The following is a 72,089-nucleotide window of genomic DNA, read 5'->3' as shown; positions in this document are numbered from 1 at the left end:
CAAACCACCCACCCTTTTATTGTTTTAAAAGGCTGTCTCTCTGGATTGTACCCCTTATGGTAATTTGAATTCCAAAGCCTCTCCCTTCCCCTTTCATTGCCCTATACAGACACAAATGCCTAGATAGTAAATGTTGTCTGTAAGACTATCTTTAGAACTGAAATGTGTCACTAAGTTTGGTTAAAACAAAGCCATTGTTCAGACACAAGCTTAGAGCAGCTAGCTTGCACATTAAACAGCACCACTACCAAATCTTACCATAATCTAGTGCCAGACCTCAGAGACCACTCAAGAAGATATCTGTATAACCCAGTCCACAATCTACAGTAACCCACCCAAATAGAGGTCAATGCAATAATTCTAAACCTGTTAGTCTGGCTAATATGCTATACCGCAAAGTTGAATTTGGTTCTTGGTCAATCACTGTTGAGCATGAGTGCTCATTTAACATTCTCTGCATGGCTGTACTAGTCGCATAATGAAAATCCATAGTATTGCATGGTGTTACACTCTATCAAGGTTTTAATTATCAGACCAAAAGGGTTAGTTTACCCTATGAGCATTTTTTTAAAGTCATAATCAGCAGTAAAGTGAAACACTGGCTATATTATAATAGTGAACCATTAATTTTGTGTTTTTCTTTACTAGAACAAAAGTAAAATGCAACAAAGTTTCAACTGTTGTAATTAGCATCTTGCTCGACAGATACCAAAACAAACAAACTGGTTTTATTGGCTTGCATAACGTTAAAGTTGGTGCTTAACATTAGCTTTGTTTTTGAACATTACAGTAGTTACAAGCATTCTTTCGTGTATTTTTGTCATTTGTACTGTGAAAAACTGAGGGGCTGCCAGCCCAGCCAGTTAGAATTTTGTAAATAATTATATGTCATTTGTAAATATTAATATAATCTACAGGCTTGTTTTACAAATGTAAAGAAAACTATATCTTATGATTAAACTATACAGTGTACTGAGCTTCAAAAATGCAATTACAGTGCACCCTGGTGGAAGAAAGTGGGTAAGTAAAGAATTTTACAACCGTGTTTGATCTCAAGCTCGGAGACAGGATGTCTGGGTTAGGAAATTCTTTCTATTGTTTTAACACAGGGATAATTACTAGATTTTACATGGGAAGTGTCCTTTATTGCTGTGGTTTCCTGGCAGGTGTAAGATTATAAAGATATGTTAAATTTTGAGTTTGGTGATCCTAGGAAACTTCAGCAGAGGTGTCAAAATGACATACTCTGAAATGATTCAGTAATACTGTGTATTATAAATTTAAGGGCTATCTCAGAAAGAAATAAGAGCATTTTGTATCTTGTCTTGGATCTAGTAAGAGCTTCCACTCACCAGCACTTGCTTGCTCTGTATGTAAGTGGTATTTAGAATAGTGATTTCTCTTAGAGATAGATAGGAATATAGACAGATTAGTCTAGCTGTTTTCTATATTTATGTCAGACTATCCTACAATATTGTTTTAAAGTATTTCCTATGATTTCTGAACTCTGTAATGTCATTGTGTTGAACTAACAAGTATTGTCATGTGTTTTTTATTATTTATTATTAAATATTTTAAACCTTTCTGCTGTGGCTGTTTTGTGTAGTGATAATTTATGCTCTAGAGTACATGCATGTATTTGGTGACACTGTACAAAGCCACAACAATAACATGGCTATTCGTCACACTTACTAATTGGATAATAATAATATTACACAGTGGAAATGATCACCCTTTAAAAAGGGCCTTATTAGTAGCTGATAGTAGTGGGTGGTGGCAGTTGATACTATCTTATAGTCTGGAGAAAAGGAGGCATAGCTGAGGAACCTGTGCCAGCTTTCCTCAGGAGTCTCTGTGGGTTTATATATAACTCATATCCCGAAGTGTGTGTGTGTGTGTGTGTGTGTGTGTGTGTGTGTGTGTGTGTGTGTGTGTGTGTGTGTGTGTGTGTGTTTGTCAGCTACTTGGGCAGGGACATGAAGCACTGGTTGGACAAAGATGGTGCTGGAGGTTTTGGCTTGACCACTCAGCTGAGATCTGTGTCCTATAGCTGTATCAGTGTGGAGTCTTATTGGAGATTGGGAGAGAAAGGGAGAAACCAGCCCCAGACTGACTATGATCTCTATATGCTCTTAAGAGAAATTGTACTTTACTGTGTGTGTACTTGTTATCCTTCCCAATGTGCACTCCCTTCACTGGTGGTATTGGTGAGGATTGAGGGTCCTTAATTATTGGGCCAGTGCATGGGTGTCACATATTAATTGGTTGGCAGTGGTGGGATATCCACACCACATATTAATTGTTTGGCAGTAGTGGGATATCCACATCAAATATTAATTGTTTGATAGTGGTGAGTTAGTCACATCACATATTAATTGGTTTATAGTGGAGTAGATAGTGAATTCCTGTAGCTTCTGTACAGTCATCACTGAAAGTGTTTTTGTACTCTAAATCAGCCACACAATGAACATTCAGAGTTCAAATCATGATTGTTTTATTTCTTTTGTTAGCTTAGTTAGTCAGGGAGAGCAGGCAAGCATATCAGCAGAAGAGTATGGCAAGCTGACAAGGAGCCAGCTGGCTGAGATGTGCCAGGCTAAAGGACTGGTGGATGGAAACCTGACTAAAGCAGACATGATTCAGCTTATGGCACAGCTGCAGTAGAAAATAGCATCCAGGAGGACAATCAGACTGGCCATGGAGATGTACAACACTCAGAGAATGGACAGCTCAACCTTTCTACTGAGGACTTAAAAATTTGTCTGGAGCTAAAAAGACTTGAGATGGAGGCTAGGCATTTGGAAATGGAAGCTGAGGAGAAGGAGAGGCAGAGGCAACATAAAAAGGAGATGCTGACTCTTCACCAGAGTCATGGTGGTAATGGGGAAGGGAGTAAATGGACCGCAGAAGCACAAAAGGTCAATACATTTCTTCCACAGTTTACAGAAGGGGATATCATAGTTTCATTCATATGTTTGAGAGGGTATGTAAACAGTATGATGTTGACCAAAGGCTCTGGGTACAGTTCCTGACCTTCTTACTCTATGGTAAAGCTGTAAATGTACTTTCCAAACTGTCTGACATTGACTTCTTAAATTATAATGCTGTAAAGATTTGTTTGCTAGAATTTTTAAGCTAACTCCTGAAACTTATAAGAGAAATTTCATGAGAATAGACGTAAGGCAGATGAAAGTGTGCTTAAATATGTTGCTGAACTAAGCACTTATTTTCATAGTTGGGTGAGTGTATTTCAGGTCACCACTTTTGAAGGGCTGGCAGACCTTTTAGTGAGGGAACAAGCCCTTTGCACTTTGCCTGAGTACATGTGGATCTGGTTAACTGATAGACAATGTGCTACTTCAGATGAGTTGGGGAAGAAGGGAGACCTATACCTAACAAGTAGGGCATCACAGCACAGGAAAGGGACACCCACTGCTGCTCCTGGGTCTGAAGGAACCTGTGGTGGGCAGTCCAGACTGCCCTAACAGAATCTGCCAGTAGCAGGGAAACCCACTAGTCCAGGTACACATCCAGGACCGAAGATTAAATGTTTTGAATGCAACCAGTGGGGCCATGTAGCATATAGATGCCCATGGAGGCAAGGTGGAGAAAAAAGATGAGGGAGCCAGTGGGAAGGGCAAAATGGCAATAGTAGGTGTGAAGGCTGCCAGACTAGCCAGAGAAAATTTTATAGATAATTCTGTCATTTGTAAATATGAATGTAAACTACAGGCTTGTTGTCTTAAATGTAAAGAAATGCTGTTACATATGAAACTGGAAATAAATGTGACAACAGTGCACTCTACTGACCAAAGTAAAGCATGTGGTGACCCTTTGATGTAGATAGTGGTGCCGAATGGTCTAGACGAAGGAATTCTTGCTATTGTTTTAACCAAGAGTTAACTTGCTAGATTTAAACATGTAAATATATTTTATTGCTCTGTTTCCTGACCAGCTGCAAGATAACAAAAGGAGATGTTAAGAATGCAAATGCAGTTTCTGTTAGCCTGGGAACCCAGGGAAGTTTGAAAAATTATGTAATGTGAATCAGAACTGCAATTTCAATTTAAACAGAGAGAACTAGAGAGGATTAAGCATTTTTGTCTTGACCATCCAACTCATCAGCACTGTTTTGCTATTATGTAAGCTATCTTAGACTTGTGTTTTCTTTTAGAAATAGCTAGGAACTAGAAAGATTACACTAAATGTTTTTCTGTCATGTCAGAACTGTAGTACTGAATTATTTTAAGTATTTATCTGTGTTCTCTGAACTCTTGATTAGCACTGTATAGTAGAAAGTATTGCCTTGTGTTTTTATTATTTATTATTAAATATTTTAAAACCTTTCAATTGTGGCTGTTTTGTGTAGAGATAAATTAAGCTCTAGAGTACATTGCATATTTATAGTGATTGCTGTACCAAGTCGCTCTAATAAGCCTTGACTGTTTAGTTATACTACCAATTGGATAATAATATTGCACAGTAATAATTGGACACCCTTTTAAGGGCCTTTGATTAGCTGATAAATATTAGCTGGGTGGTGGCAGGTGGTACTATCGTATAGTCTGGGTAATAGGGTCACAGCTGGAGAACCTGTGCCAGCCTTTCCCAGGAGTGTCTGTGCAATTCTATAAACTCTTATCTCAAAGTGTGTGTGTGTGTATGTGTGTGTGTGTGTGTGTGTGTGTGTGTGTGTGTGTGTGTGTGTGTGTGTGTGTGTGTGTGTGTGTGTGTGTGTGTGTGTGTGTGTGTGTGTGTGTGTGTCAGCTACCTGGGCAGGAACACGAAGCACTGGATGGACAGAGAGGGTGCTTGAGGTTTTAGCTTGCCCAACTAGGCTAAGATCTGGACCCTACATCTGTGCCAGTGGGGAGTCTTACTGGGGACCTGGAGAGCAAGGGAGCAACCAGCCCCTGACTGACTGTGATCGCTGTGTCCTCTTAAGGGAAATTGCACTTTACTGTGTGTATTTGTTATCCTTTCTTCATATATGAGACACCCTCCCTGGTGTTAGCGGTGAGGATTGAGGCTCCTTGATTGCTGTGCCAGGGCATGGGTGTCACATATTAATTGTTTGGCAGTGGTGGGATATCCACATCACATATTAATTGGTGGCAAACACTAACTGGCTTGTAGTGGTGTGGGTAGAGTGAATTCCTGTTGCTTATGTACAGTGAGCTTTGAAGGTGTTTTGTACTCTGAATCAGCCATGCAGTGAATACTCAGAGTTCAGATCACAACTGTTTTATTTCTTTTGTTAGCTTAGTTAGTCAGGGTGAGCAGGCAGCATGTCAGCAGAGGAGTATGGAAAGCTGACAAGGAGACAGCTGGTGGAGATGTGCCAGGCTAAGGGACTGGTGCATGTAAACCTGACTAAGGCAGACCTGATTGCAGCCTTGGTTGCAGCTGCATTAGAAAACAGCAACCAGGAGTACAATCGGACTGGTAGTGGAGATATGATACCCTCAGAGAATGGACAGCTCATCCTTTCTGCAGAGGACTTAAAAAATCATCTGGAGCTAAAGAGACTTGAGTTGGAGGCCAGGCGTTTGGTGATAGAAGCCAAGGAAAATGAGACGCAGAGGAAGCATGACAGGGAAATCCTGGCTCTTGGCCAGAGTCATGGAGATAATGGGGAAGGGAGTAATTGGACCCCAGAAGCACAACAGGTCAGTAAATTTCTTCTGCAGTTAAAAGAGGGGGATACTTTTGATAGTTTCATTCATATGTTTGAGAGGGTATGCAAACAGTATAGTGTTGACCAAAGGCTCTGGGTACGGTTCCTGACCCCCTTACTCCATGGTAAAGCTGTAACAGTATTGTTTAAAATGTCTGATGCATGTTTTAATTATACTGCTGTAAAAAAATGTCTATTAGAGTTTTTTAAGCTAACACCTGAAACATATAGGAAAAAGTTTCGGGAGCATAGATGCTAGGCAGATGAAAGTGTGTGTGAATATGTTGCTGAACTGAGCACTTATTTCCATAGGTGGGTGAGTTGATGTCAGGTCACCACTTTTGAAGGGATGGTAGACATTTTTGGTGAGGGAACAAGCACTTTGCCTGAGTACATGAGGATCTGGTTAGCTGATAGACAATGTGCTACTTCAGACGGGTTGGGGAAAAAGGGAGACCTATACCTGGAAAGCAGGGCAGCCCTGCACAGGAAGGGGACCTCCAGTACTGCTCATGGGTCTAAAGGAACCCATGGTAGGCACCACAGACTGTCCCAACAGAATCTGCCAGTAGCAGGGGAAGCCACTAGTCCAGGTACATGTCCAGGAGCTAGGGTTAAAAGTTTTGAATGCAACCAGTGGTGCCATGTGGCATACAGGTGTCCATGGAGTCAAGGTGGGGAACAAAAGGTAAGGGAGCCAGTAAGTGGGAAAGACAAAATGCCAATAGTAGGTTGTCTTGAGACAACAGTGGTACTAAACTACCATCTTGCAGATGTCCTGAGAGGAAAGGATTTGGATGAGGCAGTGCATTTGCTTATGCAGTTACACACAGTCAGGCTAAGAGACAAGCATGTGGGTCTGGTAGCCTTTGGGAGACCCAGACAGACTGCATACTTGCAGCCAGGACTGTTGAGGTGGTTACTTCAGGGAGGGAGCTATGCTGTAGCAGTGAGACTGAAGGTGATCTACAGCAGCTTTTGGGTACTGATGTTCCTTTAGACAAAGTGACTGCAAAGGTAGAGGTGAGTAGTAGTACCCAGGCTGACAGTGAGCCACCATGGTCAGAGGATGCCAGACTTCCTGTGGAAGGGGAGCTGGGAAGGGTTACAAGGAGACAGTTGAGACAGGCTCAACTCTTACACCCTACATTGCAAGGCGTGAGGCAGGTAGATAGGGAGGTACCTGATTCTCAAGGAAAGGGGGAATATGTATACTGGGACAAAGGGTTACTATACAGAGAGTGGACCCCTGAGGGAGGGCTAGAAGGTGAGAGAGTACAGCAGTTGGTAGTGCCTAGAGCCTACCATCTGGTGCTTCTAGCGATAGCCCATGATATTCCCTTTGCAAGTCATATGGGCATAAAACATACAAAGAGGCGTATTATGCAGAACTTCTACTGGCCAGGAAATTTCCAGAGATGTAACAGGGTACTGCAGGACCTGTGAACAGTGCCAAAAGGTAGGCAAGGCAGGAGACAAGGTGAGCGCTCCTTTGATGCCTTTGCCTGTGATTGAGGAGCCATTTCAAAGGGTAGCTATGGATATTGTGGGTCCTCTGAGTACCCCAAGTTCCACAGGGAAAAGGTATATCTTAGTGGTAGTGGATTATGCCACACGATACCCTGAGGCAGTGGCTTTGTCCTCAATTGAGGCAGAGACAGTGGCAAATGCTTTGTTAGAGATTTTCAGCAGAGTAGGTTTCCCAAAAGAAATATTTGACTGACAGAGATGCCAATTACATGTCAGACCTGCTGACTTGTCTGTGGAAGTCCTGTGGGGTGAAGCACATGAAGACCACCCCCTACCCAGACTAATGGTCTTGTTGAGAGGTTAAACTGTACAATCAAGTCCATGCTATTGGCTTTTGCAGATCAGTTTAAGAGGGAGTGAGACAAATATTTGCCCCATCTGTTGTTTGCTTACAGAGAAGTTCCCCAGAAATCCACAGGTTTTTCACCCTTTAAGTTGCTGTATGGGCATAGGGTGAGGGGACCACTAGATTTAATTTGAGATGAGTGGGACGGTGAGTGCAAGTCTCACAAGGAGTCTGTTGTGGTATACATCCTAACCTCAGGACAAGGCTCAGGGAGCTCATGGGCTTGGCCCAGGAGATCTTGGCAGAAGCCCAACAACAGAAAAAAGTGTGGTATGGCAGGAATGCTCGAGCTAGAGAGTATGCTGTGGGGCAGCAGGTAATGGTTCTCATTCCTGTCAGATGCAGCAAACTGCAAGCAGCTTGGAAGGGACCCTACAAGGTGGTAAGAAAGGTAAGTGATGTTAACTACATGATGGAACTGCTAGGCAGATGATAGGGGCACAAACTGTATCATGTTAACATGATGAAACCTTACCATGATAGGGAGGCCCTTGTGCTGAGCATTTGCAGTGGATTGCAGGAGGAGTCTGAGGGACATCTGGGGACTGATCTCCTCAGTGAGGCTTGGGCTGACACCTCAGTGGAAGGGGTAGCAATGTCCCATCAGCTATCTCCTACCCAGGTTCAAGAAATCTGAGCAGTGTTACAGGATTTTGGGGACATGTTTACTGGAAACCAGGATGCATCCACCGGGGGCAGCACCAGGTGGATACAGGACCCAAAAGGCTTATTAGGCAGGTCCCTTATAGAGTGCCTGAGAGAGTCAAACAGACTCTGAGGGAGGTGGTACAGGAGATATTGGAACTAGGGGTGATTCAAGAGTCCAACAGTCCTTGGGCCTCCCCAGTGGTGCTGGTGCCAAAGAAGGATGACAGCACCAGGTTCTGTGTGGACTACATGAAATTAAATAGTCACACAGAGTCAGATGCTTACCCCATGCCTAGGACAGATGAGACCCTAGAGCAGCTGGGTGGGGCTAGGTATATTACAACCATTGATCTTTCCAAGGGTTACTGGCAGGTGCCCTTGACTCCCAGTGCTAGAGAGAAGTCAGCCTTTGTGACTCTGTTTGGTTGTATGAGTTCACAAAGGTGCCCTTTGGGATGAAGAATGCCCCAGCGGCTTTCCAGAGGCTAGTAGATCATATTCTAGTAGGAGCAGGAGGGTTTGCCCTTGCTTACCTAGATGATATTGCCATCTACAGCCATTCCTGGCCAGAGCACCTTCAGCATGTCAGGGAGGTAATGGGCAGACTACAGATGGCAGGATTGACCATTAAGCCGAGCAAATGTCAGGTGGGTATGGCAGAGGTCTCCTACCTAGGACATAGAGTGGGGAGTGGTAAGATAAGGCCAGAACCTGCCAAAGTGGAAGCCATTCAGGCATGGCCTGCACCTGTTACTAAAAAGCAGGTGAGGGCATTTTTAGGGACAGCAGAGTACTACAAAAAGTCTGTCCCCAGTTATAGTACCATATATGCTCCCCTCACAGACTTGACAAGGAATAACAGGCCAGATAAGGTAGTGTGGACCCCAGTATGTGAGCAAGCATTCCAAAGGCTTAAAGAAGCTTTGGGAGGACCCCCTGTGTTAGCCAGTCTAGATTACAGCAGAGAATGTGTTGTGTAGGTGGATACTTTGAACCATGGGGTGAGGGCTGTACTTAGCCAGATTTCTTCAGAGGGAGAAGAGCACCCAGTGGTTTATCATAGGCTCCAACCCAGGGAGGAATGCTATGCAGCTGTAGAAAAGGAATGTCTAGCCATAGTCTGGGCAGTGCAGAAACTTCAGCCTTATCTGTATGGAAGAAAATTTACTGTTGTGACAGATCAGAACCCCCTAGCATGGTTAAACAGTGCCAGCCAGCAAACTGCCAAGTTGCTAAGATGGAGCCTGGGGTTGGAAGCATATGATATATCAGTGCAGCAGCACAGTGGGAGTAGCAATGCCAGTGCAGATGGGCCCTCAAGACAGAGAATGGGGATGGTATACTGAGATAGACCTGACCCTCTCAAGCAGTGTTTCTCCAGGTTCACTTGAAAACCTAGCTTGAGTTCTCCAGGGGGGAGAAATGTGAAGGCTGCCAGCCTAGCCAGAGAGAATTTTATAGATAATTCTGTCATTTGTAAATATGAATGTAAACTACAGGCCTGTTGTCTTAAATGTAAAGAAATACTGTTACATGTGGAACTGGAAATAAATGTGACAACAGTGCACACTACTGACCAAAGTAAAGCATGTGGTGACCCTTTGATGTAGACAGTGGTGCTGAAGGTTCTAGATGAAGAAATTCTTGTTATTGTTATAAATTGCTAGATTTAAACATGCAAATGTATTTTTATTGCTCTGTTTCCTGACCAGCTGCAAGATAACAAAAGGAGATCTTAAGAATGTAAATGCAGTTTCTGTTAGCTCGGGAGCCCAGGGGAGTGTGCAGAATGATGTAATGTGAATCAGAACTGCAATTTCAATTTAAACAGAGAGAACCAGAGAGGATTATGCATTTTTGTCTTGACCATCCAACTCATCAGCACTGTCTTGCTCTTATGTACGTTATCTTAGACGTGTGTTTTCTCTGAATTCTTGACTAGCACTGTGTAGTAGAAAGTATTACCTTGTGTTTTTATTATTTATTATTAAATATTTTAAAACCTTTCAACTGTGGCTGTTTTGTGTAGAGATAATTTAAGCTCTAGAGTACATTGCATATTTATAATGATTACTGTACCAAGTCGCTCTAATAAGCCTTGACTGTTTAGTTATACTACCAATAGGATAATAATATTGCACAGTAATAATTGGACACCCTTTTAAGGGCCTTTGAGTAGCTGATAAATATTAGCTGGGTGGTGGCGGGCAGTACTACCGTATAGTCTGGGTAATAGGGTCACAGCTGGAGAACCTGTGCCAGCCTTTCCCAGGAGCATCTGTGTGATTGTATAAACTCTTATCTCAAAGTGTGTGTGTGTCAACTACTTGGGCAGGGACACAAAGCCCTGGTTGGACAGAGAAGGTGCTGGAGGTTTTAGCTTGCCCAGCTAGGCTGGGATCTGGACCCTATAAATGTGCCAGTGGGAAGTCTTATTGGGGACTTGGAGAGTAAGGGGGTGACCAGCCCTGGATTGACTGTGATCTCTGTGTGCTCTTAAGGGAAATTGCACTTTACTGTGTGTATTTGTTATCCTTTCTTCATATATGTGATTCCCTCTCTGCTGTTAGTGGTGAGGATTGAGGCTCCTTGCTTGCTGGGCCAGGGCACTGGTGCCACAGTAGGTTGTCTTGAGACAACAGGGGTACCAAACTACCATCCTGCAGATGTTCTGATAGGGAAGGATTTGGATGATGCAGTACTGTGTGTTAATGCAGTTACACGCAGGCAGGCTTGGAGACAAGCATGTGCATCTGGAAGCCTGGAGGAGACCCAGACAGGCCACACACTTGCAGCCAGGACTGTTGAGGTGGGTACTTCAGAAAGGGAGCTACATTGTAGCAGTGAGACTGAAGGTGAGCCACAGCTACTTGTGGGTACTGCTGTTCCCTTGGATGGAGTGACTGCAAAGTTAGAGGTAAGTAGTAGTACCCAGGCTGACAGAGAGGCACCACTGTCAGAGGATTCCAGACTTCCTGTGGAAGGGGAGATGGGAAGAGTTATAAAGAGAGAGTTGAGACAGGTTCAGCTCTCAGACCCTACATAACAAGTCCTGAGGCAAGTAGCTACTGAGGCACCTGATTCTGAAGTGAAGGGAGAATCTGTATACTGGGACAAAGTGTTACTGTAGAGAGCATGGACTGCTGAGGGAGGGCTAGAAGGTGAAAGAATACAGCAGTTGGTAGTGCCTACAGCCTACCATCTGGCACTTCTAGCCATAGCTCATGATATACCCTTTGCAGGTCACATGGGCATAAAACATACAAAGAGACATATTTTGCAGAACTTATATTGGCCTGGAATTTCCAGAGATGTACCAGGGTACTGCAGAACCTGTGAGCAGTGCCAAAAGGTAGGCAAGGCAGGAGACAAGGTGAAAGCTCCTTTGATGCCTTTGCCTGTGATTGAGGAGCCATTTCAGAGGGTAGCGATGGATATTGTGGGGCCTCTGAGTACCCCAAATTCCACAGGGAAAAAGTATATCTTAGTGGTAGTAGATTACGCTACAAGATACCCTGAGACAGTGGCTTTGTCCTCCATTGAGGCAGACAAAATGGCAAATGCTTTGTTAGAGGTTTTCAGCAGGGTAGGTTTCCCAAAAGAAATGCTGACTGACAGAGGTTCCAATTTCATGTCAAACTTGCTGACTTGTCTGTGGAAGTCCTGTGGGGTGAAGCACCTAAAGACCACCCCCAACCACCCCCAGACTAATGGTCTTGTTGAGAGGTTAAACTCTACACACAAGTCCATGCTACTGGCATTTGCAGACAAGTTTAAGAGGGAGTGGGACAAATATTTGCCCCATCTGTTATTTGCTTACAGAGAGGTTCACCAGGAATCCACAGGTTTTTCACCCTTTGAGTTATTGTATGGGCATAGGATGAGGAAGCCTCTAGATTTAATTTGAGATGAGTGAGAGGCTGAGTGTGAATCTCGCAAACAATCTGATGTGGCATATGTCCTAAAACTCAGGTCAAAGCTCAGGAAACTCATGGGCTTGGCCAAGGAGAACCTGGCAGAAGTTAACATCAGAAAAAGGTCTGGTATGACAGGAATGCTTGACCTAGAGAGTATGCTGTAGGGCAGCAGGTAATGCTTCTCCTTCCTGTCAGATACAACAAGCTGTAAGAAGCAGCTTGGGAGGGACCCTACAAGGTGGTAAGGAAGGTCAGTGATGTTGATTACATGGTGGAACTGCTAGGCAGGAGGCTGGGGCACAAACTGTACCATGTTAACAGGATGAAAACTTACCATGATAGAGTGGCCATTGTGCTGAATATTTGCAGTTGATTACAGGAGGAGTATGAGGGAGATCTGGTGACTGATCTCCTCAGTGAGGCTTGAACTGACACCTTAGTGGAAGGGGTAGCAATGTCCCAGCAGCTATCTCATACCCAGGTTTGAGAAATCCTAGCAGTGTTACAGGAGTTTGGGGACATGTTCACTGGGAAACCAGGGTACACCCACCTGGTGCAGCACCAGGAGGATACAGGACCTCAAAGGCCTACTAGGCAGGCCCCTTATAGGGTGCCTGAAAGAGTCAAGCAGACTCTGAGGGAGGAGATACAGGAAATGTTGGAACTAGGGGTAATTCAGGAGTCCAACAGCCCCTGGGCCTTCCCAGCAGTGCTGGTGCCAAAGAAGGATGGCAGCACCAGGTTCTGTGTGGACTACAGGAAATTAAATAGTCACACAGAGTCAGATGCTCACCCCATGCCTAGGACAGATGAAACCCTAGAGCAGCTGGGTAGGGCTAATTTCTTACCACTATTGATCTTACCAAGGGTTACTGGCAGGTGCCTTTGACTCCCAGTGCTAGAGAGAGGTCAACCTTTGTGATTCCTTTTGGCTTGTATGAGTTCACAAAGATGCCCTTTGGGATGAATAATGCCCCAGTGATTTTCCAGAGGCTGGTATAACATATCCTAGCAAGTGCAGGAGGGTTCTCCCTTGCTTACCTAGATGATATTGCCATCTACAGCCATTCCTGGTGAGAGTACCCTCAGCATGTCAGTGAGGTGCTGGGCAGACTATAGATGGCAGGGTTGACCATTAAGCCCAGAAAATGTCAGCTGTGTATGGCAGAGGTCTCCTACCTGGTATATAGAGTGGAGAGTGATAAGATCAGCCCAGAACCTGCCAAAGTGGAAGACATTCAAGCATGGTCTGCACCTGTTACCAAAAAGCAGGTGAGAACATTCTTAAGGACAGCAGGGTACTACAGAAAGTTTGTCCCCAGTTATATTACCATAGCTGCTCCCCTCACAGTCCTGACAAGGAAAAACAGGCCAGATAAAGTAGCATGGACCACAGCAGGTAAGCAGGCATTCCAGAAACTTAAAGAAACTTTGGGAGGACCCCTTGTGTTAGCCAGTCCAGATTACAGCAAAGAATTTGTTGTGCAGGTGGATGCTTCAAACCATGGGGTGGGGGCTGTACTTAGCCAGATTTCTTCAGAGGGAGAAGAGGACCCAGTGGTTTATCTCAGTCATAGGCTCCAACCCAAGGAGGAATGCTATGCAGCTGTAGAAAAGTAATGTCTAGCCGTACTGCGGGCACTGCAGAAACTTTAGGTTTATCTGTATGGAAGAAAATTCACTGTAGTTACAGATCACAATCCCCTAACATGGTTACATCGAGCCAGCCAGCAAAATGCCAAGTTGCTAAGAAGGAGCCTAGGTTTGCAAGCATATGATATGTCAGTGCAGCAGTGCAGTGAGGTTAGGAACGCCAGTGCAGATTGGTTCTCAAGACAGGGAATGGGGTAAGGTATACCCAGATAGACTCAGCCCTCTCAAGCAACATTTCTCAAGAGACACTTGAAAAACTAGCTTGAGTTCTCGGTGGGGGAATGTGAAAAACTGAGGGGCTGCCAGCCCAGCCAGATAGAATTTTGTAAATAATTATATGTCATTTGTAAATATTAATATAATCCACAGGCTTGTTTTACAAATGTAAAGAAAACTATATGTTATGATTAAACTATATGTTGTACCGAGCTTCAAAAATGGAATCACAGTGCACCCTGCTGGAAGAAAGCTGTTAAGTAAAGAATTTTAAAACTGTGTTTGATCTCACACTTGGAGACAGGATGTCTGGGCTAGGAAATTCTTTCTATTGTTTTAAGGCAGAGATAATTACTAGATTTTACATGTAAAGTGTCCTTTATTGCTGTTTTTTCTTGGCAGGTGCAAGATTATAAAGATATGCTACATTTTGAGTTCTGTGACCCTGTGAAACTTCAGCAGAGGTGTCAAGAATGATGTAATCTGAAATGATTCAGCTGTACTGTGTATTATCAATTTAAGGGCTATCTCAGAAAGAAAGAAGAGCATTTAGTATCTTGTCTTGGATCTAGTAATAGCTTCCACTCACCAGCACTTGCTTGCTCTGTTTGTAAGTAGAATTTAGAACAGTGATTTCTCCTAGAGATAGATAGGAATATAGGCAGATTAGTCTGTTTTCTATATTTATGTCAGACTATCCTACAATATTGTTTTAAAGTATTTCCTGTGATTTCTGAACTCTGTAATGTCATTTTGTTGAAGTAACAATATTGATATATGTTTTTATTATTTATTATTAAATATTTTTAAACCTTTCAACTGTGGCTGTTTTGTGTAGAGATAATTTAAGCTCTAGAGTACTTGCATGTATTTGGTGATACCTTACAGAGCCACTCCAATAGCATTGCTGTTTGTCACACTTACTAATTGGATAATAATAATATTACACAGTGGAATTGGTCACCCTTTGGGAAGGGCCTTATTATTAGCTGATAGTAGTGGCTGGTGGCAGTTGGTATTACCTTATAGTCTGGAGGGAAGGGGTATAGCTGGGGAACCTGTGCCAGCCTTCCTCAGGAGTGTCTGTATGGTTGTATATAACGCATATCTCAAAGTATGTGTGTGTCAGCTACTTGGGTAGGGACATGAAGCACTGGTTGGACAGAGAGGGTGCTGAAGGTTTTGGCTTGACCACTCAGCTGAGATCTGTACCCTATAGCTGTGCCAGTGGGGAGTCTTATTGGGGATCTGGAAGAAAGGGAGAAACCATCCCCAGACTGACTGTGATCTGTGTGCTTTTAAGGGAAATTGTACTTTGCTCTGTATGTACTTGTTATCCTTCCCAATGTGCACGCCCCTTGCTGGTGCTAGTGGTGAGGATTGAGGCTCCTTGATTACTGGGCAGTGCATGGGCATCACATGTACTGTTTTTTCTTTTCTTTATACTATCTGAAGTATCTCCAATAAGCATTATAAGAACATATGCTAGTACTACTGTATTGAACTTGCATCTAACCATTGGAAATTGGTAAATTGTGCTACCTAATCTTTCCACCCCTTTTTCCTACTTAAACATTCTCACTGCCTATCTCTTTCTACCCACTTCCTCCTATAGCCTACTGCCCTGCTGCCTTGCTCCTGTCCTTTCCATATAAGTCTTTGCTACCTAACTCTGTAGTTCCTACCTCTCAACTAATTTTACCTTCTTCTCTTTATAGGAGCAAATAGCCGGCTTTACTGCCATGTGCTTTAATTTCATCATGTAGCAGGATCTGCAAATTATCAGGAGCCCAATAATCCCTAATATATCCAGTCAAGCAAATTAATGTATGTTAAGCCTGTTTTATTTTAAGGCTATTGTACACTATAAGTACCCGTGGCCTCTTGCATACCACCAGAACTTGCTGTTTCTTTGTCTCTTCACTATTCATTAGCATATCCTACCACCATAAGCCCCGTTCACAGTGTAATGCTTTCTATGACTCCTAAAAGGCCATTCTAAACTCTGCTTATGTGAAATCTAGTGTACTATCTACTTAATCTACCCTTAAAAGTACTATTTCTTTTTATCATACCTGTAATTGTAAAACACCCTTAGTTTCTACATTGAAGGCCTTTCTGTCTAATTGCCTACTCTGTTATCCCTAACAATCTTTGCAGTTCTAGCCTTCTACCAGTATCCATCCTTCTGCTACCCACTTCTCCCAGCCCTGCCTGTGACAAAGATTTTTAACATAAATGTACTGTTTTCATCCCAATTATCGATAGCTCAGGATACTGGGACTTACTTGATTGAGTTTGGTGATTTTTTTTTCCTTTGTGATAGCAGAACTGCCCAATGTGTAGCCATGCTCCATTCACCATCACTACATTCAGAATCATTCCATTCCACTCCCCTACCCTACCCCCATTCCCACACCCCCCACTTCAATTAACTTTATACCGAATCAAGCCCCACCTCTAGCTCCACCTCCAACCTTCTCTTGACCAATCACAAACTGGTTCACACTTTTTATTAGATACCTTACATCATTTCTTACTTAATCCTAATTAATACATCCCTTTAATACATTTTTACATAGCCAGTCACTCCCATACAAACTCCAGCTTCTTACTGTTACAAAATGCTACAACTTAATTGTAAGAATCGTCTGCCAATACTCACATTATTTATGCTAACACTAGCTACACATAGCACCTCCCTTACTTTGCATATTTAAATCTAGCTTCAATATCACCCACATCCTCAAACCACCAAAACAGACAAACAGCTTCTCCAATATATTACCTAGCCTCATCGACATAAATATATTCTACATTTTAAAGCAACTAATTCTTGATTTCTTCTTTGAACCTATCCCAAAGATATATCTAGCCTCATCAGTAAACAAAACACTAGCTAGCCACTACAAATACTCCCATCACCTTAACAACCTAAAAGTAATATGGTGACATTCTCCCCAGCCCTGGACACCTTCAAAACCACACTTCACCTCACAAACCATTCACAAAATGCATGATGCTAGTCACCCTAAAAATACGCAGCATCTGTAACAAAATAACAGAATTCCACACATGGCTATCATAATATTCCCCAGACTGTGTAGCTCTCACTGAAACTTGGTTAAACTGTACATCAAAGACACAGAATTCCTCCTATAAGGTTATAGCATACTAAGAAATGATAGAATCAACAAAAAGGCAGGAGGCATAGCCTTAATCTATCACAACATTTATACGGTTTTACCGTTCTCCGAGTCTATTCCTACATTTGGTAATGCTGAAATAATCATAGCACTATTGAAAATAAACAATAATAAACAAGTCTGTATTATAGCAATATATATTCACCCAAGCCAAAACAACACTATTCTGGAAGACTCTCTCATGGATGTCCAAAAACATCTCTAATGAAACAGTAATCATGAGAGATGTCAATATCAAATTGGCTACACCAGTCTACTGACTCACCAGCAAACAGTATCCAACTCAGTGGCTTTACACAACTGACCTCCCCTACTAGGCTACAAAATAATAACCTAACCTCAGCCCTAGACTGGATCCTAGTCTCTGACCCTATCAAATACTCAAACACTAATACACTTCCCAATACTTTAAGAGACCATCTACCACGCTATACTTATAGAACCACCTCCCAAAAGCCAAAACCCACATCTACAAACCATCCAGAAACCTAACAAATTTCAGTCAAAACCAGTTTAATGACATACTGAAATCACTTAATTGGTCCCCTTTAAAAACTTTATCCCTGGATGGTTGTTAGCTATTTCAATAAAACATTCCTGGATACCCTCAACAATTTAGCCCCTCTTAGAATAAAAAGAACTAAGGGTAACCCTGCACCATGGCTAACTAAATCAACCAAACAAATAATACAAATTAGAGACACTGCTTGGAAAAATTGGATGAAAAATAAAAATGAAACTAATTTGAATAACTACAAGCAACTATGTAATAAAGCTAAAAAATCAGTGAATGCAGATACAAAAAAATTACTTTTCACAGCAATTTTCTAACCATAAAAACAACCCAAAAACTTTCTGGAAAACTGTTACATTATATCTTACCCAATAAACCCCTCCACAAACTCAGACAAGACTCCAACTGAAATAGCTAACTTGTTTAATACCCATTTCTTTGACAGTATAGCTACACTAGTCTTAGACTTTAACTCTAGTGCAAATTCCAACAATCTCAAAAATTACCCCCTCCCCCACAAACAACCAATAAGGTCAATAATACCTCATCTACCCACTACCAAGATCTTATAATACCGCCTTTTTCTTTACAACCAGTTCCTACTACAAGTCATAAACTTCTCCTTAACCTTAAGCCTTGCTCATCCTCCTCTGACAATCTTCCCCCAGAATACCAAAAACTTGCCACTGACTCTATCGCTTACCCAGCTAGCATACTTATTAATCAATCTATTTCAGAATCATATCACCCTACCCTGTGGAAAGAATCAGTCATAATCCCTCTACACAAAGGAGCTAAATCTAATGAGGTTATAAACTATAGACCCATCTCTATCCTTTCTCTTCTATCCAAACTGCTTGAAAGGTGCATACATATATAACTGTTAAACCACCTTACCCATAATAATCCCCTCACATCCACCCAGCATGATTTCAGGCCTAGTCAAAATACAACAGCTCTCATCTCTTTCACTGATATGGTCAATAAAGCTAGGGACTCCAACCTACACACGTCCGTATTACTACTGGATTTGTCAAAATCATTTGATATGGTCTCACAAAACAAATTACTTCAGCGGTTATCAGCACTAGTAAGCAATGGTTTAACAGCTATCTAGCCAATAGCCAGCAATGCGTAAAGTGGCAGGACTGCCAATAACAAACCAACAAAACCAGAGTCCCACAGTGATTCATTCTATGACCTCTGCTCTTCAATATTTTCATAAATGACCTACACACTGCCTGCCATCACAGCACACTAATCCAATATACCAACGATTCCACAATCATATCTTCCTCCACCAACATGTCCGACCTGCTACAAAAAACATAGACTGCATTCACCACAATAGAATCATGGCTAACCAACGCACAATTACTAAACCCTAACAAAGCTAAGCTTTTACTTTTTTATCCTAAAACTAACATATCTGATTTCAAAACCTACTCCCATAACAAAACTGAAATTGAAATTGTAACAAGTGCAAAACTATTGGGTATCACCACAGACAACAAACTCACATTTGACCAACACATACTGAATGCCATTAAAAATCTCACTTCAAGCTAGGAATACTGTATAGACATAAAAACTTTATGGACCCAGGCACCAAAAAAGCACTAGCTAATACCTACCTGATCCCCTCTTTACTCTATGGTGCTCCCATTTTACAAATCTGCACAACTCACTCAAAACCAAATTCCAGTCTTGTTATTATTAAATTACTAAATTTGCCACCAGCACACCATATCGCATTCATCACTGCTATGCACTAAAGGAACTCAATTGGCTAAAATTACCCCTCCATCTTGACTATTTAAAACTCTCAATTGTACAAAAAATATATATAAACCAGATAACTGTCCAGCCCTAAAATCTACCCTGCACACTTATATTCCCACCAGAAACTTCAGATCTGCCAATAGACAACTCACAGCTGTATATAAACCCAACAAAAGAGCTGATAACAGTCTCTATTCTTATGCCATAGCTAAACTTTGGAACAACCTACCAGAAAATATCATGAGTATAGAAAACTGCAAAAAGTTCAAACTCACACAAAAAACTGCCTCTCAATTCCTTGACCTTTCCATGCCCAACAACTGACATCTATTTCCCCACCTTGCTATGTTTTTTCTCTTTCCCTCTCTCAACTCATCTTCAGCCTCCCTCTAACACCCTACCCAATGAAATCCTTTCTCTGCTCATCCCACAAAACCCTTAGCTTACAGTACAGCATCTCACAATCTGAAATTAACTCAATCTTATTATTCTTCTCTGTGTAACATATCTCATAAATTCCTAATAACTTATCCTTCCACTAACTATTGCTTTAATCACTACTCTATAAATTATCTGATGTGCTCTTTGAAGCTATCGCCTCTCCTCTTCAAAAAAAAAGTTTTGTATAAATATTTTGTAAAAATATCCTAATGCAAATAATTATTGGGCTTTCTCTACCACCTAATGTGCATCCTACAACTATGTATAAGTTTATGATTTGTCAATTATTTGATTATTATGTTTAACTACTTTCTGTCTGTTATTGTAACTGCTGGAGCTTTTCTCCGCAGGCCTCCTCTGGAAATGGGTTTCTGACCCAGTTGGACTTTACTGGTCACCAAATGCCAATAAATAAATAAATGTCTCCATAGCCAGCTTGGTAGATACGGGAATCTTGAGACAATATAGCAATTGTCTGTTCACAGACAACAATTTAATCCTTACAGAAACAAACAGTATGTGAGAGATGCACATACACAATTTCACTGGAGGCAAAAATCTCACATACAAACAAGGTTGTCAAGAACACACACAAACACTATGTCCACCACACATATAGACTACCTTATGCTGGGGCACTAAAAAGTAACCTTCCTAAACTTTGAAGACTTTCTAAGCCTATAAATGGCAATGACTATCCTCAGCAATCTGTAAAGTACTGACCAAAAGCAGCATCAAGCACCACACATACACCTACACCCAGTGGAGCCCCACTAGCAAAGCCCATTTGGAGGGTTGGGAGGGTAGCCTAATGGTTAAGGTGTTTGCCTTACAAACACAAGGTACAGGGTTTGAATCTCACAGGGGATAATTGGCTAGGCTTAAAATGGCTCGCAAGGGCAGTTAGCCTAGTACTAATCTATGAATCTATGAATCTATAAGGCAAGCAAATGCATTACCCAGTAGTCTTGTCAAAGGGGACTCCATTGTACAACACACACATGCTCCATTCATCCAATGGAACAAGGAGAAGATGTTTACTTACTTATCTGGATCCAGGATCCACCAAGTTACGCATGTACTCAAGCACCACAGGTATAAGTATGAGTCTGTCATAGCCGATGTGGGCATTAATGATCTAAGATGTATCTCCATGGAGAATATGAAGAGTGGCATTATTGATCTTTCTGAATATGTGTCTCAGGCAGGTATGTGTCCCACATTCAGCAGCATTCTAACTTCACAAAGGACAATGCCACAATATGAACAAAAGATGATTGACTTCAGTAACTGGCTTAGCTTCTGGAGTCTTTCAGGGGGATTCAAAAATTTTCAGTATAGGAGAACATGAACAACAAACCATGTTGCTTTGTAAAGGATGTTCTGCAGCTGTTTCCCATAGGCTTTCAAATATTGGCTAAAACTTTATCCACCCCTTAGAGCCTTTTTAGGCAATGCCAAATTGACAAACTTACCAATGTAGAAAATAAAACCCAAAGAAACCTGAAGGTATTACTGCTCAATGTTAAGAGCTTAAATAAGAAACCCCACACTCTACAAGCTTTTCTCACTCTGGAGAATATAGACATCTGTGCCGTTACCAAGACGTGGTTTAAATCCACAGAAAGTACTCTGGCAGCGCAAGGCTTCAGTGCCTTCCACAAATTTAGACCATCAACTGCACAGGCAGGGACAAAAGGTGTATGAGTCTTGATCTACATTAGCTACAAATATAACTCTAGGTTGATTAAACATGATGATGCCCTGGAGTTTATCCACATGCAAATCATCATAGGCAAAGTCCCATGCCATATCCTAGCAAGCTATAGGTCACTCTCTATGTCCCAAGAATCCCATAGCACATACATATACCTACTGGAGACACTCTCCATTACAACAAATACCCTATTCATGGGAGATTTTAACTACCTCTCCATAGACTGGGACACATACACTGCCTCAAACTCCTAGGAACAATGATTCCTGGACTTTATTAGCACAGATACCTTTGACCAGATAGTGTGCATACATACGAGTAGTTCAAACATATTGGACCTGGTATTCACCAATATGGGAGAGCACTGTGCACCCCCCCCCCCAGTGTGTCATCATTGGTGAGGTCAGAACACAAAGCTGTCTCTTTCAAAATAAAAATCCTTGATAACCCAAGCAAACCATGTAACAATTAGGAACTATTCCAAAGTAAACTGCATCCTACTAAATTATAAGTTGTCAAAATTCAATTCCCCTCCTAACCCCCAGTTCACAGCCACCTATGTGGAATTGTTCATTGAGGCCCTATACAACCTACTTAAACCAAGCCCAAAAGAAACTCTAAAACCAAACAACACTGGTGGCATCTTAACCTTGATAGGGTACATAACAAAGGAAAAATGTCATGGCTAAAATCAGCAATAGCAACTCCCATAATGGAAAGAGCACTCTATCTAAACTAAACAGGACACTAAGAAGAATGATTAAGTCCAACAAGGCCAATTACAAGGTCAAGATAGCCTTACAACTAGAGACAACCACAAGGCCTTCATTAGCTATGTAACCTCAAAGGCAGCACACAGCAGTGTACAGAACTGGTGATCAATGGTACCACCTTCATTGAGCAGAGCGACACTGCAAATCTGCTGATTGGCAAATTCAGCTCAAAATTCGCCCCATCTCCCCCCACCGCCCCCATGAAATACTTACCTACTAACATAACCCCTCCAGCTATAAACAGGGAGCAGGTCCTGGTGATGCTTACTAAGGCCAAATGCACAACCTCAGTTGTCTCCAACAACATCCCGGAATGCCTCCTAAATAGCATGAATCATGACCTATCAGGATCACTTGAGTCACTTTTCAACTATAGCCTCAAAACAGGCTTTGTACCATGAGAATAGAGGAATGCAATTGTTATACCACTTCACAAGGGTGGACCATCAACTGACCCTGGAAAGTACAGACCCATTAGTCTGACTAGTCTAATATGCAAAGCCATGGAACAAATTATCATGGAAATGATCAACAAAGACATAGGCAACCTTCAGACACTGGTCCCAACCCAGTTTGGATTTGTCAAGGGAAGCTCATGCCTATTATTTGTTGATTGATCTATTTATTTATTTGTTGACATTTGTTTTCTGGAAAAGTCCACTGGACCTGGATAAGGTGTTCGATACAATACCTCACTCAGGTATAGTTGACAAACTCACTGAACTGTACACAAACCTCTGCATAACTCTCTGGAATGCCAGCTGGCTCACAGACAGGACCCAGGATATCAGGATTGGTTAGACAACTTCCACTAAGAAACCGGTCACCAGTGGGGTACCTCAGGGATCCATGATGATACTGCTCCTCTTTGGCTTTACTTCTCAGAGGCAAAGGCTAATGTCAAGGACCTTTGGCTGACCAAGTTCTCAGCTGGCTGCAATTTGGAAGCTATCATAGATTCCCTCATGACACAAACAATTTACAAGAGGGACTAACATAAACAAATGACTGGTGCCAAATTCACAGAGTAAAACTCTCTGCCAAGAGATGCATTATAATGCCTTTTCGAAAAAGGCCACCCAAGCTAATTGCACCACCGATAAGTTACTCCTAAGACCTGACCTGATAATCAGGGATCTGGGAACATATGTAGACAGTAATCTGGCCTTTGAAAAAAATTCAGGCAAAGTAGTGAGAAAAATCATTCTATGTCACTGAACTTAGAAGTAAGGGCATGGAATCCAGGTCGAAAGGAATCATATTGCCACTTTATCTGGCCCTTATCAGACCAGTCATTGATTATAATGCCCCATTCAGCATGTACCTTTACAGATATATGCAGCAGAAGGAATACCCACAAAAGGCTCCTAACCAGGAGAATCCAGGGTATAAACACATTTTCCTATATAGATCACCTTAAATCCCTATCTTTATAGTCAGTCTCCTACTGAGAGGCAATCTATAGGCATCCTCATATCAGGTCTGATGGACCTTTTTAACAACCATAAAATGAACAACATCAGAACCACCAGATCCAAGGCTTTAAATGTTGCTTGTGACATAAATAGGACATATTGGTGAGACAGATATGTGTCCAAAGGATCCCCATGCTCTGAAACACTCCCCATCCACGTGAAGCAGAGTCCGTCCCTAACCCTATTTAAGCATAACCTTGAGTAATGTATGGTAAATCAGAAATTTACCCATAGTCTATGTTACTGGTAGACAAAGGCAGACAGTAACTATGCCCAAGCTAACATACCCCCCCAACATAACCATTACAAACTTCCTAACTAAAATACTCACTTCTAATAAACTCCCGTAATACATAGGAACACAATTAGAGAATCCAGGGTATAAACACATTTTCCTATATAGATCACCTTAAAGCCCTATCTTTATAGTCAGTCTCCTACCATCTGTATGAAATGAGAGATGCAATTGTTGGCTTTGAAACATCTGGCCCTGGCCATTTTGCTGCCTAGTATTCCTCAACCTGCTTGGTGAGAATCAGCTAATTGGAACCAGCATCATCCCCTCCCCCTAGAATGAGTGAACTTGACATGACCACTCACTCTTATCCTCCTCCACATGGCCCTTTCAGTGCCAGAACTGCTACTCAAACTTAGGTCATCTGGATGACAGTGAAGACTTCATCTTGTATGCCACATAGTCAAGCTGCTGACAGAATGGATTTTCCAAGGGGGGGGTTATGCCTTTGAGGAGGGCACACAGAGAACAATCCAGTTCTGTGCCGGTGAACAAATAACAACGGATATGCTCTTATGGCTAGAGACAGTGAACTGCAGCCTTGACCAAGGTTATGCTAGCACTGGGGAAAAGATGAGCATGGTAGGATTCTGCTCAGGGAGCAAAGAATTCTAAGTTTAAAAAAATGCCATACTCTGTAACACAGAGAGGTAAAGTACAGAGTACAGTTCAGATGATCTGGCATTAACTATTTACCCAAGCTCTGTAAGAAATGGTTAGGGGCATTAAAAGTGAGTGGTTGAGGAGAGGTGGTCCAATCTATCACAATGCTGGCATCTACAGGAGACAGGGGTTAATTAGCATACAAAGTATGTAATGGGGATGCCTGGCAAGCTTTATTAGAGAGGCAGCTATCATTGCATACATGTAGTGGGAGTGTGTACACAAACAGGATATATATCAGGACACTCCATCCACACATGAACACAGCAGCCACCAGGGGAGATATTAGGACCAAAGTCTCTGATGGGTTCCTAGATAATGGCTTCCTTGTCTTCTAATCATCTCATACCCTGATAAGTAGGGGAACGAATGGGCATAATTATAAGGGAAAGGGTCAAGTGTGATGGTTGGTTTGCCTGGAGTGAAGGTAAAAAAAAATTATATAAACTACGGGGCGGTGTTTTTTTTCTGAGCAAAGCTACATGTAGGCACAAGGATATGCATGCTCTGAAACTGGAAAAAATGGAAGACAAAAAGTCAAGTAAATTAGTATGATATTCTTCTTTGTATCAAACATTAGATGCCTAATGCAGTCTCTAGCAGTATAATTCGAGTGACGTGTTTGTGTAAAAAAAAAAAGTGTTGAACTTCAAACGTGTGTCGGCTGACTGGTTTTCAGGAAATCTGCCACATTAAGGATGCCACATGCTTTGGTCTGTGGTTAGTGTTTCAATCCCACATCACAAATGTGGCGTTCGACAAGTAAGAGAGTCTCATTGTGCCCACCAATATGAGACATATATTTTATTTGAATAAGTCATCCATTCTAGTCACATTTTCTCTGAGATTAGTAATGTACAGCAGAGCTGAAGGAAGTTTTTTTTATTTGCAAGGCATGCATTTAAATGAGGGAATGTGACCAGATCTTCAAAATCAGGGCAAAGAGGTCAACGTCCAGGAGATTTTTCAGTCTTTACGTGGGCCAGAGACTCAAGTGCCTTGTAACTTCTGTAAGCTGCTATTCAACAAGCAAAAATGAGCTCAAGCAAGCAGCTGTGAGGAACGATTAGGAGGGGGAATTTTAGTGTTAAGGAACAAGAAGTAAGTTTTAGGGTTAAGGATCAGGAAGGGAGAATTAGTTTCTTGGAGCAGGGGAGCTTTAGGCTTATGGACTAATCAGGAAATTTAGCTTAGGGAGGAATGGTTGGAGTTTTAGGTTTAGGGTGTGATCGGGGGGGAATGGAGATTTAGGGCAAGAGAATCAAGGACTTCGGATGGGAACCTGGGTGTTTAAGGGTTAGAGTTTAGGTTCAGGTAGGGCTATATAGTTTTATAGGGTTGGGTGTTGATATGGCTATATAGAAACAGGAGATTAGTCTGAGACTTCAGGCGCTTGCTTTTTCGAGCAAGTAGCAGTGAGCGGATCAGTACCTGAATACTTGTAGAAGGTCAGTGGACATTGTATGCATTAACATTTATCTTGCTCTCTACTGGTATGTAACACTGTATTGTTTTTCTAAACCAATGTATTAATTTCCAGACTAATGTTTTCTGTAGTTACACATCCCACAATCTTCTTTATCTCACATTTTATTGTATGTTAAAAACTGTGAGTGTCTTGGTGTTATTATAGTTTCTGATTTTTACTTCTATTGTCTCACAGATGCTATGTACCATTATGAATGTGTTTGCTCTTGGAGAACAGTTAGAGCAGTTTGCATCTGGCCATATCTTATTAATACTGAAAGGAGAACCTAAAGATATGCAGTCTCCATCACTGGAGTCTTCTTCCAACACTAGATACAGAAAATATTGCTTTCATAGACTCAAACAGATTAAGATAAAGAATTGATTTAATGTATTGCACTACACTAAATAAAAAAGAATGCTTTTTCTGCATGCAAAATGCATCTGGCCCTAATATAGAAGTAAGTTCATGTTACTTTTCTAAGAACAATGTAAATGGTGTTTTCACCATTAAAATGTCCTATGTTTTCATAGTTGTAATGTCCATTTAAAAAAAGTCTGTTCCAATTGGGAGACTTCAAGAAAAGTTCATTATGTATACCAAAGTTATCAGTGTCATTTCCCAAAACACAAAAAACATATAACCTTCAGTATTTTTTTGCTGAAGGTGGCATATGTCATTAGTAGCCTTTCTGTTTACTTATCACCAAGCACTTAAGTTTCTACAACATTCTCTGCTTGTAGGTATAAACTTTAATCATTCTCAAAAATTTTTTGGACAGCGCCTTAAAAATCAAGATAAAATAAAAAAAATGATTGCATCTTATTAACAAAAGTAACTGACCTTTGTGAAATGGAAAAATGACAAATCACTTGGACATAATTTTTGAAAAGGTGGTTATTTGATGTACAAAACATGAATGTCAAGCTTTATGAACATCTGAGTTTGGTCTATGTATTTTTCCACCAGCACTCTTCAATCTATTCATGTTAGAGTACTTGAAGTAGTTGTATGCGGGAGGTGGGGGGGGGCTTGTAACTAAACACACTTATCTCTACATTATGTAACTATGATATATTCTGTTTTAAACATGCACAGTAGTATTGTTACTGTATATCCAAGTCTTCAGCACTTTGTTGACAATATAATAAAAGACCCAGCTTTCCTACTAATGAAAGGCCGAGATTTACATTGCTAATAATGAAAAGTAGCCTAAGCTTCTTAATAAACACTTGAAAAAGCAGACCTCAAAGCTTTTCTGATTTTGCCATGCTAACTAAAATGGAAATCTAGAGTTTGTAGTGCAAATTACTCATAAAAAAGAAAACAATTGTAAGATCATAGAAGCAAAACATGAACAGTTTATTAAGGAGAATGGTAAATTGTGGAGTAGAATTATTTTCCCAAGTTACTGTTATTCGGACTTATCAAAAGTGAAGGCCACCTTGACAATAATGGGGAGATTACTTGTAATTTACTGGACATTTGTTTGGTATAAAATGATTTATACATTTTTATAAAGAAATATTATTGTATAGTTTGGTAATAAGCTGTTTTTCTGAAGAGATGATGTTCATAGAATTTTTAGAAAAATATTGACAAGTTGGATTTATTTTATAATGTTCTTACTATAGTTTTAACTAATGCAAAGGATTTTCCAGCACATGAATTCCAGAGCATCAAACCTGCTCTTCATTTCTTATTTGAGGCATCCGTTTGAAGCAGTTACTTATAAAGGGAGTAAAATCGTACTCGTACAATGCCATCATAAAATGAGGCAGAGATGACAGTTTAATCATAATAAAAAGATAGTTCTGCAGTAGTCAGTGAGGCTGATAGGGGTGTAAAATTATCCTTGATGGTCACATAGAGTTTTACTAAATTAAATCGTAACTTGAATAACATAAGGTACAACGCTTGCCTTTGCTATATCAAAATACTTGATTTTCTAGTACATTTCGTAGCTGTGATGCCTTCTTTGTGGAAACTGCATATCTCATTCTTTTGTCAGTTTGCTTTTTTTATCTTGGGTCTCCTGTTTCATCGCACATTCCAATGAAAGGAGAATTATCCATATTGCCAATTTTTATTTATTTATTAATTTATTTTACAATTGTTAATTGGGAAAGTCCACTGGACACGTCCTTTTTCAGTGGAGGCCCGAGGAGAAAAGCAACACAAATAAACAACTGTAAGATTGAATACAGTGGGTAATATACAACAACAGTTATGAAAAACACAATATAAAAAAACATAATATATTAAAATAAGTTGACATTAACAAAGTAAGAAAACATAATTAAGTAGATACATACAGAAAAAAATGCATAATGTATAACTGACTAGTCTGGTTATGAAATACTTGTAGGATATAGCCCTGTACACAACAAACAATAGCTGTTAAGTGTTCTGTATAGAGTATAGTGGAACTGAAGCTTGAAGCGAGCCTGAACTGTAGATTGAAGCTAGCCTGGACCAGTACAGGAATGGAGCCAACTAGAAGTATAATGAGTACTTAGTGTCTTTTTAAACTGTGTTAGTAGTAAGATAGAAGATATGTGTGCAGGTAAGGGGTTCCATAGCTTGGATACATAGTTAGAGAAGATTGATTCTCCTGCTGTGTTGAGGAGTTTAGTTACTTCAAGAAGGAATTTATTGTTTGAGTGCAGAGTCCTGTTTTTTGCCTATGGTTGTAGTAAGGTTTGTAGCAAAGGGGTTTTCTCGGTGTGATGCAGAATTTTATGAGCTAGCATGAGCTGATTTAATTGCAAGAGTTCAGAAATTCTAGCCAGTTAAGCTGCTTTAATGATATACAGTAGTGTGTTCTTTGTGGGAAGCAGAAGCAAACATGGCGATCTTGTTATAGCAAGATTCTAGTTTTGCTAAATCAGTCTTTCTGAGATTGGTGAGTGTAGGGGAGACATATAGTAGGGTAGAAAGGAGGTGGGTATGCAATATGGTGGCTTTTGATTGTTTGGTGAGATACTGTCTGTTCCTATATAGTGTTCCCAGCTTTTTATGTACTTTTTTAATAGTGTGGGCAATGTGAATATCAAATCTCAAGTTATTGTCAATCTCAACACCAAGCACTTTTGTGCGAGCTATGGGGGAAATTATGCTTTTGTTACTGGATGTGATATTAAAGGTGTGGTCTAAGAAGGTGGATCTGGTTGGTTTGAAAAGAAGCAGCTTTGTTTTGTTAGGATTCAAAATAAGTTGGATGTTAGATAGGAATTCCTCAACTGCTAGAAAGGATAACTGAGTAAGTGATTGGAGTTTTTGTAAGGAAGAAGTTGAACAGATTAGAGTGGAATCATCTGCATATTGTATGATAGATGCATGAGGAATGGAAAAGTGGAGGTTGTTAGTATACAGAGGGGAAAAGTAATGGGTCTATAATGGACGCTTGTGGCACACTGAGAGTGACTGGGAGCAGTGGATAGAGTTCATGCTGCCACAGCACTGTTTGTTGGCAGCTGGTAAGGTAGCTTTGGAACCAGGCTAAGGAGGAGTCACTAAGGCCTATAAAGGAAAGAGTTTTGATGAGTATGCTGTGTCTAACCATGTTAAAAGCTTTTGACAGGTCAAAGAAGGTGGCTAACACAAATCTGCCATTATTTTTGTGGTAATTAACTGTGTTTGTGAAGGACATAAGATCTGTGGTGGTACTGTGATGGGGCAAAAGCTATGTTGAGAAGCTGATTGGAGTTTATGTGTATGCAAGTAGTCCATAATTTGGGTATGTATGCATCTCTCCACGATTTTGGCTATAGGGGATAAGATAGCTATTTGACAATAGTTTGTTAGTTCTATGGAATTCCCTCCTTTATGAAGAGGAATTATATGTGATATTTTCCATATTTCAGAGACAAGGGCTTTGGACAGGAATCTGTTAATAAGAATGGATATAAGGTAGGCAATGGCATCAGCTGCTATTTTTAGGAATTCTGCTGGTAAGTTGTCAGATGCTAGTGTTGAGGGCTTGAGTTTTTTAAGGTATTTTTTAATCCTGTCAGTAGAGGTGTGCTGGAAGTGGAATAAGTTGTTATTGTGAGGTGATATCTGTAGGAGAAGGGTTGTTAGAGATGTTTTGTTGGTTGGATAGGGCTAGAACCGTGTTAGTGAAGAATTTATTAAATTGTGAGGCTATGGTTTCTGTTGAGTTTTAGGTGGTGGTGGGGTTACTGCTTTTACCTGGAGAGAGCATTTTGTTAATGGCTGCTCAGAACTTTTGAGGATTATGCTTTATTTGTTGTTTAGAAATGTGGAATTAAAAAATTGCCAGCTTCATTAAGATCAAGGTGTTTTAATGGTGTCCAGTTACAGTGTTTTCGATCTGTTATGAAGTTGTTGGGGTTAAGATTCTTTTTATTTCTCATTATTTGGTAGACAGTTTCTTTGATGTGGTGGAAATGCTGTCTAAACAGGAAGGTTGTTAGATGGTCACTTAGGCCATCAGGTAGGAAACGTATAAGAGGAGTGGACTGGTTTGTTTGTTAGTATCCAGTCAAGGATTGATTCCCTGTTAGTTGATTTGTCTAATCTGGTAGGAGTTTGGATAGTTTGTGTAAAACATGAAGGTTAATATGGTTTGTGGGAGCATGAGAGTTGCATGTTAGCCAATCAATGTTAAAGTCTCCATGGATGAAAGTTTCTTGTTGGAGTGTGGTGGAGGACCAGTGGAGTATGTTCTCCAGTGGCAATATTGTTACCAGGTGGTATATAGCAACCAATTATATTTATTAGCTTGTTTGCATTGAGTTTTAGTTGGGTAAAGAGTGTTTCTCCTTTGTCTAGGTTGGGATGTTTTATATGTAAAATCTCTACTGTGAGGTGATTTTTATATAATATGGCAATACCTCTGCCTTCCTTGTTCTATCTTTTCTTAGAATGTTATAACCTGGTGATATAATTTCATAATCTGTGATGTGGGGCTTAAGCCAAGTCTCTATTATAACAGCTATGTCTGGGGTGTATAGTGATAGACAGGCATGCAGGTTGTGAATTTTATTGGAGATGTTTCTAATATTAATGTTAAATAAGAGTAGTTCAGTAGAGTTTTTGGGGAGATAAAGTAAGTTAATGGGGTGGTTGGGAATTTTGGAGGTAGGGGTGCTTAAAGACGTTGATGGTCTGGGGTTTGGATGGATGTCACCACAACAAGTTAGTTTGGAGGCTATGTGGATGATAGTCTTTAGTATTTTTCTTATGTCTCTGTCATATTGTTTGGACAATGTGGGTGTGTGGTGATAAGGTAGTATTAAAAAAGGAGCGTAGTCGATGGGACAGGAATTAAAAATAGCAGAGGAGATAGGTAAGTAGTATAGGTTACCGTAGACAGGTTTAGGTGCTGTAGAATAGAAGGGAGGAGTTTATTGTAGATGGGTGTGGCATGAGGTCAGTAAGGAGAGTGACAATAGAGTGATTACAGAGCTATGTGTAGTAGTAGCATGTTGTGGTAGGTTAGAATGGAATGTAGTGGATGATGTATGGTTAGATGAATTAGAATAGGTAGGTAGAAGTGTACTGGGAAAGTAAGAGTTAAGAAGGAGGATTATAGGGGTGTGGATAGGAGAGGAAATGAGAAGAATGTAGTGTAGATAGTATAATTGGAGGGTGGATGTGGGTAGTCTCAGGTGTGTCAGACGGTCAAATCTTGTGTTTGTGATTGGTAGGAGAGTTGGGTGGGTGTGTCTAGTGTTAAATAAGAATAGAGGTAGTGGGGTGGGTGGGATTTGAGGGTAGAGTAGGAGAGCATAGTGAGCCCGTGTGTAGAGAGGGCGAACAGAGCGGGGCAGAGCCGAGATCCAGGGATCTTAAGAAAAACAATCAATGCCCAAAGTTAAGACACCTCTTAAGACCTGTTGATACACTAGATTTTGTCATTTGAGGCCAGTAAATAGGTAATGATTCAATGTGGGGTGGGCATTTATAGCATTACCAAGTGGGACGCTCTTGGGTGTTCTTTGGGGTCAGAACATGAGTACAGGATAAAGGTGGTCTGAGCGCAGAACAGAGTACACTATTGGGATAGCTTAATAGTATACAGCAGAGTTTTGGGGGCAGGGGTGTTAAGAAAGCAGATATCTTGGTATTGGAGCACCAGTGTTCTATGTGCATGCCTAAGCAGATTCAAGAGTTAGGTTTAAAGGATATGCTGTACAGGTGATATAATCAAATTTAATTTAACCTCAACCAGAGGTCTTCTCTCAGGGGTACATACAATAATTTTGCAGGGTAGGCAGAGTAGTCACCATGATGCAGGAGATACTTGAAGGTTCCGCTTGTGCCTCAGCTGGTTGAAAGTTGGTTCAGTAAGAGGGGCTGAGTAGCTGAAGAAAGAGAAGAGTAAAAAAGTTTAGTGTACACTTGAGACTGGTACACAGCAGAGAATGGGTATGGGAGTGTGAGGAGCCTACATGTGCAGGAAGATAGTGATTGTTTGAGGTAGAATGTGTTAGGGGGTGAGTAGGGGGATGGAATATGAGAAAGAAAGCAGCATAGTGCAGTATGGAGTTTACTACTGTAAAGCGGTAGTTGCTACACTAAACAATGCATATACAGTACACAGTGCTACTACAACTAATTGGCTGTTAAAATACAGTACTCAAATACTACTACAATTAAATACAGTCTATAATGATTGAAGGAAGGATAAATAAGTAAGTTTCTACAGGAGAAATAATTTAAAAACACATATTTAACACCAAGTACAGGTCAGGGATAACAGCAGTTACTGAAAAGGCCACATGCAGTAGTTTACACTCTTCAGTCTGTACCACAGTATATCAAACAGCATTACCATTGTGACACAAAGTAGGAGCTCAAGACATAAGCAGGCTGGGTTGACCATGTGTGCGGAATATAAAAACTGCAACTAATTAAATGCAGTGACCCGGCTAAGGGAAACCATTAAGCAAGCAGAACACTGTAACTTTGTGTTCAGCATGTTTTCTCTTGGCAATTTCTCCCCTTGAGCAATATGTAACTGTAACTTCTACTATAAGGCAAAGCATTAAAAGGGGTTAAACAGCCTCGTTTCATGGAGGAGAATGCCGTATCATTGAATTATTCCAGAACAAAGAAGTTCTGCAATCCTAGCTAACGAACCTTATCCAAGCATTCTGCTACTAGTCAAACAATCCACAGTTCACCAACAGCATTCAGTAACCAGGTAATGTACGTTAAAGTAAAAATACATAGCGTAACACTGTTATAGTTAAATGCTACCATTGAATGTTTGAACCAGTTACACTAATGTTAAAGTACAAAACACATTGTGCAACACTATTTCAGTTACAATGTTACATTTGACTAGTTAGACTTGCCTGGTGTGCACACACAATGCAGGGGGCTCTGATACCTTGGGTACTAGGGACAGACCGACTTGAAAATAGCATCTTTCCCAGGTAACTCATCACCTCAGGGGGAGGGACAACAAACCCATGATGAGCATTCTAAATCTGGCAGAGAAGAGAGCCAGGGATCTTAAGAAAAACAATCAATCAGTGCCCAAAGGTAAGAGCCCTCTTAAGACCTGTATGGTACATTAGATTTTGTCATTTGAGGCTGGTAAAGATGTAATGATTCAACTTGGGTTGGGCAGTTATAGCAACACCAAGTGGGGTGCTCTTGAGTGTGCTCTGGGGTCAGAACATGAGTACAGGATAAAGGTGGTCTGAGCACAGAATAGAGTGCACTATTGGGATAGCTTAATAGTATACTGCAGAGCTTGGGAGGCAGGGGTGTTAAGAAAGCAGATAGCTTGGTATTTGAGTACCCACATTCTATTTGCATGCCTAAGCAGATACGAGAGTTAGGTTTAAGGGATATGCTGTACAGGTGAGCTAATCAAATCTAATTTAAACTCAACCAGAGCTCTTCTATCAGGGGTACATACAATAAATTTGCTGGGCAGGCAGAGTAGTCACCACAATTCAGGGGATATTTGAAGGTTTTGCTTGTGTCTCAGCTGGTTGAAAGTTTGTTCAGTAAGAGGGGCTGAATAGAATAAATTTGCAAGGCAGGCAGAGTAGTCACTGTGATGTAGGGAATACTTGAAGGTTCTGCTTGTGTCTCAGCTGGTTGAAAATTGGTTCAGGGAGGGGGCTAAGTTGAATAAATTTGCAGGGCAGGCAGAGTAGTCACCATGATGCAGGGGATACTTGAAGGGTCCGCGTTCATGTCAGCTGGTTGAAAGTTGGTTCAGTAAGAGGGGCTGAGTAAAATAAATTTGCAGGGTAGACAGACTAGTCACCATAATGCAGGGGATACCTGAAGGTTCCGCTTGTGTCTCAGCTGGCTGAAAGTTGGTTCAGTAAGAGGGGCTGAGTAGCTGGCATGCACACACGATGCAGGGGGCTCCGATACCTTGGGTACTATAGACAGAATGACTTGAAAAAAAAAATTGCCTCTTAAATGTGGCATGGTGTGTGTACATGTGTGTGTTTGCCTGTGTGTGTCCTAAAATGGGGTGGCATCCCATCCAGCACTAATATCCTGCCTTGTGCTTTTTCTGTTCAGCTGTAGCTGCAGCTGCCCATATCTATGAACCGGATAAAGCATGTAGTGAAAATGAATAGATGAATAGAAAGGTGAATGGGTAGATGGATGGATGGGTGGAAAAGAGTCTGTAATATAAACGTAAAGTCCAAAGTCTCAGATGGCTCAGGAAGTGTTAGATCTGGCACTTTTGGAACAGAGATATCCATAACACATAGAATTTGATAGACTTGACCCCTGATTTACTAATCTTCCATGCAGGACTAATCTCGTCATGCACAGAAGTGGCAGTTTAAGAGGAGGACAGCAGCACGCCATGCATATTAATGAAGGTGCGCTGCCTGAACTCCTAATGCTACACGGAGAGTGGACGAGTGCAGGGGGCATGTCTGAGAGCAGAGCTCTCAGAATAAACCTGTTCCTGCAAAGTAGAACAGAAGAATGCATAAATAAATGAGCGAGACTACTCATAGATGTCCTCATATCCCCACCAACAGTCCCCATGTGTTCAACAGCAACAGTACATTTAAATAAAATGAAGATACCCTTTTATTTATTTATTTTTTTTAAACCCCGAGTACAGCTAACCATAGGTGCGTGGGTTTGCCCATCGCTTAGCTATGGTTAAAGCAGCTGAAAAGGCTGAAGAGGATAACAAGGAATATATATGCAAATGAAGCAGCACAGCAATAGTGTAGTGGTTAGAGCATCTAACTAAAAAAGAGGCATTCCCGGTTCAAGTCTCACTGCAGCACATATCATTTTCCATGTGAAATCTGTATATGAACATATTTTAACAACTTATTGCCATATAACCTACATAATAACATTTAAATGTGAACTGGAGTGCTGCATGAAATGCAGATGTGAGGTGTCAGTGTCGTAATGAATAAGGCACTAGTAAGCAGGTATAAGCACAAATAAGCAGTAGTAAGCATGTTTAAGTGCGTTTGTGCGGGGGTAAGCATTGCATACACAGATTAAGCAAAGTAGAACCTAACTGAGTGTAAAAAACTGTAACCAGAGGTTAGCAGTGCTTACCGTCGCACAACCCCACACAAACCCACTTACAACTGCTTTAAAGTGCCTTAATCACTCTGTATCCAATGGCCCATGTTCTGCCCAGCAACAAAACAAACTGCCTCTACAAGGCTTAAACTCAGGACCCTGTACACTATAGTCACAGTAGTTAACCACTAAGCCATCATAGAAATAGATATGAATGAGGTATCAGCAAACTAATCCTCACCACAGCAAAATCAAACCAAACATGTGAACTGAATCTATGTACAGTGTGAAGTGGTATAACCTGCTACATAACATAAATATGTAAACTGGAGTACTGCAGTAAGCATAGATTTGAGGTGTCATTGTAATAAAGTGTAGAAGTCACCAGATCCCCATACAGTCTATGTACACATGAATCACGGATACCAGACATATATAATCTGTAATGAAGAATAAATCATTGCCAAATGGCAAGTATAGTGATAATCAACTATGAAGCAATGCTAACCACAGCACAGCTCATGTTAGTAAGTGTAAGCAATATGTAGGGGAGCCAATTCAATCTGCCTAGTGGTATACCTCTTTAAACTGTGCCAACCTTATGTAAGCAGGTGTGCCCATAGCTTAGCCTTTTCAAAACTGGCCAATCACGGAAAAGTGTGGGGAAAATGGTCGTATTTGAACCCCACATGTGGGAATACGTCTCATAACTGGTTGTAGCTTCCTACTGCAGGCAGAATGTCTGGTGTGGCTGAAGGCACTCGATTCAGAGCTCAGTGCTGGGGCATCCAGAAGTCAAAAATCATGGTATGGCTCCTGGTAAAACACCATGATCAGAGACTACTGCAGGGCCAGTTCCAGGGCTCGCAGTACAAAATGGAGGCCTGGGACAGTCTCGCCCGTGACCTCACCAGTGCCACAGTTATCCGGACTGGTGAGCAGGTCAGGCACCACCATGCTGACCTGAAGTGGCGGATGGGGGATGTACTGGAACAGTGGATCCAGAAGTCTTGGCAGATGGCCAATGCCCCAGGACTAAGTACACATTATACTAAGTAGTAAATAATTGCCTAGTTTGCATATACTATGAATAGGTATGGCTAAATATTAATGCATTTCTCTGACAGCTGCAGATGAGCGGGCTGTGAACCAGCAAGCCCATGATGCTAGGCTGCAAAGACTGTGTTGTGAGGCATGTTAGTAATCAGTCTGCATGCACTGTCATAACAAAGAATATAAGAGGCTTAGAAAGTGTTGTACCAGTAGAAATAAATGTGTTAACAGTCTGTGAATAAAGGTATAACCCCTGAAGTGCTTCTGTTTACTCTTCTCTCATATGTTTGCGATCTGTTCTATACTATAAATAGTACTGTTGTATCTTAAGCAGTGTCACCCACACCATGGTATGCAGATAAAATGGCTATGAAGTCCTGTATAACAATGTTGGAAGTGCCAACAGGTCAGTCATATCGTACAAGTTAGGGAGACTTAGATAGAAAACAGTTGAAAGCTTTACATCAATTCCCTGATAGCACAATGTACTGTGATGTTAGCAATAATTTTTTGTTGTATGCATAATCATACCCCACAACCGTACAGACTGTGATACAATGTTCAGATAGAAAGCTGTATGCATAATTACACCCAACTGTACAGAATTTGCTTGAATGTTCAAATTGTAAGTTGTATGCATATTTATACCCCACAACTGTTCCAATCTGTGCAACATGTCCAGATAAATGGCCCATATCACCAGCTTGGTACCCTGTTCCCCTGAAAATTCAGTGTGATGATCCAAGAAATGTAGGCAGCTGTCAATGACATATAACTGATAGTCAAATGTGTACATAGTCATTAAATGTATCTGAAAACAAACCTGTCATTCTAGCACCTCACCCAAAGTGTATGACAGCAATTCTCAACATATGTTGCATTAACACCTGCAGCCTGTCACAGCTGTATGTAAGACACAGGTCATGTATATAATAATTTATAAACATATCAGTGTAAAATATAAGGCCATTGTGTAGTGTAATAATACATGTAAGGGAAAGATCACTGCAGTGACTAAGAATATTGTGAAAACTACAAGGATATATTAGTTGTTAACTGAACCCTCTCTCTCACCCCTACCATATGTGCATAATAACCCAATGACTCTCTTCAACTGGTATGTGTACAATCCAAACTTTTTTGGGACATATGTCCTAATGGTTTAAAAATATTCACATTTGTTTCTATGCATGCGCCATGTTAAAATACACCCATATTGGTGGCCTGTTGCCATCAATGAAACCTGCATGCTCCTGTAATGGCCCCTGTTGTTCCATATATGCATGTGTTCTGCTTGCTCTGCAACTGTGTTAAATGTGGTGTGTTGGGTTAATGGGAATACCTATGCATGCTGTTATAACTAATCCTGAATGCTGTTGACTGTTACTAACCCATATCTGCCATAAACCTGCGACAACACAACTCGTATGGGAAAGTCAGTCGAAGCGGACCCACCTGTCTCACCTGAGCTGGCCATGGCACCAGGCACCAGCACATCTGGGGCCCAGCCTGGGACCTCCTCATCCGTGGGCCCTGCACCACCTTTGGAAGGAACCACTTGCAGGGGATGGGGCTCACCCCCCTCGGAGCGGGCACAGAGGGGAACCTATCAATCATCAACAGGTCTGGGCCGTGGTGCATAAGAGCTCAATCTGGAATATCGAGAGTGGCTATGCCAGCTTGAGGGCTGAGTGGCGCTATTAGAGGGGGAGCCTGCCCCTCCTATACAGCCCCAGCACAGCCACCTTCAGGGCCGTGAAGGTGCAGTGGTGACTGCCCATGGGTGGGGACCTCAGTCCTGCTGTTACCAGTTAGGGGCTCATGGACTTGCGACTTCCAAACACCCTTCCCAGTCCAAGGTGTTTACCCCCCACATGTGTCATATACCAGCCCTGTATGCATCTTGTGTGTCTTGTCTGTTAACCTACCCAACCTTCCTCCCCAAATAAACCTACTACCCCTGCCCAACATCCCACTCTCACCTGAAAAAAAAAGAGCAATCTGTACCCACAAAAATATCTTGTCCTGTACATAGCTGTCCATTTTGCACAGGTGTCCACTGGACACATGTAATCTGGTCTAATTGGCATCATAATGAATATATGTTGCCCTCACCCCTCTCCCAGGGGTTTGAGGGTCCAAATGTAACTGCAAATATAGTGTATATGCACAGCTGTTGCCGTAGAAAAAATGGGCAGCTATGGACCTTTCCTATACCCTTCCTACACATGCCTAGCTATTTTCCCTACTGTCTTTCCCTCTTTGTGCCCCATTTTTCACCACTTTCCTATCAAACTCTTTTTCTTTTCTTTTAAAGGAATTAGCGCGGGGGTAAGCGGCAGTAAGCACTGTTAAGCAGTGGTAAGCAGGTTTGCGCAGGTTTGTGCTAGGGTAAGCCATGCCTACACAGGTTGAGAAAATTGAAGCTAACTGACTGTAAGAAAACAAAAGTGGAGGTTGGCAGTGCTTACCGTTGCACAAACCCACGCAAACCCACTTACAACTACTTAAAAGTGCCTTAATCACTCTGTAGCCAATGTCCCTTGTTCTGTCCAGCAACAAAATAAACTGCTTCTTTAAGGCTTAAACCCAGGACCCTGCACTCCATACACAAAGTTATTTACCACTAAACCATGGCAGATATGCATAACCTGAAGTTTTCACAAACATATCATGCAGCACAATCAGTCAACAGTACAGGAAATGTATTAATATCCGTCTACACAACCTGTTAATGCAAGAAGTCTGGACAAGGTATGCCACACTGTGGGTACAAATAGGGATATATGTCAACTAATGCTCTAATACACTTAAAATGTTACTAGTTACACAGTTATATGTATTAGAACACATATGTAGAAGGAGATGAAGTCTGAAACACAAAAGTGTTGGCACTAGTTACTGACTTCTATGCTGCGATCATCCATGACAATTGCCAAGTGAATGAGGAACAGGCCAAAATATGAGCTGAACATGCATGGATATACGGACAGATATATATCTGTAAATGTAGACAGCTATATATATATATATATATATATATATATATATATATATATATATATTTTAATGTATGACTCACAAATAATCATATAACATCAATTCTATGTATATAGATACATACATATGTTCATATATATGTATATAGATGTGTGTATGTATATATATATATATATATATATATATATATATATATATATATATATATATATATATATGTATATATATATATATATATATATATATATATATATATATATATATATATATATACACAGATGTATATATATATATATATTTTTTTTAGATACATATATATATATATATATATAGATATAATATAGATATAGCCATATGAGATATATAGAGGTATATATACACATATACACACAAAAAAGGTATCAGTAGCCATACATATGTAGAAGTAGTGCGGAAGTACTGGGTGCAAATTACATCCCTCAGCCACAAGCCCTTCAACTGGCACCTGTGAAATGTATAGTGTGGCAACCATTCCCACAAATGAGAATACTGACATTAAACATATACCCACCCACAATTCAAAGGACATGACACAACACACAGGTATGCATACACAGATAACCTTTATTCGTGTACTATACAATAATGTATGCCAGTACTGACACCACATAAGGTTTGAAATATGTAATCAGTCATGAATGCAAGACCCACACATAACAGTAGATGCAAGCAATGTGTATTATATATATATATATATATATATATATATATATATATATATATATATATATAAATATATATATATATATACCATACTATGTTGTCCAGGCCAAGGCCTTCAATTAGTACAACAGTAAAACAGAATTTGCCTTCATGATGCGTAACAATCAACAATTACAGATGTAGTTCAGCAGCCTCCAATTACACCCTGTAGTCAAGCCCTAGGGGGAAAAGTAGCACTTGTGTTAATGTCACAGTATCTTGTACATAACATTGCTTAACCAAACATCTCACTAACACACTGAATGACCCCCATCTTAACGGTTATATCCCTGCAAAGGTGCCATAGCCTTGGTTAATATCATAGAACCTCCCCCCATAAAAGGCTGTACAAGGGCAAGGAACACTGTGTACCACACACTTACATCTGGAATGTACAAGGGCACATATGTGTTCTCCAGTTGTTGCCACCATATATATGGACTTGGCCCAACAGTTGGTATGGGAGTCCATGACATGAATGGGATGACTGCAGTAATGCTAGTGGTAAGTAATGATAGGCCATTACCTAACAACCCTTCCTGTATCACAGCAGGACAAAGACTGGCATATATGTGGAGGATAGAGGCAGAAACATAGGGCCATATTTGCATTATTGCTGTCGCACACCCTGGAAATTGCTGGTGTTACAGGATTTGTTGCAGCATACCTTTATGCCGGGTTACAACATTGATATACAAATGGATGTAGCCATGTACTGATAGCGCTCAACAGACAGAATGCCACAGATATATCTGGGACAATACCTGTGTGGTGCACAGACAAAACCTAACAGGCAATCCCCCTGGTATCATACAGATAGGCCCTACAGTTGAGAGCTATGCAGACAGACAACATTCCATGAAAAAGTACAATGTACACAGAAACCCTGTAAGAACAGCAAGATACATTGCACATGACAACACTACTCACGCTGTCTGTAGGTCTGGAACCTTACCCAAATGTGGATTTGGCCTGTGTCTGCAGGTTCTGCTTTAAGAGGTATTCCTACCTGCTGTCTGTAACACTGATGCCCACACACAGGAAGGATGTCATCCATTCTGTAAAGGTGAAGGGGCAATGCCCACAGAAGGCAGAAATTTATAGTACAGGGTTGCCATGACAGTGGTTATCTGAAGTACTACACAGCAGGCTGCATGCAATTAGCAACTGGTGGACACTGACTGGTGCAGAGGCCACCACCTGATCATGTGCAATACCAACAAAAGCATGCTGCAATCTATTCAAACCAGCTCAATCACTCTACTGGAGAGACTGAGAGAGAGAGAGAGAGAGAGTGAGGAAAAAAACTTTCAAGAAAGGTCACAAAGCTCAAGGTTGTGTTACAGTGGAAAAAAAAAAACAGGTATGTGAAACAGATATGCATTTACTGGCATGTAGTATATGGCATAGAATAATAGGATGTATAATGTGAAAGGATGTATATGTGCCATCAGTACTTGTTCCTGTAATGTTGTTCTGTGCAACAACTGCACTGGACAGTAGTATTAGTCCCTGTGGGCAGTGGGACATGCCTGTCAAATGTGCAGACCAGCAGTGAATGGCAAAGATGTGACCCATGATATCTGTGTTCTGTAAATTACTGTGACCAATGGCTGGTGGGGGTATTAATACTGCCATGATAGACACATGGGTGAAAGACCACACCACTTGCAGGACATTCATGTTAAAGTATAGGATAGCATGCCCAACTGCCATAGCAGTATAATATGCTTATCTAATATTTGTCACCATATATACCCCCCTAATGTTAGTCTGTGTTCACATGTGACACATGTCTGTGTTGCAGCAAGGCAGAGCAGTTCAGCTGTGAAGTAAAGAGGGTACATGAGTGTGGTCCAGATGTTCCTAACTGGGTGACAGACATATGTCTGTGTGTGCTCCATGGGAGGGACACCATCCCCTAAGGTGGTTCCACATGAAGGTAGTGATGGAACAGTAGATAATGAGGTTCCATGGTGGGTCACAGATGTGATGTGGACTGGTAACATGTGCACATTAGGTTGGAGTGGTGTTCCTGCTGGCAAATAACCCCTACACATACTGATGTGTAACTGTCATGGAACATATGTGGGCTGTAATACTCCTCACAGTCCCAGAACATGTCCAACAGCATGCATAGATATCCCCAATATCACAGAATGGCAGATGTGTAACAATCACATAGCAGGCTGACCACATGCATATGTGGAAACATAGTGACAGTGACAATGGCATGCAGGTTAAATACCCTGTAACAGCCCAGCAACTCTAGTGTCCCCACAGGGAGCATGTCTATAAACATATAGGAGAAAGTGTTGTACAATGCAATATATGACCCAATGGTACATATACCGGACACATACCACTAGCATTGTGTGAACATTATGTTGGAGCTGATATGGTGGTAGGAGACTGATATGTATATTGTATTATGGTAAAACTTGCCATATGAGTTCCTCAGACATATTTTCATCATTATGTCTTTCAGGATTATGGCACACCTGAGGAATCCCGCTTACAGTGCCGCTGAGGGGGAAATTATAATCACCAGCATCATCCACAAATACCAGCTGTTGTTTTTTACGGACAAGCCAGGACCAGCAGGAGAGAACAGCCATGAGGAATGATGTGGTCCACAGTGTGAATGAGGTGGGGATGCAGAGCCATACATATGAGCAGGTCCGCCACCATTGTAGTGACCTGCTCTGCCAAGTATGTCACCGTGCTGCTGCCATGCTGGCTGACCACCTTGCAACAGGGGGGCTATAACATCCATTCCCTCCTTACCAGAGTGGAGGAGCTGCTCATGAGCCTGGTAGCACCTGCCCGCCCACAAGAGCTACATACTTATACAGTCATGGAGGTGAGTGTTAAACACACACACCAGACATGGAGCATGCAGGTAAGGTTCCAGGGCATATCAGTAGACTACTGTAGTGTATGCATCTCTACAGGTAGATCATGCATATGTGAGATGTGGGGTCTGTTGCTGTGTAGTACTGATAAGCAGTAATGTATAATCTGTAGTACTGTGTACCTCAGCTGTTGTTGTACTGTAATATTGCAGCCACCCTGTAGCAATACCACAGCTGTGGCCACTGACATCATCTCTATCCCATCTCAATGTAGGTACCTCTGGGCTGCCAGCAAGGCAGCGGCTGGATACCGGTGAGTATGGTTTAAGGTTATGCTTGGCAATTCACTGTGCATGTCATAGCTAAGGTGGAGGCCATGTACACATATAACACACCTACCTATAATGCATGCTGTACATGTGCACTGACAGAGCACACCCCTCACTAATGGGATTACCAGCCTCAAACACATGCAATACACAGTCCATCTCAGACAACTGTGGCTACACTCCAGTGCACATTGCCCAGGCACAGCTGACATCTGCCCAACATACCCAGCTATGTCATACACAGAGCAGTTGAACATGCTACACATAAAGACATCCCACTCCCTCTGCTAACACACGCTTCAGGGTCCTAAACCTCATCAACACATTACACAGAACATACTGGAAGGATAGGGCCCTGTCCTGGGGAATCCCCACACTCTCGAACAGACTACCCATACATGTCAGGCAATGCTACTCGTTGGTCCTCTTTACAGAAACACTTGACAATTGGATGGGAAATGGGGAATTCACCATGGGTAGTATGTCTGTGCCACAGCCTGACAGGGGCACAGGAGAATAACATTAGTGGGTGGTGCATGGCTGGGAACCCCTGTGGCTAGGCTTATGTAGGGCCCAGGACCAATAGACCAGCAGTCACCTATGAACCTATGTGTACCACAGGCAACATCAGCCAATGTTCAATCATAGTCAATAATGGTCTCTACACTCACCATAGGTACAGTACATTGTGTCTGTGGTCGGTCTAATGGTAGTCTATCACTCATACATGCACCACTGATGATGACATCTGTGAATACACATCAAGCATTCACTAAACACTTGTCCACATGTGATCCTGAAACACACAGAGGCTGTAAGTAGCAGTGGAAATACAACTAACACACAGATACACATCCTGCAATGGTATATACACCTGTGAGTTATGGTGCACAGTACATGCCAGGGTGCTGAACAGATGCACAGCAATGCTGTGGACATGGATGCAGTGAGTTCCAGGGGGAGGGCCATCACCTACTAACAGAAGCCATATATCACAGCCATGTATAATGTTGGTAACGGGGATTGACTACAGTTGCACTGCATGCTGTTGAGCGCCACATGTCCTGCATGCTGACGTGTGTAATTACAGGTTTGTGTGTGATACTGTACTGCACCATTGCCTGCTATTGAGTGTGTTATGGGGTGCAGGAGCTGTCTGTAGGTGCTGTCTGATGGAGCGTATAGGTTGCCATGTATGCCAGCTGCATGTGTGTATGTGTGTGTGTGTGTGTGTGTGTGTGTGTGTGTGTGTGTGTGTGTGTGTGTGTGTGTGTGTGTATGTACTGTTTAGCAGTGATGATTAGGTCTTACAGTCTGTTACCTGTTTTCCCCCTCACAGGTGGTGAGGTGGGGCTGAGTACCCCCCGCAGGGAATCTGATGCCACTGATACAGATAGTGACCATGAGGATAGGTGTGTTGAGGCACAGGAAGTGTCGTCAGGGGCTGCCGCTGCACCACCAATTGACAACCCACACAAATCCATCCCATCCACGCACACAGTCACACTGCCTCTACATACCACATCACCGTTGACCTTAGCTGAGGGACAGCCTACTGTTGGCATTGGCCAGGACAGTGTAAGTATCTATGGCACATGTGTCAGGACACAGCAGCCATAGCCAGATGTCTGGCGGGGTATCACATAGGCAGATGTTCAGGGGTGCTCGTTGGAGCACTGCTGGTCATCATGCCCCTAGCAGATGTGCCACATCTATTTCAACCACACGCATGTTCCAGACTGTCATGGAGGCACAGGCACAAATGCAACAGTACACCAGGCAGGGTCTAAGGGTGCAGAGGGCTCATCACACCTCTGTAACTGACAGCATCCATGATCTAGCAGGTGCCATCCGTAATTACACCGAGGTCATGGATAGACGGTGGGGTGAGACACTGGATCTCATTCATAATGTCATGTCCATGCATCAGGATACGGCGGGACGGTTGTGATGGCCATGTGGACGTATGCCAGCAACACCAGCAGCTGGAGGTCACCATGGACATCCCACCAGTCACAGCCGCTCCCATAGTAGCAGTACCAGCCCCAGCACTGTGGGGGGGGTGCTGTCCACAGACCATCATAGCAGACCACTTACACGTGGCCCTGGTCAGTCCCAGGAGGGACCTGGATCCAGTGGACATCTGTCAAACTCAGGGGGGAGTACTCGATCTGGCTTTGTACCTGATACGGCCTGTAGCACCCCTGCCAGGCACAGGTCTCGTGTCTGTGGCAGGAGATGGTGAACTGAAAACCCTGCCAGGTACAGTCTGCAGCTGTCTCACAATTCCCTGTATAGGGCAGCCACATTGGGGAACTGTGTGCATGCAGACACACACACACACACACATAAACAACAAACCTTGGGCAACCACATACCTGCATACACAACATCACCAGTGGCCCATAACAGTACTCAACCCCATCACACTTACACACACTCACACATACACACACACACACACACACACACACACACACACACACACACACACACACACACACACACACATTGTCAATTGTATGGCTCAGACTAGGCCTCTGGCAAACCAACAACACACCCTGTGCATATGATGATACCTGTGCCACTCCCTGGCATCTGTAACATCAATGCAGGGACAGGCTAACATGGTGCTGATGCACAGGCTGACTGTACAACAGTGTAGCAATGGAATGCTGTGTAGCATGTTGTCAGCAGTAAAGTGAAATGCTAATATCTTGGAAGGTGTAGCTGTGCAGCCATGATGCATCATAGCAGTAATTAACAATGTTGCACTGTTGTCATCAGTATCTATTCTGATTGTGTTATGTTTGTCCATGTGCCACATGGCTGATGGGTTTAGTGGTGTCAGCATTCCTTCTACAGTGGACACTAGTAAATGTAGTGGGTGGTACACATGTCATGGCTGGGTACAACATACAGAGCCTTTGGTTTGGATGCAGTACAGCTACAAGACTGTACACATGGAGGTATGTCCCCGTGCAGGTAACACATCTGTTGCACATGTAATCCCACCAAGACAGGATAGGCACAACCACACAGTGCTATATATGCAGTCTGTAATGTGGATGACATTGAACATGCTACCAGCAGGGTGTATGTCCCTGTCCCCACTCTACTGCGGTCCTCACCTAAGTAACATGTGTGTGCCAATGCCAGTGGCATAGACCTACCCTTAGGAGGGTGTGAGACGCTCAACTACTGTGAATGGTGTAAACAACAACTAACAACCTGATTACATACACTGTACAGTATTACAGACAGCTATGTGGGGGGATAGAAGCAACAGTAACTGCAATAATGGCGATTGTGTCCACGACAGCCACACCCAGTGAGTTATAGCAACCCCAGTAGTGCTGCACACCTCTACAGTGTGGAGGAGGGCATTAACACATCTATGACCTGTGAAGGACTGTATGTCCACGGGATGGCATCTGTGGAATGTTGGCATTTGCCAAGCAGTCGTGGTGGACACATATTCTGTGAACGGAGGTAGATCCCTTAACAACTACATACATTCCTACATGTGGGATGGTGTAAAAAAGCCTGTTATGATCTTCATAGGCATTGTGCACCTCCTAACCCTCATCTACACCTGTCATGATTGGGTAAAGGAGGCACAACAGGTTCAGGTTGTATTCTCTGCCTTTGACAAGTCCAACATTGGCGGGGTCCCATGTGTTAAGATTACCAGTGACATTGGCCATGGGTTCATTGTTGATATGTTCCATGTCCCTGCAGACCAGGGTCATCAGGCTACTGGGTGGTAGTTCCCAGCTGACATGGTGGATTTGTGGTCATCCTTGCCAACTTTGGTGAATCCATTGTCAGGTGTAGGCCTATTGGATCATATGAGAGATCCCAGCTACTTACTGCACCTGCCCAGGGTGTTCCCCCAAGCATGACACATCAGTTGACTGTACTGCATGATATGTTAGTAATGCCAGCCTGACATCCTACAGGTGGGATGTAGTACTGTTAACATGCACTGCCCTTGTTGTGTAGGGTCTTGCTTATGGGTTCTGCTAAGGTTGGTATTGTATTGCAGGCCACACATGTTTGACTGGGGGGGATACCAATCTGTGGCAGATGTAAGTTGTTTGGGTCCCTCAAGCACATCAATGGTGCATGTGGACATATATGTTGTGGTTACATTCCTAGTTCCATCTACAGATGTATGTCCATATATACCTATATTGACATATATGTGTTCACCTTTGACAGGGAAACAATAATTTCTTTGAATGGCCCTTTCTGCAAACCGAAAGGACAAACCCATCATTTCTTACTGGACCATAGTTCAAAACACAGCAGTTCTAAAGACACCTTCACTGTCTCTCAAACTGCAAGTTAGAATACATATCATAACACCTCCCATCTGGAGGGGGGCTGGTCCCCCCACAACCCCCCTACTGTGATATACTAACTCCTAGTTTGCACTACAGTGGGGATAGGCAAATATTCCCCATCCCCACTATAGTGCCATCTGCAACCAAATTGCCTAATCTGCAATGAGTGACTGCATAGTGACATTTGCTCATTGCACATTCAATGCATGTATTGCAAGATTATGCAATATTGAGAATATATGTCTGACCTTCCAGCTTTCAGACACATAGATTTCTCCCTTTGAAAGGTGAGCCATATATATGCTGACATAAATGCATTCCTAGTGCTGTATACATGTGGACATGTGGATGTATACATATATATCTATGGATGTATGAGCATGTATATATGTATGTATTGGCTTATATACATATATATATATATATATATATATATATATATATATATATATATGTATACATATATATATTTCTATACTTATATCTACATATATAGATATGTTATATCCATTTAAAGATGAATATATATACACACAAATACATCTACATGATGGAATACATTCCCTGTAGTGTTGTATACCTGGGCTGGATGATATGTATGTGAAAACATCATGATTATGCATATCTGCCATGGCTTAGTGGTAAATCACTTTGTGTATGGTGTGCAGGGTCTTAGTTTCTAGCCTTGCAGGAGCTGTTTATTTTGTTGCTGGGCAGAACACAGCCCATTGGATACAGACTGACTAAGGCACTGTAAAGCAGTTGTAAGCGGGTTTGCGTGATGGTAAGCACTGCTAATCTCTGGTTACGTTTTCATACACTCAGTTAGCTTCTAAATTTTTAACCTGTATAGGCAGTGCTTAGTTCCACGCAAACCCGCACACACCTGCTTACAACTGCTTTAAGGTGCCTTAATCACTCTGTATGCAACGGGCCGTGTTCTGCCCAGCAACAAAATAAACAGCTCTTGCAAGGCTCAAACTAAGGACCCTGCACACCATACACAAAGTGATGTACCACTAAGCCATAACAGATACACTGATATTCAATGTTTCAGAAACATATCAGACAGTCCTGTCATGCAACAGTACAGAGAATGTATACCAACATCTAGATGTCTGCGTGAGTAACTATATTGCAAGCTTAACAGATACAACATATCCATCTATGTATAGATATACATATATATAAATATATATGTTGTTTTACTAAGGCTATATGCAAATATATCACTATCTATGCACATATAGTTATATATCTGTTGGCAGATAAATATATCTATATAGGTATATATGGCCATATATCTGTAGATAGCAATTTCAGATTAACAAATACACCTATGTCCACATGCACCATTAATGGGGTTGAGAGGCCCCACACACTATACGTCTTGTATGAATAGGCATCCCCAGCCAAATACATGTGCCCTGTAATACACTACCAAGTACAGTCTGCCTCCCATAGGACATGTAAAGTGTGGAAGCCATCAACATCCCCAGGATACAGATACACAGACACATATATGCAGGTACAGATATATATATATATATATATATATATATATATATATATATATATATATATATATATATATATGTATGTATATACATGTGACTACACATACACACTCAGATATATGTCCAGTAAGATACATATGTAGGAGGTGCACACAATATGGAACAGCCACTATGGCTACAGTTAACACCTGAACAACTGGACACTGTATGGCTGACACATACTAATGTCAATTGCTGCCTGCAACATATACCCATAGAAAGGTCATAGGAAAGACATCACACACAGGTTTGCAGAAATGAGAATCCTTTAATTGTGTACTATAACAGTTCTATATGCCATATCATATAGCTGTTCAAATACTGACAACCATATTAACCAAGTACTGCAAATGTGAAACAGTTACACTAATACAGTAGTCTGGAAAGGTTCACAACAACTGATGCTGTTCAGGCCAAGCCCTTTAGAATGTACAATAGTGCAGACAGACTGGGCCACAGGGTACCATACAATCAACAGTATGTACTGCAGGTGTGTAGTTCAGCAGGCGCTACCTACACTCTGTACAAACTTCATAGGAGGTAAGGACATTTTGTGATCAAATGGGTTGTAACCGGTACATAACAAGGCATAACGCACAGAACAGTCTGTATGGCAGGAGGCAGCAGGCTTGCAGTACCTCAAGTAATGTAAGTAATATCAATATAGATGGAGTATAGGGTACTGTACATGGGCGGCCACAGTGGTGCAGCGGTTAGCATTGCCACCTCACAGCAACAGGTTCTCTGGTTCGATCCTCGGCTGGGATACCTTCTGTGTGGAGTCTGCATGTCCTTCCTGTGATCACGCGAGTTTCCTCCGGGTGCTCCGGTTTCCTCCCACATCCCAAAGACATGCTGTAGGTGGATTGAACAATCTAAATTGGCCCTAGGCGTGAATGCGTGCATGTGTGTGCCTTCTGTGGAAGGTCGGGCGCTGGGCATGGAAACTCAACACCATAAAACTCCACTGCCAATCATGAGCGGACAGTGATCTGCTGTGGTGACCCCTAACTGGGAAAAGCCGAAAGAAGAAGATACGGTACTGTACATCCACATACCTTGTGGCAGCTCACCCCTGATACCCCCACATTTTGTAACATCCTAGGTCATTTATGGTGCTCCCCACCTAGACTCAATAATACAGGCCCATAAACCACTATTACATACACTGGACTCTGCAGTGCATAAGGACTCACATGTGTTGTGTAGGTGACTCCCACACATTTATGGCCCCAGCCCCACTGTATGTGTGGGGAATGCAACAGCAGTGGACTAATGGCAGCAATGGCAGTGTGATATACTCACAGCCCACTACAGAACAACCCCCAACAGCATGACATATGTGCAAAGCCTGGTATGTAGATGGGGGACAGAGGCTGGAACACAGACACATATGTGAAACACTGTTGCCATACACTAAGCAAGGTGCTGGTGTTACAGGATAGTCTGCAACATGCCCTTAGTCAGGGGATTGAGGTTAGAAATAGACATGGATATAGCCATGTACTTATAGCATGCAACACACACACTGCCAGTGTAATATCTGATACAGGACCTGTGTGGTGGACGGACAACACATGATAGGCATACCTCTGTCAAGCAAGAGGTTAGGCCCACATAAGTGAGCTATGGAGACAGAATGCATTCCAAGGTACTCTAGTATGTACACACACACACACACACACCCTGTAACACCAGTACTATGCAAAGCAATACACAACTCTACCCACAGTCTGTCTGTAGTTCCTGATCCTCCTATAAATATGTGGCCATTCTGAGTGTGCAGGTTCTCCTGTAAGAGGTATTGCTACCTGCTGTCTGTATCACTGATGCCCACAGGAAGGATGTCCATCACACTGGGAATGTAAAGGGACTACACCCACATGCTATAGGGGTTTACAGTGGGTGGTTGCCATGACAGTGGTAATTTAATGTAGTACATGTGTAATTCTATATGCCGTGGTGGTGCAGCAGTAGCGATTTTGCCTCACAGCAAGAGGTTATCCCGTTCGATTCTTGGCTGAAGTGTGGGGAGTGCCTTCTGTGTGGAGTCTGCATGTCCTCCCTGCGGTTGGGTGGCATTCAAAAGACATGCGTAAATGGGCATGCCTTCGTTGAAGGTTGGACATCAAGCTGGCACCTCGGCGTTTGTGAAAATCTACTGCCAATCATTAGTGGACCGGAGTTTCGCTGTGGCGACCCCTAACCGGGAAAATCCGAAAGACAAACAACAACATGTGTAATTTTATATATATAGATATATATATATATATATATATATATATATATATATATATATATATATATATATATATACATATATATATATATATATAGCTATCTGGATAAGTATATGTACATATATTTCCAACCATATGTCCTGGACATGGAGTGTAGTCATACACCAGCCCCTACAGTCACAAAGACATAGTGCAAGGGGATGACAGGTATGTATAGCAGGTATATTACTAGACTGCTGCTATTGTCATTGGGATTGTCTTCACAGATATGGTGTGTGTGGATGCTGACATCTGCTTATAACATGTGTGCCATTGGCTACTGACAGACATCCGAAGGAAATCATTGTAAAGTACCGTTGCTAGCATGTAATGGCCCTGTGGAGTGCAGCAGAGTTTTGGCTACTATATGTGGAACATCGGACACACCCTTTACAGTCCAGAGGTATACACATAATCCCTTAGTGCACCACATGTGTACCAGGCCTAACAATATGGATGTAGACAGCCATGTAGATGGGTATAACACATAACAACTGATATACATTTGGCACCATAGGTGTTGGATTCACACACTTCTGTCTGTCCTGACACATAATTACTGCTGGTACAGGGGTGTCATGGACACATATCACCCACTTGATACTGACATACATCTGTACAGCATCCCACTGCTCTGTCTGACATACATACCATTTAAGGGAGGCCCAGCAGCAGTACATCTGGCAAGTATCTGCACATAACATTCCACTGGTTAAGTGCACTAATCTGCTAGGCATGTAACAATGCACTGTGAAGGCTACACGTAGACTGGCTCAACAGTGGACTACATCTCGTATGGAGGAATGCACATGTACCTGCATATATATAGCAGGCTCGACAGCCATGTCACAGCACAGGGTAAGATACACCTATGTAACAGTGCATAACCACAACCAATGTGAACACAGCCACAGCCACATATGGTAAGCTAGCATAATATTACAGTATATGGACTATCTGTTTTACACCATCCTCATATGTGCCACTCACAGAATGACCCTACATATACTGGGCTGCTACACAGTTTGGTATGATGGCTGTCTGTGGTATGGAACATGTGTGTGTATGGCCCTACAAACATGTACGGCAAAATTGTACCATACAGTGGGGCAGCATGTAACATCTGATAGAAGGGGAGCTAGAACAATGACATCTACCACAGTCTGTACACAGACTGAAGTACATATTAACAATACACACACTGCCGACATTCACCATCACTACACAGACCTCAGTACTGTACAAACATCCACAGAATGTCCAGCTTATGTCATGAAATATAACCACTATTGTACATGACATGTGTAGCAATCTGATATATCACTGGCTTGTTATCAGATGTGATGACAGTGTTTATGGTGTACAGCACATATGCACCACTTTATGCACACCATATGTACAAAGGTTGACAGAGGTGTGGCTGACAGCACATACATAGGGCCAGTATAGACATGTTGCTGTGATAACCTCATATATTTTCCTTTGTAACGGGGTTTGTTGCACCATATGTCCTATCAGGGATATGAAGTCAGTAACTGTCATGGCCTTCACCATCTACAGACTGCAGTCCTCACACTACCTTCTGCATTCCACAGATTGATGCACTGTGGCTAACACATGAAACCATAAGCACAACACTGCCCAATCTGCAGATGAACCTGCAGATGGGGATTCCTCATATACATGGAATTGACGTGGGAGGTTTTGCGACATGTACGACAGGCATAACCAGACAAACACTGTTAAACCAACATTACTCCAAATGCAGTATAGCAGCACTTACAGTCTGTAGTCAGGTCAGGCACATCCCCCTTCTGTTTGTTGCCCTCTTTCCACGGTGTATGTTGTTAGAGGTAAATCCCAATCCATCTGGGATGCTGTTTGCCAAACATCAGATCCAGTTCCTGCTCAAAATGACTGCAAAGGCCCAACATCAACATTATGTTCCTAGGTATTGGAGTGTGTTTCCATGCAATTGACTATGAGATTGTTACCACAGCTGTTCCACATGCAATCAGCTAGGAGAGGGCTGCAATTCATGCAGAGGCCATCAGCTTATCATGAGCAAAACATAAAATACACATGCTGCTGCCTAAGCAAGGCAGGTGTGGGTCTCCACATCCACCAGAGAGGGAGTGGGGGAGGCAGACAGAGGCATATACATGTCAGGGAGGGATGGGAGAGTAAAACTGAAGCATGTTTGTGTCATACACCTACCAGCACAGGGTATCAAATCCCCGACAACTATGTAGTGCTATCACAGTTCGATGCAGTTAATGGATGCACCACATGGGTTACCTGATATGGACCACTCAGAACATATATGTGAGGGTGAGTGACATCTGCAATAGGGATATGGTAGATATATGGTAGGTGCACCACAGTAAAAATGAACAAAATTCAAGAACAAGTGATCCGATCAGCAGTACCAAGGTACTGCTGATCGGATCACTTGTATATGGTAGGTGTCATACACGTGCCTGTCTGCATGAACAGGTGCCAGCATCAACACAAGGATGCACACACATTGACACACTTGGCAGGGCCAGGAGTGCAACTCATCACTACTGGGATTGCCACAACACATCAATGTGCAGGTATCATGCACCACACGGGGTCATATGGAGACCGTATAGTCAAGGAGTATGAGGTGATGTCAGACATCAGACAGCATGCTTCAGTATGCCCTAGGGGATTGTAGTGAGTGTGGATGTGGACATATGCAACATACAACACACACACACATGAACACACAGGGTGCCAGTTCTAACATGCATGGGTGCATGTCTACAAGGGTGTGTTTTGGTCAACTGTGCCAGCAGGCTGTACAGGGGTAGGCAATGGGTATAACTTGGAATCAGGCCACATGACAATGGTTTGCATTGTGGCTCAGGCCTGTAGTTACTGCATTTGCCCACACAGGTGGGAATTGCATCCCCCATCCAGTCAGCTGGGTGACTATTGTGCGTGGCCAATACTGTACACCACATGCCATGTATGTGTTCCTTAGTCCATGACATAGATGGTGCCTGGGATGTGCACACCTCCCATATGCATGTACAGTGACATGTGGAAATGTACCTGGGGTGTCTGGCCCATGTTGTGAACACAGATTATCATCAGATGTGCCAGTCTTGCCCACCTGTGGCAGGAGCTGGTAATGGGCAGCAGGTTTATCCTTCACCTACATTGAGAGCATGACAACAGCATTCCTTGATGTCAGTGTCATCTGTCCATACAGGGCATATTGTCAGGCATGGTATATCCATTGTGAGTCACATGTGAAGGCACCACAAGTGGTGCAGGTGTCCATTGAGGAACATGGTGGAGGTGCACTGTCTGCATGTATGTGCATATTGGACAGATGGGCAGGGTGACATGCCCTCTGTAGCCCACTGCTATCACTGCATAGTTACTATCAGTGGCCAATATGCAGTGTACTACCCACATATTGGCTGTTGCCTAGGCATGTGTGTGCGTATGACACATGGGTTGAGTGTGTGCTCTGGGTTATACTGGGGTTGCTAATGTGGATTGGCTGGCCTTGATGTCACATGTATGGGTATGGCTTTGCACCCTAGCCTCCCAGCCCATTTACATCTGTTATCCCTGTATGGTTCACTGTTTTGTTTACTTCTGGAAACTATGAAGAAGTTTCACTAAATCAGATCAATATAGGTCATCATCGGATTGATTTAATTATAGAAGAATATTTGTTGGACAATCGCATAACTAACGAACTCTATAATTTTTTGAGAAACAAGTTTCCAAGAGTTGCTTGTATCTTTGGAATTCCAAAGATTCATAAATGTATCGATACTCCACCTTTTAGACCTATTATAGCTGGTTCATATTCTAAGACCTACAATATGGGAGTTACAATTGACCACTGGACCAAACACATTTATGACAAGGTTCCCCATATGGTTAAAGACTCTTGGGAATTCTTGAGTAGAATCACGCCAGAGGTTTGGTCTGAGCATTTGACATTTCTTACAATAGATGTACAAGATTTATTTTCTTGCATTCCCGGTACTATTGGTTTGGAATTTTTTGAAAACAGTTTGAGAAAATATTCAGGGTTAAGTTGGGATAGAATTAGCCTCATCTTGGACATGATGGGGCTAATTCTTGACCATAATTATATTCAACATGAAGGTGAATACTTTAGGCAGACCAGGGGTGTGGCTATGGGGGCTTCTTGTGCCCCCATATTCGCTAACCTGGTCATGCTTGAATGGGAAAATCAGTTTTTATTCCCTTGTCAATTTTTTAAATATGTTTCACTCTATTCTAGGTACTTGGATGATTTATTTATTATTTGGAAGGGTCCTTCAGAAGACGTTAGGAACTTCATTGATTATATTAACTCAAGTACCAATTTTTTAAGGTTTACATATAAGGCGGACAAGTCAGGTATTGCTTATTTAGATACTTTTATAAGTACCACCTCTGATGGATTTGCTTCACAAATCTATAGAAAATCTACCTTTTCAAACGATTATATAGAATTTGGTAGTTGTCACCCTCAACATGTATTTAGAAACGTGCTTAAGGGACAATATATTCGGGCAGTGAGGATGTCTTCTTCCAGAGAGAGTATGGAAAAAGAAATAGATACCATTTCACGGATGTTTTTGGATAGGAAATATCCAAAAAGAATGGTAAAAAATGTGGCTAAATATGTTAAAGACAATTGGGGTATGAAGTATAAACCCCTGTTGGGACAAGCATTAGGAGAAAATAAAAAGAAAAATGCTCAAATCAGTAAATTAGTTTGCATCATTATGTTTAGTCCATACACTAACCTGGTGAAAGAAATAGTCAAAAGGCATTGGGAATTATTGAACACCCCTGACAACAACTTGGCCAATATTGAGAAAAATCCTGTTTGTGTTTACAAAACAGCACTTAATTTGAAAAAACTTTTGGAGGCCAGTGCCTACACTAGGACAAAAAAGAAAAGACAATCAACAAAAAAGTGTGGTTCTTGCAAGCAGTGCAAGAATATTAATGAAGAGAGTTTGGTCAGATTGGATAATTTGATGAAAACCAAGTGTAGGAGTATTGCAGGGAATTGTCACAGTCAGAGAGTTGTATACCTTGCCACTTGTTCTACCTGTCCTGCCTATTATATAGGCAAGACAGAGAGAAAATTCAAGACAAGAATATACGAACATCTTTACAAAATAAAGAAAAAAGATATTAAAAATGCCCTAAGTAAACATGTCCTGGACAAGGGTGAAGACCATACTTTTAGATTTATGATTTTAGATCAGGTAGATCAAACAGCATATGGTGGTAATTGGAAAACATGGTTAGCATACAAAGAAAGTGAGTGGCAAATATATTGTGATGCCACTACTTTACCCGGCTTGAATGATTTTATTAGTATTAAGCCATTTTTAAGTTTGGACCGGGGATAAGCTTTTGTTTTTTTTGTTTTTATGTCTATACATTTATTTTTATTTTTGTCCACTTTTTGTATACACATTAATTCTTCCAATCATTTATATGCATTTTTATATGTACTTATAATAGAAATTTTAACATCAAGTCATATTTACAAACTTAGGTCAACATGGGAAAATATTTTTAGTATAAGAATGTTAAACTCAAAGGAAAGAATTTTATACATCATATTATACATCATATAATAATTTTTATTATGACTTGTAATGATTTATTATGAGGTATATACTTTATATTTTTTAATATTTGTTCACTTTTTGCACTTTTTGTATTTTGCACATATATATATTATGATAACTAGTACAAATACTGTTTTTAAACAATTGTTAAGGCATTCATAGGGTATTTTTTCTGTAAACAGTTTTTAGGATAAGGTTTTTGATAGGTCTCTTTAAGAAAGCACATAGTATTATATTTTTGGCGCCAATTTTAATTTAAAAAGAGAGTTGAATGGGTTAGTAGTGGTTCTGATGAAATCTGAGTTACTCAGATGAAAGCGCTTAACCAAGAGATCACTTTATAGTTGGATTTTACTCGTGGAAATAAATTTGTGTTTTCACCAGCAAAAGTTTGTTTGCCTACTGAATTTGAGTCTTGCTCGAGCCGAGGACTGGTTACTGCTATTTCTATTGCACATTGTGATATATAGTAGGGCCACCATAAAAGTAATAAGCAAAACCCCCTCCACATTGGCCACAGGTGTCACACACTCACCTCTACACAGGATACGAGTTACACACACACATCTGTCATGTCTGGGAGTTGAACCCCTACCTAACAAGTTTATTATACTACAGCACTACGCAGTTATAATACACGTCATGGACATTACTGGAGCACTTCTTCCCCAAAGGTCTATTTCACAGTGACTGGCATCAGCAGGATTACCAGAGTAGGGCATTTCACCTGTACTGCGAGTGACTAGCCTAAAATGCATTGTTCCCTACACAGCCAGTGAGACACGCACAAAACATCCACAACTGTCATGTGTGGGTATAGAACCCCTGACCAAGGCTTATATCACACTACAGAATGGAGCTGTCATAGGACACACCACAGGAATTACTAAAGACATCCTTCCCCAAAGGTGTATTTCACACTCAATGACATCAGCAGGTTTACCAAAGTAGGGCATTTCACCTGTACTGCGAGTGACTAGCCTAAAATGCATTGCTCCTTACACAGACAGTGAGACACACACAAAACATCCACAACTGTCATGTGTGAGTGTAGAAACCCTAACTGAGGCCTATATCACACTACAGCATGGAACAGTTATAGGTGGCACCACAGGGATTACAGGGAACTTTCTCCCCAAAGTTGTATTTCACAATGAATGACGTCAGCAGGATTGGCAATGTAGGGCATTTGAAATGTACTGTGAGTGAGTAGCCTATGATGCATTGTCCCATACACAGAACATTGAAACACACGCAAAACATCCAGAACTGCCATGGGTGGTGATGAAACCTTACCACAGTTCTAAATCACACTACAGCAGTACACAGTTACAGGACACGTTACAGACATTACTGAGCTATGACTTTCCCAGAGGTGTATTTGTAGATGAGTGATATCAGCAGCCTTGCCAATGTTGGGTATATGAATTCTAAGGAGTGTGACTGACCTAAAAAGCATTGTTTGTCACTCAGTCAGAGACACAAAGTCACACAGATTCACACACACACTGTTACCAAGTCTAAGGTTAGAACACCTGCCTAACTACTTTATCACACTACAGCAATACACAGTTACAGGACATGCTATGGAGATTACTAGACTATGATTTCCCCAGAGGTGTATTTCTAGGTGAGTGACATCAGTAGCCTTGCCAAAGTTGAGTATATGTATTGTACGGGGTGTGAGTGGCCTAAAAAAGCATTGCTCTTCACTCAGTCAGACACACACACACAAGCATACAGTTGTCAGATCTGGGGTTAGAACACCTACCTAATTTCTTTATCACACTACAGCAGTACACAGTTACAGGATGCGCTACGGAGATTACTGGGCTATGACTTCCCCAGAGGTGTATTTCTAGGTGAGTAACATCAGCAGCCTTGTCAAAGTTGAGTATATGTATTGTAAGGGGTGTGAGTGGCCTAAAAGGTATTGCTCTCAGACATACACAAGTACACAGTTGCCAGGTCTGGAGTTAGAACACCTCACTAGCTACCTTATAACACTACAGCAGTTCGCAGTTACAGGTCACGCTATGGAGATTACTGGGCTATGATTTCCCCAGAGGTGTATTTCTAGGTGAATGACATCAGCAGCCTTGCCAAAGTTGTTTATATGAACTGTACGGAGTGTGAGTAGCATAAAAATCATTTCTCTCTACACAGTCAGAGACAGAGAGACATGCACACAAACACACACTCACAAAGTTGCCATGTCTGGGGTTAGGACTACTACCTAACTAGTTTATCACTACAGCAGTACACAGTTATGGGACGCACCATGGGGATTACTGAGCTACAGCTCTCCCAAAGGTGTATTTCACGTTAGATGACCTCAGCAGGCTTTTCATGATACTGCTATGGGGAGGGCAGTGTGTGCATGGGCTGTAACCCATTCATGTAGGAGTTGACATGCCACATGCGGGCACACACAGGGTCATATTCCACAGGTACGTGTATACAACTACTAGGTGACTACTTCCTTGTACAGCCATGTTGCACAGCTGGCACGTGCAACACACTGTCATGCTGACAGATACTGGTGGCTAGTATCTGCAGTGTCACACCTGCACCTCATGTGTTTGGGGCCCTTTGGCTGTGTGCTGGGTGGGACAGGCCCAGATGGCTCCTTGTCATGGTCACCCTCTTCCACACATCTATGTCCGTCTACCTTTGGCTTATTATACTGTGCTGTCCTTACATATATGTCTGTATTCTTATCCACTGTGTGTGCAAGGCAAGGGTGGTCCATACTGACATGTGTCTGCACTAAGAACAGCAACTGTCAGATATGTCTGGTCCACTGGTGTTTCCTGACATGGCCTTCATATGTTTAAGTGTGTGAGCATGCCCAGTTTGGCCTTTCAGTATGTTGTTGACTGACATTGTCTTCATTACTTTAAGTGTGTGAGCATGCCCAGTATGGCCATCTATATTGCATGCTTGGATCATGTCCAGGTAGTTTGTACTGCAGTGCTGACCTTTGTGTTGTACACCGACAGGTAGCATGCTGTGTCTGCAGGGTATACATCGGTCATTTGGCATTGACTGTTGCTACTTTTCAGCATAGCGGGGGGGACACCTGACTGTTTCTACATTTCTACACAGGGGTGGGGGGGCACATCTGACTGTTACTATAAGTGTATGTAGGATGGTGGGGCACACCTTACACTTTTACACATTTGCTAGGACTGTACTGGTATGTCGGGTACACCATTTCAGTCTGTAGTCTTATTGTGCTGGCTAGAGGCATACCAGTGTACTACAGATCTTAGCTTTAACTACCTACATATTAGTTTCTGACTTCCTAGCCTTCCCAACTTACATCCAACTGGCTGGCATGCTGTAGTCTGTCTGTGTAGGCCTGGGGGAGGGGTTACCCATAGGGCTCATTCAGGGGCCATATTACAGCATTTATTTGTGTTTGTCTACACCTACCCCGCTGGCTGTGACTGTTGTTGGGTATGTGACCCCCAACTGGCATGTGTGAGTCACTTACCTTGTGAGTGTCCCAGTATTGAGGGTGGTGCTGCAGGGCTGCCTATGTTGGATGCACATAGTACACTCCCTATACATGGTTGAGAACATGTAGTGTCATGTTTGGTGTCCCTTTTATGTATGTGCGAGTCAGAGAGAGGTGTAATTCCCTGGGTCCCTACTGTGTCAGTGCATGTGCTATGCATTGCCTCTTTGCCAAGGCCAGAGCATACTGGGCATGCCTCCTTCTGCCTACTGGGGCAGGCTCAGGTTGTTCCTCCTCTGAGTAACTCTGCACCTGTGCAGGCCTTGGCACTGGTGGGGGGCTGTCTTGGCCCTGCCCCATGCTGTTCCTGCTGCAGCTGTTTCCGCAGGATCATATTGTGTAGCATGGCACATACAAGAACAATTTGGGTACAAGTAGTAGGTGAGTACTGCAAGGATCCACCAGATGTGTCCAGGCACTGGAACTGTGACTTGAGCATCCTAAACACACTCTCTATTATGATTCATGTTTGTGCATGTGCCTCATTATGGAGTTCTTGTTCGTGTGTGTGTGCATTTCTGATGGGTGTCATCAGCCATGGCTCCAGTGCGTATCCAGCATCCCCCACTAGGTGACCATGTGGGATGTCCCCAATGGCAAATGTCTGGTACAGCTGCATCAGATGCCAGATGTGGGAATCATGGTAGCTTCCAGGGCAGCCAGCACACACATTCATTATTATGCCCTGGGCATCGCACATGACCTGGCAGTTGATGGAGGGCAAGCCCCTGTGGTTAATGTAGACCCTACCCCGCTCACCTGGTGGTGCTTTCATGCGTATGTGCATGTAGTCTATTGCACCCACTACCTCAGGGTATTCTGCTATTTGGTGGAAGAGACGCACATTGCTGGCCAACACCTCACAGGTGATGGGGAAATATATGTGCTCACCAACATGTGCTGGCATGGCATCCAAGAACTGGTGGAGTACCCTGGATGACGATGCCTGTGAAATCCCCATAATATCCTCAGTTGGCCTTTGGAAGGTACCTGCAGCTAGTATTCTTAGGCCTACACATACCTTGGTATCCACTGGGATGGGTTCTCCTCTGTTAGTTCTGTGTGTCAGGCATGGCCGGCACAGCTCAACAATTTGCTGTAGGAGGTCCCTGTCCACCCTATAACGCTCCACTATCTCCAGCTCATGTAGCCCTTGGTAGGTTACCCTGGGTCTGTACACTCTTTTCCATCTTCTCACTGTGGGTTGCTCAGCAGCATTCACATCCTCACCACCCTCAGCCTCTTGCACATGCTGGTTTATGATAGCAAAAGCAGCCCCTAACATTTTTTCTCTTGCTTTTGTTTTGTAAAACTTCCCTGTCTGTATACACCGGTGATGCAGAGTGTTTGGGAAAAACAAGGGGGAAAGGTGTTTGCATAGTTTATAGTGGTGTGCTGGGCTAGGCTGGTCTGCTGCCTGTGTAATTGGCTGATTCTGATACATTTCACCTGTCAGCTAAGCTAGTTCTCCTTGATTACCTTCCTACTGCTGTTTTCCCTTCCCATTGCCTCTCTGTTTAAGCCTGTGTGTGCGCCGCACAAACTGAGTGCTCAAATGTACACAGAGTTCCTTTTACTGGTTTAACTTCCTTTTTCTTCCTGTAAAACACCTGCTTACACTTTGTAAAGAGTGCTAGGCAGGTTTAGACACACCCATCGCTTAGCTGTGCTAAGCTAGGAGCAATCCCGAGCCACAGGTCTCCAATCCACTTACAGTGTGCCTGACATGATGTCAACTATATCCTAGTCTTGCACCCAGCTATTTATACTCTTGCACTCTTGGGACTTGCCTCACACCTTGGGAAAATCTTGGATTCACTAACCTTTCCCTCATTTGCATAGGATTGCCTGCTAATGCATAGTTACATGTCCCACACTGAGCCTCCCCCCTTAGCAACCATTACTCACTGGCTAGGTTGTCTTCTGCCTGCCATTGACTTGCATGGCAGAATACTGATTTTAGTTAGAATGCTTATTTTAGTTTTTTTTATTATTTTCCCCCCAATCCCATTTGCTTAAACAGGCAAGATCTGTGAAAAAAAATAAAAGTTGTTTATTTTATTTTTTAAACAGTTTACAATGCCAATGGCCTTTTACTTGGCCATTGGCATGCTTCCTCAATGATATGCAGCTTGTATTTGGAGCTGTCATAGCTCCATTTTGTAGATTGCAGAAATGTACTCGGTTACTAACCGAGTACATTTCTGCACAGTGCACTCGTCCTGCACGGACAGCTGCCAGCTTCCTGGGATCACATATTACCCCCATTTGCATGCTTTTCACCTGCAAATGAGGGTAATCTGCATACAGGAGCTCAGTCTGTGCAGGATTAGTCTAAGAGCTCACATGCACGTCCCGGGAGCTTGTTCCTGGATCACACATCGGCCATATTGCCAAAAATAGCTCTTAGACTAACTAACTGCACGTTCAACAGGGCTTTGCAAACCTGAGGGTTGGTAATTTGGTGTTTTCATACAGCTCCAGTGCATTGCAAGAATAATTTGTCTGTCTGCGTAAGTGCAGAAAAATCCATCTACAACACAAATTCCTTCAGACCCAGCACCTTACCATAGGTTCATATGCTGGTTGTCTCATGCAGTTTGTGTTACTGTATGCGGCTTGTGCAAAAATAGTTGAATGCAGCAAGATTCAATGGAGCAAGAGACTCCAAATTCTCTTTGATGAATCCTGCTGATTATCAATAGCATCACCAGTAAAACAGAAATTATTCTGAGGTTCGTAAACCTTGGAGTTGGTTATACTTAATTGTGAGTGTGGGCTTAGAGACAATCCCCTTCTTGGCATTCTTAACCAGCTTTCAGTAACCACAGAGATTGATAGAATTCTTTGCCAATTTCTAGTTTCAGTCAGTTCTAGTGGATACCATTACTAATTACTTATGTACCTTGTACCTACAATGCAACTCAGAATTATATAATTTGGAGGGCCTTCTTCCTAAAAGGTTTTTATGCTAAAACTGTTTAATTAATACATAACATACAAATATAAAATATGTCATCATGAAAGAAGAATTTGGATCCCATTATTCCTGCTATATAGCCGCCTTTGTATGTTAACTTATGTTTAATGCTCCCTTTACCTCTAACGTTTTCTCTTTCCTTAACCAAATTTCCAGCCTAGTGACACTGAGGTCACTGCTCTCATTCCATCTGTCCATCTGGACTGATCCAGTGGCACCACTTCATATACTCAGATGAACCATGCTTTATCCACTGAGGGTCAGGAACTAGACCGCTGGGAATATACACCAATCCCTCATCCAGGATGGTTAACACCAGGTCTAACACAGGACAGGAAAAGAGCCCTGCATACTATTCATTCCCTGTCCATACAGCACTCACATGTACTCTTAAACTAAGATAAGAACTGGGCACACCTTCTCCCAGGATGAGAACCCCCTGACCCATTCATTTTCTACATACCTCTCAACTGTCAGGAGTTTTGCAGAATGTCGAAATTTTTGCTTTATATTTTTGGTCTGCTCCTCATAAAAGTTTTGGTTTTTTTTTGAAAAATCATTGAGGACTAAAGTCATTAAATAATGACATTTGGGTTTTAGGCTTTAAATCATTCAGGAAGTACATACATTGCAAAAGGTGTTATTCTACCAACTCCCTAAGCTTACAATAGCAATAGTTAAACTCTGTACTTCATTTTGGACCTTTGCCCCATGTTATTTTTGGATTTGTCCAGAATTCTTGTGCTAAGAGGTTGAGAGGTATGACCTGGTATAGGCTCACTAGCCAAATCCCCCAATGACAGATGAGAATGAGTGGTAGGTGTGATGTCCAGCCAATATCCCACCGGATTGCCACCAATTAAATGTGACATCCTTTATTATCCTGGCTCAGTAACTAAGGAGCTTCAATCTTCACTACTGACTCAATTGTGAAACTGTCACTTAACAAGAGTAATATTTCACAATTTTCCTCTAAGAGCACAACAAGAACATGCTCAATAATCTGGGACTGGACTGTATACTTCTGTCTACCCCAATGTTACTCCTTATTACACACTTCAGAGCAATGTATCCCATTTTAATTTAAGACCTCTGATACACTCGCACTCAAAGTAAATTTAAATCTCACACATCCAAACACTTCTGGGAAAGCCTGACACAGATTTCCAGCTGTGTCCCTTCCCCAAAATAATACAGTAAGACTCCTACCAATCAGAGTGTCTTCATGCCCTTCTAAAGAGGTGTACAATTATGAAAATTAAATATAAAAATAAATGATAGCTATGAACAGAAGTAACCAGATCTTTGAGGTACTCTGGGGAGTATCAAACGGGTACAAGTATTCTCTAATCTTTATAGAACACACTGATTTCCAGCCACAGTGTAAAGTAATGGAAAACATGTAATAATAAGTAAAATGATTGCAAGAATATAAATTAATAACTTTCAATAAACAGCAGAATTCAATAACCAGAAATATAAAATTAAACTGTAGGACAGAAGTCCATCAATCTAGAAAAACTCTATCTTAATAACTAAGCTTTCCTAATCTTATTAGAGAATACTGTCCCTGATCTAATCAAACAAATAGCAGCAAGGCAAAGGCAGGCTTACACTCTTTTGTGAATTCTCTTTTCTTTGGGTATTACTGCACAGCACTGTAAGTGACTGCAACTCTTCCCAAACTGCTCAGCACTTGACTAACTGCACAACTTAACAGTCTCAACTGCCTTATTTAAAAAATAACAGTCAGCTGTTTTAAAAAGTTCTTTTTCCTGTCAATCAGCTAATCAAATAATCACCTGGCAACCAGAAACATTCTAATGACATCACCTACCGCTCAGCTGATTCTCCACAGTACTTTAGAATGTCCCTCACAATCACGTGCAATTAGAAATGTATCCAAACACTGACAGAATCTTTAAATGTTCTGTTTAAACAGGGAAGTACTCAACATTTATAAAACTTATTTACATGTCATAATTAGACATGCTGGCATACAAGGCAAGTTAATCTGAAAATATATACAAATCACTTGCCAAACATGCTAACACAGATGGCAGTGTTTTCATTTTCTTCACATTTCTCCACCCCCCTTATGACTCAAGCACAAATTTCAAGTGACCCTTGAAAACAGACCCTTAAGAAAAATGGGTCTCTCTGGGAATATTAACCCACTCCTGTTCTGGGCAATCCACTTGCATTGGCATTATTAACCCCACTGCAGCATTTTTCTCCTTCTGAAGAAACTTGGCTGACCACCCCATAATATAAAGCATCTACCTGTACAATAAATTCTTTATTCTAATTTGGGCTGGCTAACACAGGGAGTCCTCCAAAAATCCCCTTAACTCATTACGGCCAAGTGACATCTCCAGGCATTTCTGCAGTTACCTCCTACTGCACCTCTAGGCATCAAATACTGCTTGTTCATATTTCTATTAATAATTCCAAAACCATGCTACATACAAGGTATCAGACTATCTTATCTTGAAGCATACATGATGGCAAACACAATTGTATTGATATTTGACCTCTGTCAATGAGTATTTGTGTTAGAAAAATGTGTATTTGAATATATGAGAAATACTAGTTTAAAAGCAAAGTAGTATATAATGCATTTTATTCTATTAATCATATAGTAGAGAGGATTAATTCATGTTTAAATGTAAAGTAGTTTTGAAACTGCAGTGTGGCTTGAAGCAAAACTGACCTTTGACCCTGGCAGATGCTAGCTTAGCAAGTTTTAATGTTTATGCTTTTCACAAGTGATTATCTGCTGGGTCAGGAAATTAAATGTGTGAAATAATGAAATCTTCTGCTCTTTCCTGCTGGGATGATTTGGCCTTGTATATGTGTTACTGAGATAAGCACGCAGCTGGTAGGAAAGTGTAACAGAGAACAAAGAAGATTTTTAAAAGACTGAATCTGCTATTGTATTCGAACTGATATGAAACCTTGAAGAAGTAACTTTACAGAAAGACATTATGTCTGACCAGCTGGATAGCAAGGCCGTATTATAACCAGAGGAAAAGTTTTTTTTTTTAAATATACAGCATCAGCAGTTTTATGAATAGAAGACTGTAAGCTAAAGTGATGTAGATGCCCTGTGACATATCACCTCAGTAAGGTGGGCATAGCTTGAATGTTAAACCTATATAAAATTGTGTGCTTCCTGTTTCATGTCAGACAAAATTCTGTACTTGTACATTTTTTGCCTCCTGGTGTACACTAGTAAACTTTTGAATCTGAACCTCCTGTGTATTGAATTCTTGATTTTATTTAACAGTTTGGTCCTTCTTAGCCGGAAAATTCCCTCGGACAGCTGCAGATCAGAGTCTACTGGTGGTCGAATACTGCGCAGGAGAAGTTACTGAAATGGTTCTTCTTGGGTGAAAAGACCTCTGACTGAATTGTCGTTTAAAGAGCCTGGCCACTTTCTGATCTGTGGCCGAAGAGTGGACATTGGACAGTTCAATACCGGAGGCTCAGGTAGGAAGAATTTGCCTTTTTTCTGTTTTAGATCAGGGACTAGGTTACAGTATATTGTCAAGATTTATTTTGCAGATCAGGGACAAAAGGAAGTACTGTATATTTGGTCATAGATCAGGGTAACAGAATAAGGTAGGCAGTTATTCTAGATAAACTGTGAACAGGAACTGAGAATTTGATATCACGTGATAAAAAGGGTTACGTAACATTTTTTTTGCCATGGGAAATCAGTGCACTAAAACATCGCAAGATCCGCCCCTAACCGAAGACGCAAAATACATGCAATCACAACATTCTGATAATGTTAGGTATTATACGAAATGGGTTAACAAATATGAATTTGATGGTAAACTAGATAAAATTTCACTAGTTAAACTCCTTAAGCAGCTTAAATCTGATGCAGGGGGACAGGCAAAAAGCAATGCCAATTAGGCATTCCTCAGGCACACAGGTGGATTGAGGAAGCAAATCGTAGAGAACAGAAGCTTAAAAATTCAAAAACATTATTTTTAGACAAAGAGGATAATAACTTGGTAATAGCGACAGCTCCTCCTCCTCCTCCCTTGCCCCCTCCCTTACCCTTTTCAGGATATGAAGCGAGTGGACAGGCTGGTCCGCCTCTGCGTTATCCTGAAGTTTCAGCAAGACCACAACCATTTGTTAGAGATCCTGTTGAAACTAGGTCCCGAACACGTAAAACACATAGGGACACAGAATCATATCAAATAGAGAGAAACCTACAGGATGAGAGTGAGGAAGAAATATGCCCACTTATAGAAGTTCCAAATCCTCAGGCAGGACAGGACGGGCAGGACCCAACACTCTTAGTATATAGACCATGGACACCGGAGGATATCCGGAAAGCAACTGAGGGAATCCCCCATCCGAAAGTTAATTTTACAAAATTTTTAGAAGATTTACAAGGCATGAGATTGAGTTACCACTTGAATGGGGAAGAAGTAGAAAAAGTAGTAAGACAAATTATAGGTCCAGATTGGCACATGATTTGTGGCACCTGGAATCCTCGTAATGCAGAGCTTAAACCCCTCCCACATAGTGACGCAGAGTTAGACAACAGAGTGAAAGGTCTGACAGTCCGAATCTCTGAGAAATGGAAACCTAGAGCAGACTGGACTTGCATTAATCAAGGCATACAACAGGAAAATGAGACATTAGATGGGTATTATGCTAGATTATTAGAATGTTTTAATAATCATAGTGGTATGTCGGTTCCTGAGAACCAAACGAATGATTCCCCGTATGAACAACAATTAAAAAATGCATTTTTGAAAGGTTGCATTGCACCTATTAGTAGCTTCATTACAAAGCATATGATAGACCATCGAACCGGGAGGCTACAAGCCTTACTTGAATAAGCTAGACATGCTGAAAGACATTTTAATAGTAAAAAGAAAAAGAAGGTGCAAGTCTTCACTGCTGAAGACGGAGCTGAAGTATTTGTATTACAGTCAGGTAAAAAGGGCAAGAAGAATGCCCAGGGAAACAAACAGTCTGACAAATGATCAGAAGATTTTGAAGAGAGGAAAAAAAGAGGTGAGTGCTTCAAGTGCGGGAAAAAGGGACATCTAGCAAGGGATTGTAAGCAAAACAAAAAGGTAATTTCAGAAGATAAGGGAGATGAGGACTGACTATATGATAGTGAAGATACATCATGTGAAAGTCAGAAATCATCAAGAAAAGTTAATAAACAGAAAACAGATGTAAATGTGATAGAAGGAGTAGAGGAAATGCAAGTAGATATGGAAGATGAAGAAAGTGAAATTTTGGACTTAGCATTATTGAGCTTAGAGCACTACTTAGCAGATACGAAACCAGAAGTTACACTTCTGGCGGAGGGAAGGGAAGTCAAATTCCTATGTGACTTAGGAGCATCACGGACTTTGATACACCCCTCCAAGTTACCAGAATATTCTGAATCACCTGATTATATACTAGTAAAAGCAGCAAATGGACAGCTATACAGGGAACCACTTTCCCATGATATAGCCATAACTGACCCTGTTTCAGGTATGACCCAGAGAAGTAAAATTGTTGTTTCTGCAAAGTGTCCAGTAAACCTATTGGGCAGGGACCTTATGCAGATATTTGGCATAGCAGTAGTTCCAACTGTACAAGGTATGGAGGCACAGAGACAAATGGATACCTTTGTAGTGCGATCGGAGGGTGAAACTTTTTACTGGTACAGCCAGGACCTAGTCACGACTGGTCCAGGGGCAGTAACCAAGGAACTGATGAATGTAGCCATCAGTAAAGCCCCCTCCCTTGACACTGATCAACAGCATTTGTTACACTGTACTCTATACTACTGTACTACACCAGGACCTGATAGAGAGTATGAGCAAGAATTGTTCAGAAATCGTGCAACTAGACTAGTATTGCGTACTTTGTACTGGGATACTGAGGGGAACAGTGTAGTCAGCTGTTCATTACCTCAATAATTCCTTGCATTATATAGATTAAATCGATTACCACATGTCAGCTTGACAAAGAATAAAAGTGTAAAATGGGCAGACTTAGGAGAAAAAGTAACAAGATGGGAGAAACAGACTGATTTAGAACTATCAGAACAAGGGATACAAAAACAAAAACTGAATTGGTTGACACAGACACATCCAGCTGTACACTTGCCATCTAGCGAGGACAGCTGATTAGCATTTTTATTAGAAGAAGAAGAAAAGGCCTTATGTGAAATTCCAACAGATCTTTGGTCAACAGGCAAGTCAGATGTAGGACTTATTTGAACAGCAGGACCAGTTACAATTACCCCAAAGTCAGCTTTTAGACCACAGAAAAGACAATACCCTTTGAGAAAGGATGCAGAAATAGGAATTAAGCCTATAATAGCAGCATTACTCAAAGAGGGAGTACTGGTAGAATCTCCTGATTCACCATGTAATACACCCCTATTTCCTGTTAAAAAAGCGAATGGGGAATGGCGGATGGTACAAGATTTACAAGCTGTAAATAATGCAGTAATACCTAGAGCACCTACGGTGCCAGACCCACATACTTTGTTAAATGATCTAAAACCACAACAGAAGTATTTCATTGTGGTAGATATCAGCAATGCTTTCTTCTCGATACCTATACATCCTGATAGTCAATATTGGTTTGCATTTACATTTCAGGGTAAAAGGTATACCTATACTCGACTACCACAGGGATATTGTGAGAGTCCGACAATATTTGCACAAGAAATGGCTAGCAACCTGGCAGGGTTTACCCCACCGGGAGGTAGTCAAATTCTACTTTACGTAGATGACATCTTACTAGCAGCCCCCACCCAGCAACAATGCAGGGAAGATACTGTAGCATTATTGAAATTTTTAGCAACACAAGGACACAAAGTAAACAAAAGTAAGTTACAACTTTGGAGAAAACAAGTTAGATACTTGGGATATTGTAATATCCAATGAAGGAAGAATATTAGACAAGGAAAGAAAAACAGCAAACTTGCAAGCACCCAAACCAGCAACCAAGAAGGAAATGATGTCTTTCTTGGGTACAACTAATTTCTGTCGGAGCTGGATACCAAATTATGCTTTGGAATCTGCTCCACTGACTGACTTGATATATAAGACACCAATGGCAGCACAAGATATTTTACAATGGACAACCGAAGCAGAAACGGCTTTCTGCAGATTGAAGCAGTTGATAGCTTCTTCATTAGTTTTAGGACTTCCAAATTATCACAAACGGTTCTTTTAGACCGTAGATTGCAAGCAAGGATATATGACGTCGGTATTGACGCAACAACATGGGGACAAGCAATGCCCCATAGCCTACTATTCATCACAGTTAGACCCAGTAGCGCGATCCTTGCCTCACTATGTACAAGCAGTAGCTGCAGCTGCAGTGGCAGTACAGGCTTCAGCCTCAGTGGTGTTATTCCACCCTCTCACATTGAGAGTGCCTCATGCAGTTGCAATAATTTTACTGCAAGAAAAAGTGGCATACCTTTCTCCTGCTAGACATCTTTCATGTATGACTATACTGCTGAGCCAACCTCATATGACAATTGAATGATGTACGACATTAAATCCATCAACATTACTTCCAACTCCTGTGGATGGCACACCACACAGCTGCCTGCAGGAAATTGAACAGTTAGCTTTACCTAGACAAGATCTCACAGATATGCCCTTGGATAATGCCGAGGTGACATATTACGTGGACGGCTCATGCAGAAGGGTCCTACAGGAAAGAATCTGGTGGGGTATGCAGTAGTTACAGACACTGAAATTCTAGAAGCCCAATCCTTACCACATAACTTATCTGCACAAGCAGCAGAATTGATAGCTTTGACGAGGGCATGTACTTTAGCAAAAAACAAGTGTGTAAACATATATACTGATAGTCAGTATGCTTTTTCTACAGTACATGTATTTGCACAACAATGGAAAAATAGAGGAATGATAACATCTAGTGG

Source organism: Protopterus annectens, chromosome 10.part0, assembly GCF_019279795.1.
Source record: "Protopterus annectens isolate FY-2018-M chromosome 10.part0, PAN1.0, whole genome shotgun sequence".
NCBI lineage: Eukaryota > Metazoa > Chordata > Ceratodontiformes > Protopteridae > Protopterus > Protopterus annectens.
This window is presented reverse-complemented; position numbering follows the sequence as displayed.